General features: G+C 34.9%; 1 protein-coding gene across 2 annotated transcripts; it reads left to right on the plus strand.

Moving 5' to 3' along the window:
• The first annotated feature begins 11,153 nt into the window (after positions 1-11,153).
• Positions 11,154-43,442, plus strand: LOC145694759 (alpha-tocopherol transfer protein-like). Of its 2 annotated transcripts, none has more exons than XM_081771372.1 (7): positions 11,154-11,278; positions 15,882-16,054; positions 23,226-23,385; positions 25,494-25,743; positions 31,947-32,057; positions 38,450-38,555; positions 42,925-43,442. In XM_081771372.1, the coding sequence occupies exons 2-7, from the start codon at positions 15,916-15,918 to the stop codon at positions 43,077-43,079; spliced, it is 921 nt and encodes a 306-aa protein (XP_081627498.1). In that variant the 5' UTR covers positions 11,154-11,278; positions 15,882-15,915; the 3' UTR covers positions 43,080-43,442. The 2 variants fall into 2 exon arrangements, with proteins under 2 accessions (XP_081627498.1, XP_081627497.1); XM_081771371.1 differs by having other exon boundaries at positions 11,162-11,282.
• Positions 43,443-72,089: the final 28,647 nt, after the last annotated feature.

Raw genomic sequence — 72,089 nt, forward strand, 5'->3', positions numbered from 1 at the left:
GATCGCTTTCATATTTTTCAATCTTTTAGGCGAAGACTGGATCGCCAATTTCACAACTTCGGCTGCAGTACTCTTGCCAGATTTCACCAAACTTGATTCTACATACAAGCACAGCTTTTCGGAAATGGTATTCTTTACAATTTCCTTCACAAATCTTTTCTTACTTCGTTGCAAACTCTCTTCGAACACTTTTCTTGATCTTCCTCTTCTCATTTGCTCCTAAAGCCGTGATGTTGTTGAGGGACGCGGTGATGGTTGTATCACCGGAAGTGTTACGTCTTGATCAAGCCACTCCATATGCTTATTTCCCACTCGTACATTTAATTACATGCCCGCCATTTTGCCAAAACCTTTGACACAAATACTTTCATTACAGTTTTCAGTTTATTTCCACGTTGTTCAGCAAGTTCACTGATACCACACTTGTTTAATGTATACTGTAATAATTGTTCATTACATTTTAATGAAGACTATTGTAAAAATGCTCTTTAAATAACACTATAAAGAGTTCACTTCTCTTAGTTTTCATGTTCTTCACAGATCGTTGCCACAGCTGTGTGTAAACAATACGCTCCAATCAGGAAAGGGGGAAAAGGGGGGACGTGTGTATTCCTGTTCTATGTTCGATATAAGATATACTGTCGAATTGTCCAAGAATAGTCGCGGTACTCTTTGGAACTTTTTTTATAACTCTCTGTATAGTAAATATTTCTTCCTTGTTTCGACACCGCACTAGTCCATCATACTACCTGTACTGTATTTACACTAGGCTCACTTGTTAGGTTCACAGTCATTTTAGATGTACACTATATATATCTAACTCTTCAATATTCGTATTGAAATGTTGTTACTGCCACTTTGGGAAAATTTAGCACGAGCTGTTTCTCCGTCAGCAACTCAGGCACAACTAACTGCAGTTGGCCGTTCGAAATAAACTCCGACTTTGCGCACATACGCTGGTTACTGTGTTGCGTTCTCAAAACAAATTCTTACGGTACATCATGGACTGGTATATAGGGACTATTTTGAAGGCATTTCTGATTAGTTTCATCACAATATTTTTTTCTATTTTTGGCGCCGTAATTTCGTTTTTCGGCCTTATGTGCGCTCCCAGAATTTTTTGTTGGGAGGGATATAAGGCTTAAGGGAACTAATTACGCCTATGAAGTTTATCATCGTTTCGAAGAACACCTTGCAACCTCATTATGTCATGTTTGTACGGGCTTACATAACGGCTGAGGATAAATACCGGAAAATAGAGTAAAAGAAATATTTTCCTCTATTTTAATTGATGTTCTGAATTAAGAACCTGATATAATAAAACATAATACAAAATTTACCATTTTTCTTTTGCATGTTTTGCATAAGTGAAAGGAGATAATGAAATGCAACTTACCACAATCATAGATAATGTTATTCTACAACAGAAAATATGAATCTGAAGAGTTTTCAGTGTTTCCGTCCATAGAAATTACAGTGTTGCCAGAATAACATTTTTCCGAAAATCTAAGTTAAGTCAGCGACTAGAGGTACGAACTCAATTGCATTTGATTAAGTATCATGCTGTCTTGGAATCCTATGAACTACATTATAAATAATGGTATACGGACAAAATCTCGCGGCCGAAACATCGCCGCCCAAAATCTCGCCGGCCAAAACCTCGCGGGACAAAATCTCGCCGGGCCAAAACCTCGCGTGGCCAAAACCTCGCCGGGCCAAAACCTCGCGTGGCCAAAACCTCGCCGCCCAAAACCTCGAGGGACAAAATCTCGCCGGGACAAAACCTCGCCGCGAATGAACTTTTCTTTAAAATTTACCCAATGTGTTTCTTAATATGCAATTCCACATTACAAATAATAATAATAATAATAATAATAATAATAAGATACAAAACATCGTGTGCGTGGGCTTTCTCGGATTATTCCCGTTTCCTCCCACTTTCTTTATTCGATCATTTCCTTCATCCTGGTCATCTACGTCTCCTTTAACCTATAGGACATAATGAAGGGACGTTGTAAAAACTCATATATTATTTCATACTCTCATAAATATTATTAGATTTTTGTTAAAATTTTAAGTTTTTGGATGTTCCAAAGTTCACGAAACTAACCTCGTTAGTTGTCATTACTTTCCTTATGCAGACTTTCTTTCTCTATAACCAGTTTAAAAACATCCTGTCGCCCTACCTTCACATTGAAATCCTCTAATACAGAAATAGAATTTTCATATGGTATCGCGGGACTTGGTCAAATACCCTTGATATTTCTTCTGAAACAGCGTCTTTTATACCGTCATCCTTATCATCTGTTCGAACATTTACATTTTGGTCAGGCGAGATTTTGGGTATGGCGATATTTTGGGGCGCGAGGTTTTGGCCCGGCGAGATTTTGGCCCACGAGGTTTTGGCCCCGCGAGATTTTGGCCCGCGAGGTTTGGGCGGCGAGGTTTTGGCCAGGCGGGGTTTTGGCTGGCGAGATTTTGTCCCGCGAGGTTTTGGGCGGCGAGGTTTTGGCCAGGCGAGGTTTCGGCCTGGCGAGATTTTGGGCCGCGAGGTTTTGGGAGGCGAGGTTTTGGCCAGGCGAGGTTTTGGTCCGCGAGGTTGTCGCCGCGAGGTTTTGTACCCAAACAATAGTTGTATTTAGTTTGTAATAAACAAAATAGTTTTAACATACAGTTATTAAAATCAAATAATAATGTCATTTAAAAAGTAGTTCACAAGATACCAAAACAACATGATACGTAACCAAATGCAGTTTAGTTTGTTCCTCTAGTTTCTGCTTTAACTTAAAAATTTTGAGGAAATATTATTCTGGCAAAACTGTGATTTCTATGAATGGCAACACTGAATATTCTTCAGGTTCATATTTTCTATTGTAAAATAACATTATCTATGATTGTGGTAAGTTGCATTTCATTATCTCCTTTCACTTATGAAAAACAAGCAAAAGAAAAATGGTATTTTTTTATAATTTTTAGAATGTCAGGCTCTTGAGTCGGCAGCGAGGGGTCCTGACAGCTAGTGAAGAAATAAAAGGACATTGACTAAGTGCGTCCTCTATTTCACTTCCTTTTTGTTTGCAAAAAAAAAAAAAAAAAAAATAAGATAAAAAGAGAAAGAAGCTTTAAAAGTTCATCAGCTTTGAGAAACAACTTGTGCATGACATTGACGTTAAAGTTGGTAGTAGAAATTACTGGTGAGTTGTGGTATAGTTTTTGCACGTGCAATTCTTATGACCTTCAAACACTCATACATTTCATTGGTCACCTTGATATTTATGGTAGCCTCTAGGTTATGTTGACACTGCAATTTTGATGGAAACCTGAAACTCGTTTCATGGAAAGTAATAATTCTTGTAAAACTGGTATAGAACTTGTAAAGAATAAACCGTTTACAATTATGGGGACTCTAAACTTGCGATTGTTCAGCACAAACTTACTTGAACTTATAAGACTAACTTGTAAAACGTAATATAACTTGCAGGCTGCGATAACTCTATGATAGAGCGCTCATATCTGGTGCGTGGGTAATTGGTTCCATTCCAGTATGTGCCATATGAATTTTGTAGTAGACAAACACCATGTGCGTGGATTTTCTCCAAATTATCCCGTTTCCTCTCACTTTCTTTATCACACTATTCCCTTCATTATCTTCGGCTCCCCTTCCTCAGCCTTAGTGGATAATAGTGGAACACTAAACCAAAAATTAAATTTCATTCCAGAATGTAACTTGTTTTTAAAATGTATTTTTGCTATTGTATTAACGTTATTCTTTCATAATATTTGATGACTTATCAATATCTTGAAACGTTTATGCTTGCTTGATTGATGATACGTTAAACTCCAATCAACGATTGATTGGTTATTTAGAGCTGAACGCTTAATGAATCAATCAATCATAAACTTTTCAAGATTTTGACACGTTATCAAATATTGCAAAAATTTAACAAAACTGAATAACTGGCGGTGTTGAACTTACACTTTTTCTCCTCAGAGGACGAGTTGCAAACTTCAGAAGAAGACACTGGCGGATCTAGAAGGTAGAAACTGGGAGGCAGACAGTACCCAGATTATGGTAGCTATATATAAACTATCGAAAATATATAAATAATAACTTAAATTATTTTGTCACTGAAAAAATTAAGGGGGGACTAGGGTCCCCTGGCCCTGGACTACATCCGCCACTGCAAGAAGAGTTCCAAAAATTGATTGATGGGAACACTATTGTTTGTGGCCATATACTGTAGGTTCGTACATACAAAAATACATTTCATGGTGGGAGTGGTGTAATCACAAGGGAATGCAAAGCACCTCACCTTTAAGATATGTGTTACTGAATAAGCCAGGTTCATCGAAATCAAAATGGGGAGCTGAGTAGAGGGGGAAGTAAGACAAGTTCTTCTATGGTAAGAATTAGGCAATCAGGAATGTTTGTAGTGGATGCGAAAGGTATCAAGAGAATATGGTGGGTAGTATTGTACTGGAACTCACGGCAAAACTGCACCGTCTTTACAGTAACATGTGGCTGTGTACTGTCGTGCAGAATGAAGACATCATATCTGTTGATCATTGCTGGATAATTGAGATGAAGTTTACATGCATTAAATAGTGTTGAGATCTGTACGGAGAAACATAGGATGCATGAATCCCATCATACTCCACATTACCAGAATTAACACCTTCCTTAGGTGAAAGAGTGGTTTTGGAAACTGTCCTTGACGTTGATCACCGCCCTGCTCGCTTGCGATTGCTGTAGTACATTCATTTTCCATCAAAACTAACACTCAGAAGCGGTAAACCTTCCCACTTAGTCAGTCAGTACACTTAGAGAACTGCGCACCTTGCACAGTGAAACTTGTTGTTCGATGTCAACTCGTGTGGTACACACGAGTCCAACTTTTATACCTTGGGGGTCACACAGGGCCTTCGAACGACAGCGGTCTAGTAAACGCCTAACTCGTTTGTAACTCCACAAACATTATTCCAAAGATAGGTTTCTATGATATTGGTGTAGAGCTTATCATAACATGCTGCTCGGTGTTGTGTCAAGGAGTGTACGAAATTTCAGAAACTAACGGTGTATTAGACCAAGTACACTCTTTTATATTTTTCCCGCTAAATGTACGTACAAAATATCCCCGTTTGAACTTGTAAACGAAACAACCACGCAATTGTATGTTTTCTTCATGGTGCGCATTTACACGATCCCATTAAACAATACACCTTTCTCCTGAATCACTTAGTACTTCATCTTGTTTTCTGAATATGAACGGTGCTACTGATGCCATACAGATCACCTTATCCATCTATTGATTGAGTTAAAGAAAGAGTGGTTTCTCACGAGAAGTAATATTGAACACTTCAATCGCAGCAAAGACAATTTGTATTTTACGTGGGTCAACTATAACTACAAAGAACTTCTATTTCATTTATAGTTTATTTTCTTTCTAATAGCTTTATATTTTTACATTCATAGTTATGTTAAATATGTGACAAGAAAAAGTAAAAATTCGTCAAAAATAGGATACAACTTTTAATAGTATAAGTTGATGTTATATATTTAAAAACATTTTATTAATATCCGTAGTTCAGCAACTGTAATTAGTATTAAGCTGTAATTTAAAATATGATTCTTCTATCAAAACGTTGTGTTGTTTATGGAGAATGTAAAAATATTATTATTATTATTATTATTATTATTATTATTATTATTATTATTATTATTATTATTATTATTATTATTATTATTATTATTATTATTATTATTGTTACTAATATTATTGTAGCACGGAGGTTATTCTCATAAATGGTCATGGCCTAGAGTTTTTACTTACATTCGCGAAGTGTTCCCTCGGAATTCGTATAAAATTGATTCAAATCCAAAGTTCTCCGCGGACCAGTGTGTATTGTACTAATTTAGCGGCCCATACCAGTAATTCGTATATCTATGGGCCTTCATATATATCCGGAATTCAATCATACACTACTATAAGACTCGCACACAAAATTGCTTTTAGCTTCTTTAATTGTAATTGGATTTGAATGTGGGCGTATGCAAAATAAGTTGGATCGAATACTACTTCTCTGACACATTTACCCACCCCGGCCGTCATCTTGAATCCGCCATATTGGATTCAGCTTTCGTTTTTTTCAAATGGGAATAGGTGCAAGCGATACATCAAACTCATGTACAATTTTCTTATATCCACTGGTGTACTTCATTTTACCGCTTCTTGTACACTCCGCTTAAAAAAAATTGCGACAGCTAACGCCGAGCAGCTAGGCCACCCAATATACACCTTCTTATCCCATAATCGTGTCTGGTAAAGAGACCCCCCTCTCTCTCCTCCTTTCTTCTCTTCCCTACTAAAATTAGCTAACAACATGAACGCAATTCTAATTTCAAACTACACATGTATTAGTATCGATAAAATGAAATAACAAAACCGAGACGAAACAAGATTGATAAGTTGATTTAGGGTGAAACTGAAACACACGCAATGAAAAATTGAAACCAATGGATGTCTATTACACAGAGGTTTAGAAATGAGGCAGAGAGAGAGAGAGAGAGAGAAGGCGAGAGAAAAAGAAAAAGAAAAAGAAAAGCGAGAACAGATAAAAATGTGGAATTTTAAACTTAGTAAGAAAAGAACCTAACATCATAAAGTTCCATTACCAGAAATCCAGCAGTAATATAGAAATAACGTTTGTTTTTATATATTTTTTCAGGACTGTTCGAATATATAGAGGACGCTTGAAACATTCACAAAGTCACTTTCAAAAAGGATAGCATACTCAATTTCCAGTAGAACTGTAGATCTCACTGACACATCTAAGATAATGTCAACAGTTTAACACATGCTTTGTTTTCGCGTGGTTCGGTTGTAAATTCGGTAGTGTTCATTCGACGCACTGATGCAAACTACATTCTAATAAACCCAGTAGGTAGCGTAGGTCATATCTACCATTCCAGATTACTAATGCAAAGTGAACAAAAAAAGAATCAAGAAACGAAAAGAAAAAGAAAGAAAGAAAGAAAGAAAGATAAAATTGAATGAGTGCTATTTTACTGGTAATTTTTTATCAGAAATATCCTATATTAAAAGTCGAAACCGTATCATAATGAAAAGTTACAAATGTTCAAATGGAAAATTGGATGTTCCTTATAGATGTAGCAGACCTTGCATGTTCAAAATTTCAACGTGAATAAATCACATTGAATTATAGGATGGAAACAAATTTGTGTCGAACTAGCATTAATAAAATTTTGTTTCCAAATAACCAAAGAGGTTGCCATTTTCTAGTCTTTTCCGAAGATTTTTCTGTTCCGAACATTCAGCATCACTTTCATCTCTTGCGAATATAACGCAATTTTCACAGATAGAATGAACACGCTAGAGCTCAAACGGATTATAGTGTCAGTCGGATGATGTTGGTTAGCTTATGGAGCACCATTGGGTCGACGAATCAAACCCGTAGTGACCCGGTGTTTCGATTGAGACTCGGTAACCCAGATGATAGAAAATATATTTTGCTTATTCCCTTCCGTTTAAACACAATTTCTTTCAGAGATGACCAGGACTGGAGATGTTATCTCCAGAGCACGAAAAACTCGATGCTGAAGTTGCCAGTTAATTACATTTTCCAGACCAGGTCTATCGGTCTCTTGCTCCGTTTTAACTTTGGAACACGCACACGCTCATGAAGTGCGTGTGTATGTGAGAGAGAGGGGGAGAAGTGAAAGATGCAACGACAGGATAGGGAAACGTCAAGAAAGAGAGAGACGAATATAAATATGAAACATACTTATCATTACAGTGTATGATGAAGAACGCACACACTGTTTATTCGAATTCTCGCCAGTCATGCTTTGTAAGTTCTCCAACAGAAGATAAATCTCTGTTTGCAGTGATTATTTTATGCGAAAAAGTTATATTATCTGACGGGGAATCAAACCGAGATTTTCCGCTTGGAAATCTGGTACTTTACCACTACACTACCGATTGCTTTACCCAACATTTGTCCAACAAATGCTGTAATATTTCTTTCTGAGAACGATAACACGAAAAGTGTTTACTGCAGATCAATGAAGTGTTTCGAATGTCCTGGTAAATCCCCTGTCCTTTCCTATCCAACATTCGTAAATCGTCTCTATCATGATAAAAGGTGTTTGCTTCCACATTTTAAAGCATTGCATGTCTAATATGAGAAATCGATTCTTCACTATCACTTTGTAAAAAATGCAACTGTGCCGTAAACAGGATATGAACTCATGATGGACAGCTGTATTAATCGTAACTCCATTACGTTACCGCTACACTATCCTGTCACCTGAAACTAGAAGCCAAATATTACTTACTTTAGCCTTGATCATTAGAACGATCAAGCTTCTTCCTGTAAGGTTACTTGCACCTAAGTGCACTATGAAATTCTTATTTTACGACCTAGAGAGAAATTAATGCCCACTAATAAAGGAAACCACATTCAATCCAGAAAAAAATAAAGAAATAAAAACATATTATGCAGTTATTTTGCCGTGCAAGTTCAAAACGACGCGAATATACATGAGTGTAAATAAAATATTTAGCCTACATCAATCATTTCTCTGTTAAACAAGTATAGTTCGTTAAGAAAATGTTACTCGAGTTTGGAAATTTTGGGGAGGTTCGGATCCGGTGGACCCCTCCCTCGAGGCTACGCCCTGAGCATTGCTAACTAGTCCCAAATTCAAAGTGGCGTTTCCCATCATAATGTTTTATGTGGAAAGTTATCAAGAGTACAAAATATCTTTGTTTTATATATTAAAAAAATATGTATAAGCTAAAATACTATCCACAAAAGGGGGGGTTCTATATATTGACTTATTAATATCTGGTTCACATATTACTGTACAAGAAGCCTTTATTATCTATATAATCTAAGAATTAACTAGTAAATGCGTGTTTACTTTCATTTGCTTCCTACTCTATTACATATTTTCTATTTTATTTTGTAATTCTCCAATATCTCTCTCTTTTTTTGTCATTATATTGATTTGCTTCAGTATAGTCCCGTAATTTAAAAATATGAATACATAAAAACAAATACCATTTGCAATTGGTAGGGAAATAAGATTCAGAAATCTTATTTAGCGCGAGAAACCTTCTCGTTCACTAGAAACCGTGCTGCGCGGTTGCAGAAGCACTGCAACGACCAGAGCCTTTAACTTCTGAAATAGGGGAAAGGAGACTTAACATTCGCTCCAATTGCCGCGTTGAAAAAATCTGGTCGTTGTATGCTCCCTGCAACGCAACATAAATTAGAAACTCTGTGACGCATTGTTTTTCTCTTTTTAAAACGGATTAATGGAATTTACAGTTATAGAAGTAAAAAAATACGTTATTTAAAGTGTTTGGGAGCATTAGAAAGCATTTTTCCTGTTATTTACTACTACTGCTAATTATATATATATTAAATACTTTGGTCGTTGCGCATCGCTGCAACACTAATATTAGCCGCCACTGCTTTCGCCATTCCTATCCTTGCTTTTATTTCGCCTTCAGACTTATTGGTGTTTCAGTTGTAGAGCGTTCACCTCTTGTGCTTGGGGGGTCCCGGGTTCGATCCCAGCCCCCGCCAAATGAACTTTGTGGTGGACAAACACCATGTGCGTGTTTTTCCTCGGGGTTCTCCCACTTTCTTCATTCCACCATTTCATTCATTATTCAGCATCACTGTCTCCTTTAGTCTAACTGGCATAAACGCGGGACGTAAAACTCAAATATTGCATTTTTATTTCATCACTAATAACACTATCCAGGTATCGAAAACTAGTCACCTGTTCTATTTTGTCCCTTTCTAAATTTATATTTGACCCTAACACCTTTGTTTCAGTCACCATGGCTTTTGTCTTTCTAACATTATTTTTATCCCATATTCTTCACAGCCCTTCCTCAAGTTTTTTAACATCTTATTGATTTCCTCCTCAAATTTTGCGACAAGCGCCATATCATCTGCAAACCGTACACCTTTAATCATTCTACTTCGTACTGAAATGCCTTCTTCATTTTGTAGGCTCTTTTTCTCTATCTCCTCAAGATAGATATTAAACAATGTAGGCAAGAGTTTTTGCTGCATGAGGTATGAGACTAATAGTTCTACAATCCTCACATTTCTTTGCGTTCTATTTCTTAGCCATCATGATCGTCTTCACAAAGTCTTTTGTCCACTCTCCTATTTTGTAAATTTCATTGCACAGTCGTAACAATTCTTTTTTGCCCTTGTCTCCTATATTCGTAATTAATTCGATTGGTGTATTATCTATCTCTGTTGCCTTTCCATTCCTAATTTCGGATACAACTTTTTCAAACTCTTCCCGAAGAATATTAAACCCATTATCGTTCTCGCCTACTTTACATTCTACTTCAGCATCTAGGCCACACGGTCTATATATACTCTCATATAAATCCTCAATATATTCTTTCCCTCTTCCTAATACTTCACTTCACTCGCTGACTATCTTCCCATCCTTATTTTCTGCTGCCATCGTAGTAATGGAAATGTAGTTTGAAATGATAACGGAATTTAACTAGACTTGAAGAAGAAACCAATAAAATCACATTTTATTGGAATGAAATTTCAATTCATTTTAAGGAAAATAAAGAAAAAGAGGACCACAGAAATCGATCGGCTTTAAAATAAAGAATGGTGCACATACCCAACACCGTTAAGTTTTTGTTGTGATACTTCAATACACATGTCAAACGAATTTGAAGATAGTACCTTGAAATTTGCTAACTGGATAGTAAAAATCATATTTGGACGATTCTAGAATGTAGCGTCCCACAATGAAAGCCGAAATTGACGAAAAAAATTAAAACAAAATCTGTATCTGGTATAATTATAAGTGTAACTAAAACCAAATAGAGCTTTTTCGGAACTCTGAAACGCAAATGAAAAAAAAAAAACAATGGGTTTCACAGAGCGAAACGTTTCTCACGCCCAGCTGGGAATCACCCAGCTAATTTTCTTACAAAATATTGCAAGTTTTGTTAAATGTAAAGAGCAAAGAAACCGCAGTTATTATTTTTTCAAGGTCAAGTTAATAAACTTTCACTTTCCATCGCCGCAGATGACCTACACAAATATTGTTCTTCAAACATATTCTCTATATTCTGCACCAACACGAGGATGATAGAGAACCAAAACAGGTTTTCCTGGCCAGAGGACTTGTTCTTTTGTCCCAGTTTTTAGTTTCTCTGTCGAGTGCTCTACGGTTACATCATTGAATTAAATCAAGTTCGTAAGTAAGTTGTACTAAAAATTTAGCTTGTTTTCGATAGCCAGTAAGATCAATTATATTTTTTCTTAAATTTTATTGTATTAGAAACAATAGTTGTGACCTTTTACTTTATAAATGTCAATCTTATTTACCAGTTATAATGCGATAACACAAATTTACAACTCGTTAATGTCTCTTGCGATAGTATCTCCGCATGTAAATTTCACTCGTACGGAATTACAATTATTTCATTAAAATTCATTGCACGGTGTATGTCGCTTCAGTTGTAAAAAAGTATCATTACAAGGAATTAGTAGCAGTGTATTCACCTCGGTTGATCTCTGTTCGATTTCAAGTTATGTGGGTTTGTGATGGTTAGACATTGGATTTTTATGCACTTGAAATTCATGAAATATACATGCAACTATGCTGTTAAATGTGTTAAATATATGAACTTAAAATATGCACTAATAATGCAATAGCATTTTCAAATACGTAGCAAAGTTCTGACAAAGTTTTGTAGGTGAAATACAACATCGAAACTGTATTTTACTTTTCAGGGTTATTTCTTCAGAATTTATTTTTACGACAGTTACAGTTTATATACTCCTAACTTTTTTAAAAACACAAACACATTATGAGGTTAAAATAAACACAGTGACATGAGAACACGAACTCTAATTTTTCCTCACATTTGTGTTTAAGAGTGCATTTATTTACTTTACAGAAAATAATACGAGCTTTGGTTGTCTACACGTTTCCAGCAAAAGCAAAAAAAGTTTTTAAGTTTTTGGGTAATTAGCCTTATAGTATATGACAAGATGCTTCTCTTCATTTGTTGATGTTAGTTTGTAACATGTGTAGCCAAGAAATGACCAGTTAACATCAATATATATTACTGGATAATATTTATAAAGAAACAAGTTTAGTATCTATATTTTCTGGCAAGTTGAAATTTAACCCTTGCAGATATTTTCCCATGGCGTCATTTGTTTCATAGTCAGACTTTCTGGCAATAACATAGGTCAATTTCTTTTCCACAGAGTGCCAAAGTTTACCAGGAATTTACTAGAGCTCGTGCTGAACTTCATCAACTAGAGCTAAACATTCACTGAGCTGCATTCCTCGCGTCTCTTGTTTCTAGATTGATGTTGACACAATACTACAGTGTCTTTATCATTATCAGATTTCTCTTAACGTTTTTTCAATTGTAAGCGTTTTTGCTCTGCAAATCGGTTGGTAACATTATCGGTCCTCCATAAACTAGACATTCTTCCAATCTCCCATGCAAAAAGCCGTTCTGTTGAATATACATGCATTGAAAACACAAACTAAAACTGAATTTATTACATATTATGAGCATAAATCTCAAATAAAAACTTATAGAAGATGCTGAATGTGCTCTTAAGTACTAATGTATGCTCTAATCTGTGAAATATACATTTATATGCACTATAAAACTTCAAATTCCAACTGTACTATTATTGTTAGAAACTCCTACTAAGTTTAACGGAGATGCATACAAGAAAACAAAATATGCATTTGCAGAATAATCCGATGTCTAAGACAATGAACACAGTCACAGTGTCGTAACTGAAGGAAATCTGGAGGAGTCAGGGTCCCTAAGAAATGTTCGGGTACATTCTTTTACCCAAAAGAACAGTGTTTGGTATCTTCGTACAAAAAAAAATCAAAACTTAATATGCAAATGTCCCAGTGGGCCAGTGGTAGATCATTCACTTCTTCCGTGGACGAGCTCCTGGTTTGATCGTAGTCAACGTGAGCTGGTGGTGGACAGCGTTGTGACAATAAATTTCGTTGGGGTTCTTCCGTTTCATAGCACATCCTCATTACTCCCAATTTATTCATAATGATTTATTTTTATTAATCATCAGTCTCTTTAGACTAAATTCGACTAATATATATCGTCGTCTGAGATTCAATACCGCGTAAGTAACATTTCACCAATATTTCAGGATAGACAAAATACTGTTTGAAAACTAGCTTCAGCCTCATTATACATTACTTTGAGGAAATAACAGAGTCATATGTCGTAAGACAGGTGTACTATTTAACCAGATCGTGCGCCATCCTATACTAATTCTAATGATATCGAAACCTCAAATTCGATAAAATTGGAGATACGCAGTGTTGAATCTCAGACGACGATATATATATATATATACATTTTATAAGAGTTGTTTCTTGAATGTTGTTAACATGTCATCTTTCTTAGATAAAATCAAACCAAAGTGATAACTGTTTAACACTACGTAAAACCTTTTAACACTAGGTAAACACTGTCTGTAAAACGGTGAATTAAAACAAGAAAAAGGCTTGATGATTTTTTTACAATAAAGCAATAGCAGATGCAAACTGAATGATCGAGGTAAAGTCGAGAGGCAAAAAATCCCATTTTACGCGTGAATTGCCGACGTTATACTAATTAAAAGTATGCTATAATATTAGAAATTAAATTTCTTTGTATTAGTCAGTTTTTACAATATCTAATTGAATAAGCCGTAAATTTCGATCTTCTCGTAAAATCCCATATATGCTGCTTATTATCCCTTTCCGAGAAAATAAGGTCAAAAACTCCCACGATATGGGATTTTTCCCACAGGTTGGCATCACTGGTTGTGGTGTTATAACAATTGTATAGATGTCTTCTGAATAATTGTTTTCTTTGGATTAAATTTACCCTTCACAGAGTTGTGCAGACACAGAGAGTGTGAGCGTGTGAAACGCGCGTACTGAGTTGTCACTTTAAAATATATTTCGTCAATAGCAGACGTTGGGAATTAAACTTCTCAAAATTACTTTCATTTTATTGTAGTACAAGAAGATAATAGAGAAAAGAAAGAAAAATACAGTTTATGACTATTTCAACAGGAAGAAATATATATATATAGTTGGACCTCGATAACTTGAATTTGTATGTATTCCCTTCAGTTTTGAGTTATCGAAGTCCCACTGTATATATGTAAGTAATTTTTTTTGTTTCTTGCAGTTTATCATGGTGTCTTTAAACATTGTAAGGCTGAATATGGACAAGGACTTATTTATTGGAACTCTTTAGTTAGGAATAGAAACACCGATTCGTGGACTAATTTTCGTCCTTCACACAACCATTTTTCATATTATTTCTAACATTAAAATATGACATAAAGGATGTTGTAATGGAGAGGTACCGGTTTTCAATCTAGAGAACTTCTCTAAATATACTCCAAGGCTGACTAATTGTAATTTATTTTTTAGTGTTTAAGCATATATGGCATAAGTTGGCATTAGAATAGACGAAAATTGTAAAAGAAATCGGTCAAGACCTATTTTGACTGCACCATTCTCATATTCAATTGATATGACTGGAAAATAAATTTAAAAGAAAAAACATTATTAACCGACTTCATCAAAAGCGCTAGAAAGCAGATAATAATAATAATAATAATAATAATAATAATAATAATAATAATAATAATAATAATAAAGCTCTTAAAAGCAGAAAATAATGCATTATTATCTACAAACTATTTAGAAGTCAATGCCAAGCCAAACAAATCAATATTTAATATTAAATTAGATGAGGTATTTTTTTCTCGGCACATACTTCAAAAATGTTTTAGATATCTGCTTTTAGTGCGTTTATTATTTTCTACTTTACAGCGCTTTTGTTGAAGTTAGTTATTGTGTGTTTTTGAAGTCGGTTAATATTCTTTTCTTTAATTTTTAAGCATTTCCTTTACCCCAGTTATATATTAATCGATCTACATGTTACAGATTTATACGTGAACATAAACACGGTGTTAACACGTATCATCTGTTGACGAGTTTCATGGTCCAACTCCAAAGTCTGTAATCAAATCCAGATAGAATTTGTTGGAATAGCGAGAAAGTATTCTCTTTGAAATTTAACACTTAGTTATATACAGTGGTACATAATGTTACAATGTTAAACGTTATACTTCAAACTCTTGTTCACAATTTTGTCATCTTTTCCTTCACATTTCAACATGTTCCATAATATCATCTTGCTTTTTAATAAATTATTCTTGTTTCTCGTAGTTAATATTGCCGGTATGTTGATTTATTTTAAAATTTATTATGTTTTATATTATATAATTTTTAAAATTTATTTTTTCTGTTGATGTAAGGTAAAAATACGGTTGTGATATGATAGTTATCAAAAGCTTCTCAATCCGAAGCCATTTTCTCATTCAATATTCATCGAATAGCCAATAACAACAAGTAACTATTGAAAGCAAACCATGTAAAGTTACATAACATGATGAAAATCGAAAATAAGAACGAAAACATCCATTTTGGGTGATAAGAAGAAAATTAGAAAAGAATGTTTACTTTGGGATTTATACAGTACAAAAATGCACTTGTCAATAACATATCATACCACCATGAAAAAGCAGAAGGTTTGTCTACTGTCATAGCATACTGGAGAAAAGCGAACCAATAAATCATATTTTGCTCTCTTCTTCTTTAGCCCTTTCTTGATGTTTGGGAACATACTGGAGAGCGGTACACATGTGTCAAAATTCTTAGTACTAGTAAGCTACCTCGAATTACGTTCTTAAAGTATTAACACTTCAGTAATATTTCATTGTGTTTACAGTGACTTAGCAGGAGGTAATTCCCTTCCAAAAGAGATGGTATTCGATCCTCCGACTCCCGAAGAAAGGGAGATTGTTCTGAAAGCGTTAAGCGAAGATCCTTCACAAATGGAGAAAGATGTAGATCATATTCTGGAATGGCTCCAACATCAACCACATCTACCAAATGAAATGGGTAAGTAGACTAAAATAATTTAAAGGTTTCTCAATATTTTCATAAGCAGCTGGGATTTACTTCTTTTCAAGTGTTCTGAAACAGTTTCATAAAACGTTTGATGTTGCTTCCATTCGTACTTTGCTCAAGGTGGTTCAAAGTTACTTTCTATGGTCTACTGCAGGATATGAATCAACAACGCCTTGCAACGATGTTACAACTTTACTCCTAACAATACAGTGTTTCCATGGGATTTCCCACTTTTTAATTAACTTCATAGCCGTAGTAAAAATGTGTCATTATATTCAAATTATGTATCAAATGTAAGTTTTTTTTTTCGTTTATAACGACAGATGGTGTGTGTTTAACTTACTGCACCAGACAAGCTGAAGTGTTTCACTTCTGACTGGGCAATATATGATTAGGAGTTCGCTTTTACGATCAGAGAAGAGACAGTGATAACAGATCGAACAAGTGGCGAGGAAATAACTTGGGTCGCCAACTGTCCGGTATTTTACGGGACAGTTCGGTTTCTGACCCCTTGTCCGGAGTTCGGCACAACCTCAAAACCGGAAGATGAATATCCGGTAATTTTTCCTCTAACTAGTTCTGTTCTCTGTGTTCTACTCAGATTATTTTTTTTAATTCCGTGGAAAGTAGATTTAGTTTACTCTGAATTTTAAAATGAACCGCATTTGACAACCGGCTGATCATGGAAATAGCGCAATTTCATTCCGCAACGAATTTGTTGTTCCGTCGCAGTGATGTTATCGTTTGCAAGGTGGCAGTGATGCCAATTTCTCCTATTTTTGGCTAAAGCTAGCATATTTGGAGAGCCGTTTAACCATACAAAGATACGAAATGCTTATAGCCTTAAATATAGCAATATACGAGGTTATTTTATGAAACTCTTGCCGTTTTTGGCCTTTTTTAATTAGCGTTAACAGATTTCTAAGAAATATTTTCTTCTTTAAAAACAAAACTTGAAAAATAAGCCTACTTGTCATTATATACAATCGTATTAATTGATTTCTCAAGACGGAGAATGCTTTATACGTACTCCAGCAGGGTGCCCGGGTATTTCCAGTTTCAAAAGTTGGTAATCCTAAAAACAAAATCGGGGAATAAAATCAAACAAGTGTCAAGTGTTAATAATGTACGAAGAGTAATTGATCCATGAGAAGCATATCTGCAAGAACTTCGACTGCACCAGAGATGTTCTTATTGGCCTGTCACCAATGTCTTTTTTCAACGCCAGTTTTGTCGTCCACTTCCTGTTCTCTTTGTGTCTTTCACTGACAATGAGAGTAGTAAACGAGACGTTACACAATGTTCAATTGAAAACGAATGGTGTACAGTATTGACATTTTAATTTCTCTCAGGATAAGTAAGTCCTGAAACAAAAATTTGAGACCTCAAAAAGTCTTATCAGCAAAAAATCGCCACGTGGTGTGGATTTTAAGACTCACAAATAAAAGGAGGACGGTTTTTATTTCAACCTCTGTTAAGCCGCTAGAGAAGAACTACTTGACCTTTCTAGACTTAATGGCCCTAACAATGTTAGGTAAACACATGGATGTAATGGGGTGTGTAGTCGAGTACGAGCTGTATATGCTGTATACCCATATAATGTTTTTACATTCAATTTAAACTTATGAAGTAAAGAGTGTATACAAGGGTGGGTATACTTTTTTATTATTATTTTTTGCAAATGGTCCAAAAAATAATACCAAAATTTTTACCATTAAATCACTGCATAAACTGTATAAATTATTCAATTTCTTGATACGAAATATCTACCATTTTCTATTCCTGTTCATCTTGGGTCCTAATATTTGCCTCAAAATTCATTTTAAATGCTATGAATCTTCATTATTCCTTTAAACAAAAAGACTAGGTTTCGCAACCATACAACGCAACAGTCATAATTATCATTTTATGTAACAAGCTTCAAATTCTCCCTCAGAATTCACGAAGACAAAAGAGTTTGGAGTGAATAATTACACGAAATCCTTCCTTTTAATCGACACTTAGTTCCTTCGTAGTCATAGTTTTGATCTGTTGATGCTAATCTTACATACACAAAAGTGTCCACTTTGACGAAGGTTCTCACTTAATATTTTAACGTATACATAATTTGTCATATTACGGTCATAGAAAATTTATTTTCTCTGCATTTACTTCCAAGCTCACGTTCTAGCAGACGTTTTCGTACTTGGACTTTACTCTGTATTTCATTTAAAACACATTTGTATTAATCTAACTCGGTTTTCTAGTATAGCAAATTTGGTGCGAATGTTTTACTAACAAGGAAAGCACATGAATCTTCATCCGGACATCCGAATCAAACCTAGTCCATTCGATAAACATAACAAAGATATGTTCATGCACAAAAAATTAGGTGCCACGGACAACGGAGAAAGACCTAGGGCCCATTAACCCTGTTAGTATAAAGAAAATCGTAGACTTATAGTGAAATAGCTACTGCATCAATACAGTTCATTGGAGAGTCATGGTTTATAGTTCATTCTCTTGAGCATGAAACAAGCTTTCCAAAGGTGCTATGTATTGGCGCCCATTACGTACTTGAACAGGGATAATTTGGAGAATGTCAGGAAAATTCCCTTCAGAAATCCCTCCCATCAACTTTGGACCCCTGTGGAGTGGCCCCGGGTAAAAGCACACAATCCAAATATATCTCGAAAAAATACTATGCGGTATAAGAAATGTGTGTACCAACTTTTGTGTTGCTAGACAGAATAGGTATGAGGGAAAAGCCTGTATTGGTATACAATCTTTTCCCTCATACCATGCATCAGGATTTACAGTCACCCATACCATTTTATTCAGTTCAATGGGACCTATTGATTTGTATGTCTAATCTTGGGATATTTTGCTGGATATGGACTAATGGCATCGCAAAATTATTATTATTAATATTATTATTATTATTAGTAGTAGTAGTAGTAGTAGTAGTAGTAGTAGTAGTAGAAGTAATTTTAGAAATTAGTAGTTGTAGTAGAAAGAGTAGTAGTAGTAGTAGAAATTAAATATTTCAGTGTAACGTCCCCGATTATGCCATTTGCGCTGACAGAAACGATGATTAAGGCAAATGAACTATGGTGGAAGAATTGTTGGAATAAGAAAGTGAAAGGAAACGGAAGTACCCCGAGAAAACCCACAGACACGATGTTTTCCACCACAAACTTACTTGGCAGGGGATCGAACCAAGGAGTCCACGCACCAGAGGTAAGTGCTCTACCACTGAGTCACCGTGCCCCCTTAGTATAGTGGTAGTAGTTGTAGTAATAGTAGTAGCAGTAATAGTAGTAGTAGTAATATTAGTAGTAATAATAGTAGTAATAGTAGTAATATTAGTAGTAATAATAGTAGTAATAGTAGTATAAGTAGTAATAATAGTAGTAGTATAATAGTAATATTAGTAATAGTAGTAGTACTAGTAGTAGTAATAGTAGTAGTAGTAATAGTAATAGTAGTAGTAGTAGTAATAGTAGTAATAGTAATAGCAGTACTTGTAATAGTTGTAATAGTAGTAGTAGTAGTAATAGTAGTAGTAATAGTAATAGTAGTAGTGATAGTAGTAGTAATAGTAGTATTAGTAGTAGTAATAATAGTAGTAGTAATAGTAGTAGTAGTAGCAACAGTAGTTGTAGTAATAATGAAATGAAATTTTTAAGTTTTACGTCCCACACTTATGCCGGACAGGCTAAAGGAGACGGTGATGATGGGTAATGAATGAAATGGTGGAATGAAGAAAGTGGGAGGAAACGGGAGAACCCCGAGGAAACCCACGCACACGGTGTTTGTCCACCACAAAGTTCACTTGGCGGGAGCAGGGTTTGAATCCGGGACCCCTTGCACCATAGGTGAACGCTCTACCACTGAGCCACCGCGGCCCCTAGTAGTAGTAATAGTAGTAGTAGTAGTAGCAACAGTAGTAGTAATAATAGTAGTAGTAATAGTAATGGTAGTAGTAGTAGTAGTAGTAGTGGAAGTAGTAGTAGTAGTATGAGTGGTGGAAGTACTTCTAGTAATGAAATTTGATCAAGTATTGCTTTTGGATTAATTTTAATCTTCTTGCGTATCATTTCAAGTGGTAGCTAATTTCAATCTGCTACGTAATTGAGTTGAACACATGTCAGTGTATTATTTGATTTTATCCACACCAAATGTAACTGAAGTCAACACTGAATTATCAAATTTGCCATATAATTTGCACAGTTACGTGTATACCATGTGACGCGTATAGACGCTCGAAATCTTTTTAGTATATAGGTCTATTATTATGAGTGATTTGAAATTTTGCCGGTGGTCGGAGAAGACAAAATAGTACACCGACATAAAACTTTTACGTTGTTTATTAGTATATTAGTATAAAGTCTATTAAAAAGCATGTATGCCTGCCTTGCCCCCACTATTGATGCACCTGATCGTTCTTTATTAGTTGTGAGAGTGAATAGGAGATTATAACGATTGCATAAGAATCACCAATGTAAATAATCGTTTTTAACACTTTCGATCCTGGGCTAATCTGTCCTTGTTTATTCCAAGTCCTGGGGATTTTAAGCCTTTTTTTAAAAATTTATAACACATTGCTAAATAATAATAGATGCACTAAAAACATTGCAAACAAGTTTTTGGACTTTAGATTTTATTATGAATATTGAATTTGGTGATGTAAGAAAACGTAGTTCCCTACACTGCAGTTTGAAATATATACTGTACTTTTTGAACAAACGATAAAAATTTTTTAATAGAAAATAATACTCTCGCTGAGTGTGAAGTGCGAGCAGTGGTAATGATGTTTAATAAGGAGAGGGAAATCTGCGGGAATTGACCGCTGAGTTCCGTTATTGTGAAGCGACGATTCTGCATGATGCTTTCCCGAAGAAGGTCCACAAGATCGTATGTGATGACGGTTGATCTACCACTGCGCTCCTCATCATTCACATTTTAGCGTCCTGCTGCAAATTGTCTTCAGCAGCAACGCACCATCTGCTTATTGATGACGTTATGTCCATAGACCTGGCACAACTGAGCATAGATTTCAATCGACGCTATCCCCTGTGCATTCAAAAACTTTATAACTGCTCGCACTTCACACACGGCGCGAGCTGGAATAGGAAACCATTTCCATCTTCAACCACCGCCACGACGCTTCTGAGAGCACTAGGAAAGTTCCGCTCTACCGTACGCCAAGCTAGGACCTTACTCTTTCACGTCAACGCAATTGCTGGTGCCACACACGGTTTCCTAGCTATGGGATGCGTGGGAAAGTTACTTCCTGAATAGGCCTCATACAAATATTTTTATATGGGTGTCCTCATGTACAGTACCATGCCATGGGATGAGAGCAGGGCGAGCGGGGCGACAGCCTCGGGCACCGAAGTAAAGGGGACGAAAAATTCAGGACGCCGTTGTATACTCTCACTCGGGCGCAGATTTTCTACGGCACTGCACTGTTCATGTACTCATCGCTTTTTAACTTTTCGAAATCAGGATCTAAATCTGTATCATCAATTTCACCTTCCGAATGGGTTCTAAACTGTACTCTTATAAAATCTTTGATATTTCTTCTATATTCATTTTATTTGCTTCAAACGAAACAACTGCAAAATTAGTTTTCGAAACAAAATATTAAACTATATTATCGAATATGCTGCAGTCAAACGCAGAAAGTTGATCACAAAAATCAGCCTGCATAAATTCGTTTACTCTTCGCTGGATGTCAGATGAATAGTATTTCTTCAAGAACTGAGTCTCAATAAGTATTTAATACGGTTGACAAGCGACCCATAATAATTTACATAGGAGCTATTACGTAAAAAACGAGTTCGACTCGGGCTCCGGCATTTGGAATAAACATACAAAACGAGTCTGACTCGCACTTAGGATCGAAAGTGTTAAAAAAGATCTCTTTGTTGTTTTCATTTATTGTTATGAGTTCGAAATAATCTTTGGAAAAACAAACTTAGGTTTCTATAGTTTACTTTTCTTATACATTGAGTTTTACATCGGTTTAGACTAGAAATTTACATGATGGAAGTGGTAAGAAATTTGGATGTAAAAAGTGTTTTGTTGCTTTCTCACTTATCAATTTAGATCACATTTTTATTTTTCTCTCTCAATGTCTCTTCAACGTTTCGTACACTTATTCTTTGGCCCAGGCCTACAAGAAGGAATCTCAGGGGCTGAGGCCACGTCTTAGAACAGTACACTCTGTTGGAACACGACGGTCTATCCATCTTCCTGGAAAGTAAGTGTTGAGACATTGCTGAACATCGAGAGCAAAGTCCTGGGTAGATTTGATCTCTGTACCATTATTCGATTTAGAATTGATAGAGTATACGAAGTTTATAAGTATATCCAACTATTAATTGTGCCCTTTGCCAGATAAAGACGCAAGACATTGGTCAATGTCGTTCCTCACCACACTGTTATCTTTGGACATGACTGTATTCTTTTAGCAGATTTTAGCGCTTTATTGGATTAAGCATTCCATCTTTACCCTTCTTGGTTTTCCCTCAACGACTTCAACAACTGGATTCCATACTCCGTACCTTTCTGCGATTTTGGCTCAACCTTCTTTGTTAAGAACTGGAGAGTTCATCAGTCACCTGAAACGTAAATTGTAAGGACTGCAAATTTGTCATCGGGATATCACAATTGAATATACAGTATAATATGAATGTAGAGTTTTCTGATTATTACTTTGTTTTATGTATAACATGTGGGTGTGGAGAAGGATGGAAAGAATTAGTTGGGTCGAGCGGAAAACGAATGAGAGTGTGTTAGAAATGGTGGGTGAGAAAAGAACACTTTTAGATATATCATTAGGAAGAGGAGGAGAAATGATTGGGACATTGCCTAAGAAGAGATTGTATCATGAGGGATGTCCTAGAGGGTATGTTGGCGGGAAAGAGAGGGAGGGGACGAGGGGACTACAATTAATGGATGATATTAAAACAGAAAGATCATACGCGAAGACGAAGAGGTTAGCGGAGGACCGTGGAGCATGGAAGCTTCTCAGCTGCGGCAAGTGGCCTGCCAATAAAGGCAGAATACCTATGATGATGATGATGATGGTAATGATTATGTATAACATAAATATTCATATACAAATATATACAAGTCTGAATCTTATTGGTTGCCGTCTTTCTTTCATTTACAGATCGTGACTTTGTGGCAACTTATATTCGTTCTTGCAAGTATCGACTTGAAAGAGTAAAACAGAAGTTAGAGCTTTACTTCACAATGAGAGCAGCACTTCCTGAATTCTTTACCAACACAGATCCAACATCATCACACTTCTCATCTAGTTTCGAATACGGGTAAGATAATCTTTTAATAATACGCACATTGATACTTCATCTTAATTTGTTTGTGAACTACGCAATAGATATAAGTCCAAAAATATAATGTTGGTGTATTACAAAATAAATTTACAATAGCTTCCTTGAATACATTATAGTCCATATTGCAAATGTCAATTTCTTGGTGTTCTACATATATTTTGTTATAAGACGAGCATATTCTCCAGATTGGTGACTTCAATAATACATTGGGCCTTGCTTTTTTGGAATAGAACAGCCTAGAATTGTTTTAAGTGTGGGGACATGAAAATTTAGTGTCGATATCAGATCCATACAGTTAAACTCGTTTTGCATTATTTTACGGAGGAAAATCAGATTTATCACATTTCGCCTTTGTTCAAGTGTAGATATACATAAATTGTCTATTAATGTAAGATGTGGTGAAAGATAGACCATAAAAACTTTGTTTTTCTTACTAGTGATAACACATTTAATCAAAGAGTTCCATCTAACTCGAATATTAAATCTTGACAAGGGAATACATAAATGTGAAACGACATTACGTATGAAGGAATACCTCATTATACTATTCAATGCACCTTCGAACAATCTTACCATATTCAATATTTAGTATAAGAATTTTTCACTATTGCTAGCAGATGAAAGACATCCTACAAAGTTTTAAGATTTGTCTCCAAAACAAGCATTTATGTTGGAACTCAGATAACTACGTTTCGTACATTACTACCTTTAATTCATTCTAAGACCTATCCCGTCAAAGCAGTTCCAGCAAGCTTGGTTGAAGAAACAACTGACCATTGTAGACACTTATGTTAAAATAATTATTTCTTTATAAATCAATTTTATGAATATAGCCTAACATTGTTTTTCAGAAAAAGTTGTATTGAGATTTATTGTTCATATTGCTTTGAAAATATTCAGCATGCATTAATAAAGCAAACCTGACCGAAACACTAAATTAAATTAATAATACTATATTATTAATATATATGTATCGCTTGTTTTATTAGTGCAAGAAGAAAAACTTAATTGGAATTTTGTAATATTCCAATTGACACAATTTTATTACCATCGAGTCTGTTAGTTTAAGGAACTCTCTCTTGATAGCAGGCTCGTAAAAGCTTTAAAATTACCTCTTGTCTTACCTTAATCACAAATAGTGATTCAATTATGTATGATGGAACAATCCACTGCCCATCACGATTACCTGATTTAACACTATATATTTCTATGTGAAGAACTTCATGAGATTTTCTTCGTCTTTGGAAAATTAAACTTGAAGATGTGTTTCATTCAGTGATATTATCACTAATCTCAGATTTTAAATCTAATTATCTTATCTAATCATCTAATTAAACGCTGTTTTGTATAAGCAATTTATAATGTCCCTCTTTTAGTGTAATGTATTAAATCCACTAGATGTCTCTCAGAGAAGCTTAAGGTCACGAGGAAGAATTTAAGCCTTTCAAAACTTTACTTTAATAAGTCTTTTTACTCCAAACCAAGTGGGAACAAGATGAATTACATGCTTTTGGGAAAGTTTGTCTTTTTAATACTTTACAATGAACATCTTCCAGATGAAAGAAGAAGCCTTGAACAAGAGCCAAAACAGGAATGATACGTGATACATATTTAATCAAAAAGTTTTATCTGACTAGAATACTAAATTTTAACAAGCGAACACATACATATTAAATGGCTTTAAGTATCAAGGACTAACTTATTTTGCTATTCAATGACAATCCTCAAATGCTATTATTTTCTAAATAACTGTATATTTCACACACTCATGGACAAATTATGTATTGTTTCACACATGGTTTTATGTAATATAGTTATCTTAATATAATGCGCCCATAAATATTATTGGCAACATTAATGCCACATAACATGCCTTGTAATTGTAACTTAGGGACGTAATGTGGTTTATATGAGACTCGTATGATTCACCAACTCAAAAAGAATTGTTTTCAAGTCATGTTGACGCTCTCACCTATGGTTTCATATGGAGAAATATTGTTTTAAGAAAATAAGAACATGACTAGATAGTCCAGACTCTTTAATCTTAAATATCTTTAAAAATCTTCCAATTTTCTGTGTAACAGGTATTATATTCCATTATCAAGACTGACTTCAGAAGGCTACAGAGTTTTGGCATTAGGATTTCGTCTTGAAGATTCGTCGAAACTCGACGTAGATTTATTTGCCAAGTATATCTTCATGATAGACGACATACTAACACTCAAAGGGGGCATTATGTCTGGAGTGGTTTTAATCATAGAACCAAATGGATTCTCTGTTGAACATTTTTTAAGAGGTCCAATGCAGTGGAAAAAGTTCCTAACGTGTCTTCAGGTTAGTATACAATATTGTTCTATGATTATACATAGCATAAAGATTGTTCAATTATAAAATATTTTATTTTTCTTGCAGATAAGTTGTACCTAAGTATAAAGATTGATATGTAGGTAGGTTATCATTACGTAAGGTAGGTTTATAGAAATAAATTTTCTCCCTGTTGGATTGTAATGTAAATTCATAGTGATTTCGTCTTCTTCTTTTAGCTAACAATACTATACGTATGAGCCTTATTTAGGCTTGTTATAAACCTAGGGACATATAACATAACTTTCATCATACTAAATTTTAAAAGGTAGTTTTACAATGGTGACAAAAATTGTAGTGGTATGAACAGGCACTAAATTTATGTTGTATCTGAGGGGCTAAGTAGTATGATAAATCTTAAGATAGTGTGTACATTTATAACATATCTTCGTAATTGATTCTCTTTATGAAGCCTAAGGTTCATTCGGTAGACGCTCATTAACAACACCAATATATATTTTCCCTCATTATATTTTTAATATTCATTATTTTCACGTATCTCTCATTTTATAATATCATAATATTGTTTCAGTCTCCTTTCTTGTTACACATCTTTATTAGTCAGTACATAACGTTAGTTATGTTCTTTTCTTATCCTTACTTATTATTTTAGTACCCTTAAAAGGATATTTTGTCTTATTTAATTTTATATTTCCATATTATTCTTTTTTCTTTACTTCTAAACGTTTATAATGTACATTATTAATATTAAGGCAGCAACTTAGGCCAAATCCTCTCAATTGTATTAAATACAAATAACAATTACAGAATTGACTACAACTAAGGTGGCACAGGTATAAATCTGAATACGTGCGTTGAAAAGTAGTGGATGCAATTATCGTAATTGTTCATAATAAAGGTCAATAACTACACAAAATATATACTGGTTGATCTACACATAATAAAAAAAACATTTAATATGAATTTGTACAAATTATAAAAGTAATTAGTTTTAAAAGTAGAATTAATCGTGGTGTTAAAATCTCTGATCTTGTATGGACTCCATTTTGAAGTTGCTTCCCAAACTAAGAGTCATAATCTTAACATTATCTTATTATTATCATTCAGCCACAAGTGTGATTAATATTAAAGTCGTAGCACGTAATTATTGCACTAGTTTAAATAAAGATGTATTTATATTAAATTATTTTATACTAAATAACACTCATTGGTCACAGCACAAACTGCAACCAAACTGATACAGGGCATATGCCCGAATCTGCCTGCACTAAGTAATAAACTCTTAACAAGTAAATTAATCAATAGTAGTAGATATGTTGATGCCAGATATGTCTGCACATTATAAGAAAGGAGTATATAATAAAAAGATCTAAAATAGGATTTGTATTAAATAATATGATCGCACTAAATTGGAGTTCGAAATACTTCATTCAACTCTGGTACCATCTTGTCTCTAACCCTCTAAACATAATCTCAGGGTAACTACAAAGTGCCATATTCATTATCTATCATATATATTTTTATTCAATTGTTTAGCCTGTCCAGTTCTAAATTATTCTGGTACATTTTAGCCAGTCATGGTATTTAATTCCTACATAATCTTTATTTTTTAAAATAAAAAGAGTTCAAATAGAAGGAATTATTCCAGTTTGCAAGGTTTGAATTTAGCCAATGGAGCTAAAACATTCGAAATACCTATGAACAATGACTTATATAATCCATAGCTCAGAAATGGTTCGAGTTTATTAATAATATAGTAAACTAAATAAATAATAAAGTAAAATAACAGCATTTTTGACGTCTCTAATTTACCCGGCTTGTAAAGCCATCAAACTTTCATGACGAATGTTTAATGCAAACGCTCTAAAACATGCGATTCATAGGCCAAGGAGATGAGCTCAAAAGCCCGACATTTGCATGCAGTGATAAAGTGCAAAATTTTCTGCACGAATGCTACAAACTTCGTGTGCATACAGTGAGAGTAGTATTTAGGACAGCTGGCCGAACTTTTGTGCTCCTCGGTCAATGGCTCAAGGGTCATAGTCCCTAGGCCAGGAGTGAATAGGATAACCCCAATGGCAAAGTTTAAGTTGATCCACCAGAAAATGTGTATAAGAACGGGATATGTACCTCTAGATGTTTGGAGGTTCATTTCGTTCCCTTTTATGAATATAAAATTACAACAATTCAAAATTTGGAGGTTTCTAACCTCAGGATACTCTTTAATTAAGTTTTATTACGTTATGATGAGTATAGGAGTCCAGGACAGAGATACAATAACGTAAACCCTGACAGGATGTATACACCCCCTTAAATTTTGGTAATTGCCAAATTTTAAAATTTGGTATGGTGGCATAGGACCGGGTATGTATCTCTATAAGCTTGGGTGATCCATCTCATTCCCTTTTATAAGTATAAAGTCGCCAAAAATATAAATTTGGAAGGTTTTTGATCTCAAGAATACTCTTTAATGAAGGTTTATTACGTGATGAATAAGTGTAGTGGCCTATTGTCTTTCAAAGAATATCCTAGGATAGATTAATGCACCCCTCTAAAATTTTGCAAGGAGTATATCGATTCACCATTAAATTTTGGAAATTCACATTTTTTTAAAAATTTGTTATGGCAGTATTGGATTATTGTATGTCTCTATAAATTTAGGTGATTCATCTTGTTCTTTTCATGATAAATAAATTATCAAAACTATACATTTGGAAGGTTATTGATCCATTTATCATCTCTTTAATGATGGTTTACTATTTATAGACGAGTGTAGGACATGGTTACATTAACGATCCTCATTAAAATTTCGAGAGGAGTGTGTAGTTATACCTCTTAAAATTCGGAAATTTCCATGGTAAGTTAGCATAGGAACATATAAAATTTGGTCTGTTAAACTCGTTCTCTTTCATGGACAAAATACTGCCAAAAAGTAACATCTAAATGTGGTTCAACGCCGTATTGATCAGTAAGTCTCATGTTGTTAAGATGCTTCATTTACTTTAATAATTATGTCTTTATATCAATGAACGTATTGCATGTATTTTGTAATAATTTAAACATTTTTTCACGTTTTCTAAACTAGGAGTCAATTTCTAAAATTCAGAAAATTTAATAATCAGTTTGTACTTTTAAAATGACTGAAATCAGAGCATAATCAACAAATTAGAATTTTAAAAAACATTTTGGAACGGTTAACTGTCTTCAGAGACCGAAAAAATTGACACCCATCTAAGTATATGAGTGGGTACTGAATGACATATTTCTTAAATTAAAACCATAAATGAGGCTCATAAACTACAATTGTCCTCTCCGTCCAAATGGTGTGTTATATACTATACCTGGAATCAATAGAACGATCGGATGTATGTTTGTGTACCACGTCTGTCTCGAAAGAGCTGATTATATTGATAATGGTCTTTAAATTTGGCCTTTTCAAAATCAACAATAAAACAAAACTAGTTTTTTTTTTTTTACTATTCAACCGATTCCCGTTACAACAATTGTCAAATTATCAAATAGAATTTGGTATATTTTGATTGTCTACAGAGGAAACAAGTTCTTCTTGATTGGATTTGAATCCATGAGAGTAACCTGTTTACCAAATTAATCCAAATCATTTTACATTTCAACTGACACAACGATAAAAATTTATTACATAAAAATATGTATTTAACTTTAAAAGTCCGTATTTATAACAGAGTCATCAAGGGAGATACGCACATTTAGAGACACTAAATATAACTATATCTCTAGCTCTCCAATGCTTACATGTCTATAACGATGTTAAGAAACATTTCTTAATATAATATGCTTCATTGCTCTATTTACCAACTCAAAAATAGAAATGAGTACCTCCGTAAATTCATGCCTTAAGCAGGAGTGGCCATAACTCAATGGACATTACTGAAACTACTTAATGATATTTTAGTTTATATATTTTTTCAAAAATATACTTCCTGACAGTTTCTTTCTACAGTTTAAAATATTTATGTACAAGCCTGATTACTAATAATTTATATCAGGAGCCTATTTCTCAAAACTATTAGTCTTGTAATAGTAGTGTCAAACCTTTCAAGATCAAACATTCTACAATTGCATATATCATAAAATCATGATAAGTTGGAAGTATTAACATGAATATTTAGAAATGAATTTTGCTATTATTCTAATGCGTTTGCTTTACGGCTTGTAAAAAACAAAAGCATATTAAGGACTAGTAGTTTTGATAAATTAGTTCTCAGAGCGGAATTTTAATTGTTTTTCCAATCTTATTTTTTGATTGCCTTATATTTTTATATTAATACATATACAAATTAGATTTAACATACAATTTAATGTGTAAAATACAAGTTTATCATCTACATTTTTAATAACCGATTTTGAGCCTAAGCTTTTTTATTTAGTGGAATTAACCTTCTTTTAGTTACGGTATTGTATTATTTTTAATATTTAAACCATTATTTAAGGTTTTTAGTTATTTCACTTCAGCATATTTAACTTATATTGTATTTTTATTTATATTACTGTTTACATTATATCTGCTATGTTCTGATTTCTTTCCTTTAGTTTCTAAATTATTGTAATTTTTAACAGATTGCATGTTTTATTATTATTTTTATATTTCTTATCGTTTGATGGAATTGCAACGATTCTTGTATTTATAAATACATTTTACAATGATATTCGACATATTATAACTTATTTTTGTATGTAAAAATATTAAAGTCTGACACAGGATAAGTCTGACATAGGATTTACATAAAAAAAATATAGCCTAGCGCATAGAATTTCAAAATAATATATCGCCCAGTTGTGTTGTTTTGTCTACTTCTTTTCCAAGATGGAGGAAGTTGAATTAATTCAATAGCACATGCAGAATTTCATCAAGGCCTTAAATTGATATCATTCAGAACTTTTGAACATATCTTAATATGGTAGTTCTTCATTCACATCTAATATTATGGTCAAGAGAGGTAAAAATCCAAACACCACCTTTGCATATAACATTAACAGATTGTATGTTTTATTGTTATTTTTATATTTCTTGTTAGTTTAGATACTTTAGATTGTAGGAAGGGGAAGTTAGACATTTCGTCCACTTAGAAATTAAAATTTGTATAAATAATGCTTAATTTATTTTGCAACATCCAAAAACCTTATAGTGAAGAGTACAAAATTCCCACATTGCGATACACTTGGACCTCACCAGACGGAAAAAACACATAATCAAGTTGATCAAGGTTTTAGTAGATAGAAGAAGGCAATCTAGCATAATTGATGTTCGATCGTTTAAAGGAGCTGATTGTAACACTGATCAGTACCTGGTAGCAGCGATAATAAGAAAGACAGATTATCATTGAATAAAGAAAATATTCAATGTCTGAAAGCGGAGAGATTCAATTTAAAGAATTTAGAAGAGAGCTAGGTAAGAGAGGAATAGATTGAAGTTTCAAATAGATTCTCGGTTTTAGAAAATTCGGAATGCAATAGTGTTGACGATACTTGGATTGAAATTAGAGCTAGCATTAAATTTTCAGCAAAAGAAAAATTTGGACACGCGAAAATACGTGGGAATAAACCATGGTTTGACCAGGAATGCATTAAACTAGCAGAGAAGAGAAAATAGGCAAAATTACGTTGACTACAAAATCCGAATGAAATAACTACATAAAATCTCGTAGATGACAGACGGGAAACTTCCAAAGCCTTTAGAACAAAGAAAGGCAATTTTTTTTGTAGCTTAACTTAAGGAACTTGAAGATAATAGTAAAAACAAAAACATTCGGGATGTATAAGGGGATCAACGAATTTAAGAAAAAAGACAAGACATCAGTTCTAGGGGATACTCTACAAGACATGAGCTGCAAGACCCTACATATACGTAGTGGATTGCATATACTCTAACATTGTAGCTACAATTGTTCTCACGTAATACCAGAGCTAGTTTTTGATAAGAAAGTAAATTTTACAAAATTATCATATGGTTTATGTATCAAGTGAGAGACATCAAAATCGCCAAAACCAAGGTAAGCGTCTTTAAATTTATGTTTACGAGTAAACATCATTTGTGAATTAATTACATTTTTTGACTAGTTTTACTTTTAGTTCACTACAGGCTATTTGTATATCTCATTATTCACTGTACTCTGTATATGAGTCTAAATTTTTATACGGTAAATTGTACTCTCTAAATTACATATTTCTTTCAGGACGCATATCCAAACATGGTGAAACAAGTGCACGTTATTAAAGCACATCCACTTATTGGAAAGTTATTGAGTTTGTTAAGGCCGTTTTTGAAGCAAAAAATTTTGGATCGGGTATGTATTTAGAAGTTTAGTTTAAACAAAATACTTAGATGAAATTATTATGTAAATAATAATAGTATTTCCAGAAGCTAACAGAAAAATTAGATGTCTCAAAATAGACCATAACATGAGTACACTATATACTAGACCATAACATGAGTAGATCATATGTATTATACATATTTCGCTAATAACTTTCCATGTTTTGGCTTAGTGGCATAATCGTTGCGGGAACGAGGAGCCTTCTCGCCAACGTCCTCAATGAAAAGTCATTATCTCTTCTGGCGCCAGTTTTTAAGCTCTTTAAACGAATTGCAGAAACAAGAGAATAATAGTAAAATTTATTTGCGTAATGGCCTATTTCTTCTAAAAATACTACTCAGCAAACTAGTCAATGATTATAAGATGATTTTCATTCTTGTACAACTTGACATCTGAACTTATTACATCATTATTCATTTAGCAATCAGGGAATGTAAGTCTATTTATTTACTTATTTTGGCACTGCTTTTAAGAAAGTGTTCAAAAGCTTGTCTAATTAATCGATTAACTAATCAACGAAAGTAAGAATAAGAGAGTAAGAATTACATTTACAATGTTCCTCAGGATATGCAACATTTTTCGGCACAGACCAACACTGTTCCTACTAATAGTAGAACTAATAATAATAATAATAATAATAATAATAATAATAATAATAATAATAATAATAATAATAATAATAATAATAATAATAATAATAATAATAATAATAATAGAAGATTTATTTGCACATTCCCTTAAGAAAAATGTGACAAATACCTTGCATGTTAACAAATTACCAATCATAATATAAGAGTCAAATCTATTTCATACCTCATAGAGATAAAATGTAGCTTGTGTGTTCGGTAAGGTAAGAGCAAAATTTTGAAAACAATCATTTTAAAAAAAATATTAGTGAAAGTTAGGTTTGGAAGCTTAAAACTGGATTTTAGTATCCTAATTATTATCTAGGTTCAAAAGTCCTCGAGGCGGCCGTAAATCATTCGCAAGTCTAAGTTCGGCAGCTCTTATGATGGATCATTTCTTGTCATAATTATATCTTCATCTCGAAACTAACTTCTTCATGGTCATTATTCTCTTCTAATTTTGCTAATCGTGAAATAGTAAAATAATATTTAGAAAATGGCCACTTTATGAAGTTTATGATATGAAATTAAAATTAAAGAGTTTGAGATAAATCATAAAATAGTTCAGCTAATATAAAGCATTCAATATTTTAGTTAGAATTGTAGCAGAGAATGCAATATTTCACTTATAGGAGTAGAAAAGTTATATCTGTATTATTGTTGAATTCAATAAAAAAGAGAACATTTTCTACTAAATTTTATGTTAAATGTATATGTCTATCAGATAACATAATAACAGAATCGTCTTATTCAAATTTTACAAGAAAACTCACCGAATGACCTTCTTCGCACGGAAAGAATTATATATATATATATATATATATATATATATATATATATATATATATAGATAGATAGATAGATAGATAGATAGATAGATAGATAGATAGATAGATAGATAAGGAGGAGAAAATATTTGAAAGATATATGGATTTTTTTCTAGTTTCCAAGATTGAACTAGTTTATAGAAAGATGATTTATGTAGAGTTGTCTAGGCCTTAAATGTTTCTAAAAGTCTTGCGTCTATAAATAACTTTTTTACAACGCCAAAACTATTCAAATTATTTCCTGAAAACGAAAATAATAGATTCACCGAAACTTCATGCAAATCGTTAGAAAAAAAATTCAAAAATTAGAATACAGGACGGTCCAAAAGTAGGTATATACTCCTACATTGATCAATATAAAATTCTAGTTTATGGGCTTGTTTGTTTCGGCTTTTCCGAGCTTCAGATATAAGTAAAAACACCTTAAGAACAAATAATAAATAAACTAAGTCAATCTGATGGATAACAATAAGAAATTATATAAAATGTAATGAGCTGATCACCTGATCAGTATGGTACTGTATATCTACTTTTGGGTGACCCTGTATTATAGACATTGTCTCTTTAGAAGCGGAATTTTCGAAAACGGAAGAAAACTTGTTGTCTTCTTTTCAACGGAGAAGCTTATACGTCTAATTTCATCTACCTAAACTTGAGGGGCTCGTGATATCCTCTATTTTAGACAAATGTTTTGAACCCTCTTCTTTCCACTTAGGATACGCACTTTAAAAAAGGAGAAAACCTGGCTTAAGCTATGAGCTAAATATATTTGAAAATTCATTTCATTCCAAAGAGTTCAGCCTTTTTGTCATGATAAGGCGACACACAAGAGAGTCGAAAGTCCCATTAGTCCGTTATGTATGTTTCAAATATGGTTGTTCATGAATCTGGAGTGAAAAGAGTATAATAACAGAAGGTATATATTATCCGAGGAGGCTATATAGAGAACACTTTATTCAATAATGTTTATGTTTTTACCATTATCTTCATAACAGAAAATTATTTGCTTCGAAGTACGGTAAACTATCGCTGCGAAGTATTGCTGCAGTGATCGTATTAAATCCATTTTGGACGGGCTACTTTATAAGTTCGTCAGTTCAGTGGTAACAATTGTTGGTAACTTTCTGTTTCATCTAATCTCACGATGATAGACTAGGAACTCTGGGAAGTCAGATCATAGATGTGATAACTGTGATGAACTACGGCCAATCCACCTCTTGGAAAATACTTCCTTGAGACATTCTATAACAGCAATCGAATGATATGCCGGTTCTTCATATTGCTAAAACCATATCAGTAGATAAGTACTTTCGTTGAATGGTTGGAGCAGATGTAGTAAAGGTTTATTCCCTCATTGTTGGCTGTCTTGAACAGAGTCTGTATTTGATGTAACCTGTCTCAATAATCTTCTTTTCCTATCGCAATATTGTCTGGCTTGGGTCGAAGAAGCCTTAATACCTTTAAATGTCCGACTTTGATTTGTTTGTGTGATTTCGTTCATGAGCCCAAGTGCTCATTGCAGTCCGTTCGTCCATTGTATTGATGGTTTGTGCCCATGGTTCCAATTATCTGTAATGAAACAACAAAACACACTGGACACAAACAATACAACAGTGAGAGATCCTACATGCACAATAATTACATCACTATCAGAAATTAAACACATACAAATTAGCACTTATATTTCATATACGTAGGGGCAATAGGACATTTGGCTCACTCTGTATAGCGTAGATTTATTTCGTATAGAGAGATTTCTTAGAATACAAGAATTTATTGTAAAAGATTTTGAAAATTCGAAGGATATGCTTCTGTAGATTAGTTATGTCATCTGTATATAGCTAATCGATATGTTTAACACAAGTGTGTACGTCTTTATCGTAACTTTCTTTTCAAAAACTTTTTCCTAATTTCATTTTAACCAAGAAACAAAAGTTGAGCTCCATACTTAAAACTAAACTTTTACCACTGCAATTTTTTAGACAGTATTTCACAGCGTTTACTATTATTTCACTATCTTTCTATATATTTGTATTTCTTTTATTGCTGTGTGCAAATAGCATATCTCCAAGTTTTTTTGTTTTGTTTTTTATTACATCGGTTAGAACTTCCGAATATGAAATCTTGACACAAAAAACAATATATATTTTCGGTTTTATTTAAGAAATAGTTTAATGTGTGTCTGAAATGTTTATTATAAACGTAGAACGAGCGAGATTGGGACTACATGCAAGATGCTAGAACACTTCGAAACAGCGTGACTGAAGAGTTTGAGCGGTGTGGCCGGCGGTTTCGCTTGTGCTCTTCATCGCATATTTTCAGAACCTATCTCACACAGACGTTGTGAAGGTTGAGCCTGTTATACATGATGTCATATGCAGAACATTAACCCCGCCATGTCCGGTCTCAAGCCCTTGATGAGAAACGGGGAGAGGACCCTCGCTGGCTGAGACCCTGTGGCATGCATTGTGACCACCGTGTTCCAGAGAGGGAGATTAATTCGAGTGGGGCTTGGAAACAAGCTACTATCTCTGATGTCCAACTCGTGCCATTGGATATGGGAGAGTACGTGTGACATCGTCACGTTCTCAGCGGGGTAGATAGTCTTGACTGCCGCCCCTAACAGCGGATGTGAGCCTTCGGGTATTCTATGAAATGGAGAACTAGGCCGTGCCCTTGGGTTCGGGAGATAAGCCTACGTCGTACCCCAAGACGTATGAAAAGGTGGGTAGCTGCTGTGTCCAAAGTGTGGGCGGATCCAGCGCCCTACCGGGAGGATGATGTAGGTACTGCCCTCAAAGAGCGTGTAGTGCGTGCTCTTGGGTCCGAGATGGGATACCTAGTATCATAACGCACACTCGTACTTCAGGAGCGCTGAGGAAGTGAGGGACTCTTCGTCCCAGATTTTGTTGGCCTTCCTGGGTACAGAGTCTCCACGATCCTACCAGGGGAGCCACCACTCCCAAATAGCCTTTGTCTTTAAAGGTAGACAGTTTACATCGGTCTACAGTCTACAGTCTGGTAATGTACTGTGTACCTTTACCGTAAATAGAGGTAATTCCGTATTGCTTGAACGGCCCTACAGAAGAAAGGGTGTGGGTGTCTCTTCTAATGGTGGTCTACACGTACCATTGGGTTTCGGACACGTAGCTTCGCTACAACGTGTACATGGTACCTAAACACGTAACAGATAGGGAGCCCCGTATTGTTTGGGCGGGTCTACCAGGGGAGACACGGCTCCCAAATAACAATGTTTGCCTTGAGCAAATGGTCTACATCAGTCATTGGCTCTGGTAATGTACGGTGCACCTCTACCGTAATTTGAGGAAGTCTCGTATTGCTTGGACGACCCTACCGGGGGGTCGGATTCCTACCTTCTGTTGGACTGAACGGAGGTGGGGGAGGGGCCAATCCCACGAATCTGGGCAACGGTTCTGATCTTGCCGAAGAGAGGAAGAAGCTCAGTAGGATATGGGCCAGCACCAAACTCAAATGGTGACTTAATAAGTACCATTGGGAATGAGATACGGGAATATCTTGACGTGTTCGTGGTACCTCTACATGACAAGGCGGTTCCCAGTTGAACAATAGAGGTAGGCAGGGCCGGGATATAACAAGCCCCCCGGGCATGTCTGATGCTCCCGGAATTGGGTTGGACTCTGCCGGGCTGTGGTCATACCGTGGGATTCGGTACCATGCGGGAGCTAATCCCAGGAATATGTGTAACGGCGAGCGTGTGAGGGAGGTAAGCTTGCCTTGGAACGCTCGGGCGCCATACCTGCAGAGTATGGTAGGACTGCTAACTAGCAGTCTGACTTCATCGGTAGGTAACTGATAGGCACTCAGGACTTCGGTCTGGCCGCGCAGTAGGCGTATCCCACTCTCTCATTGAATCGGAGTTACACGCTAAGGCGTTAAGGTTAGGGGACAAATCTTGACGGTGCACTTTCTGCACAAGGACTAAGGTACAAGATAGAGTTCGGATACTTTATTTGGTGGAACCGATCCATTAAGCAGTCCAAGCGGCCTCAGCACGTCCGCCCAACGTACGCAAACGTGGCAGTAGTAGACTACTAGCTCTAATGTCATATGCAGAACCATGGCTACTCTGCATATGGGTTGCCACTTCATCAACAGTGACTTGTCTGTTATTCAGAATCAAGGCACAGGCTCGTTCAATAATGTCATCTGTCGTTGCTGTAGCCGAACGCCCTGCTCTTTTCTCATCCTTCATGCACTTTCTACCAATTTTGAACTGCTAAATCCACTGGTAAACACTTCGCTGTTGTAACACATTGTCCTCGTATTGTTCCGATTCTTTTATGAGTTTCCGCTCCGGATACACCTTCATACCACAAAAAATGGATGACAGAACGCTGTTCTTTGATGCATACAGAGAGGAGCGCAGGCATCTGTACTTTGCAAAGAGGACTGATGTGATAACGCTACAACCAACCACAGGTGAAGTTAACAGTCACATCTAGCGTCTAGTGAGCACAAAATGCCGTAGAGCCAACCTGAAAAGAAAAAGAAAAGTATTACAGTTACTTATTGACTCACCCTCGTAGCTTAGCAAGAAGTTTTGTCATTGTTTTATCAACATTAAATAGTTTGCCTCGATGGACATATATGTGTTTTTAAAATAAGAAATAAATACATAAAGGATAAAATTGCTTGTATGTGTGTTTTCCATTCCTAATATAATTTAAAAGAGCGCAGATATTGTTGAAAGTTCTTGAAGAACGTTACCAATGTGATTCTATTTGAGACATATTACTTTATACCTAGCTTTCCTGCCAACAAGTAGTTGTATAATAGAGAAATATTGAAATATGTTCCGTATCATGAAGTGAAATAAAGAAATAATATGTATTCCCTAATTTAAATTTAAAAATTCTCTTTCCTTCAGATTCATTTGTACGGTGAAGATCTCACAGAACTTTACAAATACGTTGAGAGGGAGAGTTTACCGACAGAGTTAGGTGGAAGTGCAGGAACCATAGATCAACTAAGTGGTAATATTTAATAGTAGCTTCTAATCTTAACTGTACTGTTAGTTATATATAAAATTTGATAGAGATACCTTAATACACATTATTATCAAGTGTTATATTTCTCTTTAATCACAGTCTATAGAGTACAATCTTGCTAATAATGGATGATTTTTAATCGACATCTAATGGTAACCATTGGTAATAAGGTGTTGTTATTTTGTAATATTTCTTTATGATAGTAGGCAAGATATAAATCTCTCTATCTTGTTAACTTTTCTTTAGCGTATTAGTATCTGGGATCAAAACATATATTTAATGTTATCACGACACAGGATTATTCAATTTAGTTAGAATTGTATGTATTAAAATTATTATAAACCGTTTGCATAGTTTTCGTTTGTATAATTTGTGTGATTTAATGTCTTATAACGAGCCAAAGAACAAAAATATTTATGTGAATGAATAGTAAAAAACTAGTTTCTGAAACTCAATATCTGGAAAAGTATTACAGCTTCTTCAGTTTTCCAAACCATATGAACTAATAGTATTCATTTCGTGGGATTCGAAACATTTCCCCCCACACTTTCAGTGTAGCAGCTCTGTGAAGGTATATGTGTTTAATTCGAGTATTATCAATAATTTATCTTAATAATTTAATCCAAACTTACAAATAGTGAATCCTCTCAAAATTAATGTAGGATTTTCAACCGTAAACCCAAATTACCATAATTTTCCCCGAATCTGAATGGCTTCAATATAAACGAAAACAAGTATCATCAACATAATTATACCAATGAAAAACAGAGTTATTTATTCCAGCAATTCTGGAGCTGATAAAGTCTTCGAGGAATAGTGGTTTGGTTATTGAAAACAATTTCCTGCAAGCAGCTGTTCAGTTCCCAGAGAAAGTCCACGTTATTGAGTGAGACCTTTGCCGGGCAGTTTTATATCTTAATGAGCTTAACTCCTTCTCCTCCTCCTCCTCATCATCATCATAGGTATTCTGCCATTATTGGCAGGTCTCTTGCCGCGACTGAGGAACTTTCATGCTCAACGGTCTTCCTCTAACCTCTTCGTCTTCACGTATGATTTTTCTGTTTTGATGTCGTCTATTAATTGTAATCTCCGTCCCCTCTCTCTCTCTCTTTCCTGCACATCTCTTAGCACGTCTCTTAAGATAAAATTTCTTCTTAGCCAATATCCCAATCAACTTCTCTTCCTCTTCTTAGTAATATATAAAACTGTTCTTTTATCTCTCAAAATTTCTAACACCCTCTCATTCATTTTACGCTCGATTCAGCTAACTCTCTGCTACTGGAAAGCTATTTGATGCACTATTGTCGTGTAACACAGTAGTTCCCAAACGCAGGAGAACCTAACGGGGAGCAAGTTATTGACATAAATAAACTACATTAGTAGTTAAAGATATGAAAGTTGTAACAAAGAGGCGTTGAATGAAATAATATAGAAACACAAAGTAATTATTTATGCTAGTAAGAGGTGTGGTTTCGGTAAGGCTTTTTGGTAACAAGTATCTTTGAAACTCTATTATATGAACTAATAGTTGTTTTCAAGACTCTTTGTACAATGTAAGAATTTGGGCACGCAACAATGATACTATAAGCTGCGCACCAAAAGTTCTGGTCTGTAAGAAATGGTTTAGAAACGGTTATTAGTTTATTTGTGATTCTATCTACCCTACTTTCTATATTTTTATCTTCTTCGTTCTACTTTGTTCACTAAATTCTAGAAGTATGTGTAGCGGGGAGGAGTAAGCTTAGCAAAGAGCTTTAAGAACAAAGCTGGTAAAAGAGAATAATACTGCACTAAAAGTCTTGCTAGAAATAAATTAACAGATAGCCATTAAAAACAGAACACTAAGGAGACATTGTAGGAAGTTCTAACTTGTAAAATACATAGAGCATGGAAGGATAAACAATTGGTTAGAGCAACAGCTGCTAGTACAACAGTAGAGGCGGTGAGTATGTCAACCAGTGGCATTAAGCGAAGCCCCATCGGAAAGCCATACTTCGATAGTAGATTAAAGTTAGTGTGATCGTGGGTGTGTGCATATGGTCGAATGATGCCTCATCATCGAACACAGCAGTCCTTTCAGCAGAGTTTGGCCTTTCACCACCTGCAAATAGTGGCGTATCGCGTTATCCTTCCGCGATATTGGTGTTCATATTGGACGCAATTCAGCCACAGTGCGGTGCATATCGACTCTAGTGCTCCACAAAAACACTGCGGAATACGAACGACCACGCCATACCATGGGCCACGAGGACAGAGTTTGTGCGTATTGCTCTGATGAATTGTACAGAAACATACAGCACATTGACGCAAGCACTGAAGGCTGTTGTACAGCGCCCAGTGCCTCCATGAATACATCTACGTAGTGTTGCAGAGCGGGGAATGAAGCTTACTGCTGATGCTTCGACTTACTACACAGAAACGGTATGGGGGATTACAATGTTGTCGCGAAAATTGCGCATCGAGAGACGGATTGCAGAACATTCTCTTTTCCGGTGAATCTTCCTTTGGCCTGCAGCATTATGATAGCCTTATTCGTATCTGTACGACGCCTGCGTTTTCTATTACTACATCAATCCAGAACCAGATGTTGCGGTGTACAGTGGCATTGAATGCCATCACTGTTTGTGCTTCATGCGCATTGATGGTCATCCATTGATACATTGACGAGGTGCTGAACCTTATTGAAATCTCTTCACTGGAGCTCTGCCAAATACTACATTTCAGCAGGGTAACGCTCACCCTCATGTTAAACACACACATACATTGTGCTACATTTCCTGACTCTGACTTTACTTTCTTGGCAGCTGCGTTCCTCCGATCTCTGGCCGGTTGAATGTGTCTGGTTGATGATAACACAATGCGTCTTACACCTATGAAAAATTCGCCGGCAACAGTTCATGAGCTGTTGCATCGTGTCCAAACTAGTGGCTTCCTATATCCTAGAATTTCGTACATTCAAGAGCTCATCCTCTTGATGTTTCGCCATTTTATAGCATTTTTGACGGCACGTGTTATGCTCTGTTATTGCCACGTTACGGTGCGTCACATAGAGAGGTAAGATTAATCATTTGCTAATTGTATCATCAGATCTCACTCAGCCTGCCAACTTCGTTGCTACTATATTTTCTCTCAATTGGTGTTCCATTTTCAGTGTATAAATTGGTTATAATAATAATAATAATAATAATAATAATAATAATAATAATAATTATTATTATTATTATTATTATTATTATTATTATTATTATTATTATTGTTATTATTATTATTATTATTATTATTATTATTATTATTATTGAAGATTTGTCGAAGCTGCATCTCAAATCGTAGAAGGGGCAATACGAATATACGTATCACTAATGAGAGAGAAGAACAGGGGCGTGAAGTATGCAGCATTTATGAAGAGGGTGACATGTATTAGCTGCCTAGAAGTACTCAAATATGATTGCTTATGTTTTCAGTAGAAAATCTGACTTGAACAGTGTAATTGATGTGATAAATAAAATAGATGTTAATAATAAATAAGTGCCCGTAATTTAATTAGTAATAATCTTCACATTAAAACTGAAGGTTCATAAGAAGTCAGTGCATTTATAAAAATAAATTTTGACACTATAAATCACTAATTAAATACACGTTTTTAAATCTTAAAAACAAAAATAATAATATTGTAGTGCTGGAGATCTGGATTCAATCTTTGCTGGAAACTTACGTTTTCTTCCTGTATGGAAGAAGTAAAAAATGTTTGGAAAAATCTTGTTATTCAAATATGTTACTACGCATATATATTTGTTAAATATACGTATCTGTTAACTATTTGATGAAGGGGAGATGATGTTGGATGGTATAAGCTTATTGGATATAACATACTTAGCGATGTATGGGCTTTGTATGTAGATAGAAATCTTACTGTAACATTTCAAACAGATGTTACGAGAAGTAACATATTGAGTACTTGGTATCCATATGCAACATATTGTGTAAGGATTCAAGGAACCGTTGCAGTTCAATAAAAGAAGGAATTAATGGATAATTCCACTTGGTGTATGTTATTGCATATCGACTAGATTGTTTTCTTCGGCCTATATATTCACGTCATAGTAATTGCTATATTCCATTTTACTACTGCTTTTACTAGCTTATTTCTACTCTGAACATAGTATAAAATAATTAATTCCTATCTGATTTTAAATGGTTGTGTCACGCCTTACATTGCTTCGGTTCTAATAAAGGGTTAAATATCAAACAAACAAATAAACATTTGCAAATACTGAGCTAATGCACGCACTTTTTATCATTAGCTGTTTAGAAACTATGAAGCACAGGCTCTGTTGAATTTATTGTTTAATTCCAGGAGAGTGGAAGAAATATTTAACAGTTGACATGAAAGACTGGTTGATCAGTTTGGAAGACAAAAAGGCCAACGAATCTCTAAGACCAGGAAAACCTGTGACACAGGGTGAACTCTTCGGCATGGAAGGGACTTTTCGACAATTAGCCATTGATTGAAAAATACCCAACAGTATTACACTCTAAAAGGAATATGTTTTATTACATAATCATCGATATTTATATGAAGAAATGTATAATAATAACTTCTATAAATAAACTAAGAGAAGAAAGAGGATATGATTAAGTTCCTTTTTTATTTAATTTCTAATGTATAATCTGAAATGAATTAATTGGTTTGTTTGTACAATATTTTGAATGTAGTTTGAACTTTCTCTAATAATTGTTCTCGATTCTCGTAATATTGCTTTATAGTATATGATTAAAGATTCAGTGAGGTAGCTAAAACCATTAAGCTTTTAATTAAAGATGGCCATCAAAAGGTGTAACTGTTATAGCTTTTGATTAAAGATTGAAGTGAACTACCTGCATTATAGCTTTTGATTAAAGATTGAAATAACTTATTCGTCACTCTTGATTAAAGATTGATTAAAGATTGAAGTGAGTTGTGAGTTAACTGTCATCCTCATAGCTTTTGATTAAAATTGAAATGTGTTCGCCCTTCCTGTTATAGATTTCGGTTAAGGATTGGAATGAGTTTCTCATTATCGTTATAGCTTTCTATTAAGGATTGAAGTAAATTACCTATAAATATTATAGCTTTTAATTAAAGATTGAAATGAGTTACATATAAATGTTATAACTTTTGATTAAATATTGAAGTGAGTTAGCCATAACCGTTATAGCTGTTGATTAAAGATTGAAGTGAGTTATCTAGCTTTTGATTAAAGTTGGAAGTCAGTTATCTATAACTGTTATAGCTTTCGATTAAAGATTGAAGTGAGTTAGCCATGGCCGTTATAACTTTCGATTAAAGATTGGAGTGAATTAGCCATAACTGTTATTGCTTTTGATTAAAGATTGAAGTGACTTAGGCATTACCGTTAATGCTTTCGATTCAGGATTGAAGTGAAGTACCTACAAATATTATAGCTTTTGGTTAAAGATTGAAGTGGATTAGCTATACTTATTATATAGTACGTTAATCAATTAGAGGGGAAACACTAATTCAGAGAATTATTACTAAATAAGGTTAATAGGGAAAGACTGAATATTTCTTTATTTTCAAAACCAAAAACACCATTTTCAAAAAAAGATAGATATTCCACTTTTTCTATTTTGAAAACTACCCTTTCTATTTTTTTTAAAAAAAAATATTATTATTAAAGTGGTTGCCTTTGGAGCACAGGATTTTGCTTGAATTTCCTGTGGTAGATTCTTGAAATTTAAACACATTACACTGGTTCAGATTTCATCTTAAACTGTAAGTGTATGTGCCACGTTGTAGAAAATGAACGCTAAGCCCCAACCAAGGAACCACAAAATATTGCTCTGGGATCAAAGAAGATTGGTTTGGTTTGATTTGACTTTAGCGTCCCTTTCAGTAATTAGGCTATACGAGATTGATCTACACCTTAACATGAGATCCGAACCACATATTCTCCTACCGGGAATAAAACCTGGGTTTCCCATCTCGAGGCGCGTACGCAAGTTCTTGTTGATTCCCGCACTGGTAACTCAGCTCTCTCGTAGTGAAAGAGAGCGTAATGCCTTTCAGCGCATTTGAAACACGTATTAGAAGAGCACGTATCCCTTCTACATGATATCCGCAGATAATTAAAATACAGTTTTTCTTCTTTCACCAGGATGACACGATCAGACGCTTTGAGCTTTCTGAACCCGGCATATTTGCAGAAGGTGTAGTTTGCATTGCATAGTTCACATATTTGACCACGTTTACTAGTGGTGACATAGTTTGTCTTTTGTCACAATTCTTCACTTGTTCACTTCCGGCGACACGTGCTTTTCTTTCCGACAGACACTGCAAGTGCATGGCCTCTGTTGTCGAAGATCTCTACAAGCTGATCAAATAATGGCTGTTCATTTATTTTTAATGAAAGTACTCACTGTATACGAGTTTCACTGTCCAGTTTATCTGGGATATGATAAACCAAGGTAACATCCCAGTGTTCAACTAGTTGTTGGAGCACCTTGAGGGAAGGAAGCATCGTGGTGAAGGTCTCACTCACTCCATCGTGGTATCAATTACTCGTAACTTACGTAGGGTGATTCGCGACTCTTGCTGTATTACGGTTTTCGTAAGTAAGCACTTGATTGTCACATTACATTCACGATTTCTCTCTTGTGATTTCGTGTATTTAATATATCCCACACCTCATTGTAGTTGCTGTACGTGGTTTACACCACTTGAAGGAGTTGTGTTGGCTCCCCTATCAAGGATGTTTAGAGATAATCCATTTTTGAGCACCTGACAATTTTTTGTTGCGCACTGAGGCCTCAAATAAATCGTAAAAAAATTACTCATACAGACATCCCAAGGACACTGTCAACTAAAAGTGAGATACATTTACGCCATTAGCAAGCTGACTTCAAACTCAGACGCGGAATGAGCTTTTTTACTTCCGTCTAAGTGAAGGTCCATCAATTGGACACACATCTGGATTATTCTTTTGTCCAATTCTGCTATTTCTTCTTCTTCTCTTTCGAACTCCTCGTCTCCTACCACCGCCGAAATACCATTTAGCAGCTTTGAACGCTCCTGCTGAAATTTACTGACTTTAGCTTATTACATTATGACGGCTGCCACTGTGGTAGAAAGCTGCTCGGACTCGGGCCTACAAAACATAGATCATTTCGGGCTCGGGCCGAGCCAGGGTCATAAATTTTTAAATATACAACCATATTTCTCGGATGCTGTCAGGCCTAACTTTGGAAATGCACTGTGCAATGATATTTATGGAACCACTCTTTCTGGAGAACTTTTAAAGCACATTTAATTTCTTTCCTTGAAACACTTAAACTAAAATCTGATTATCAGTATGCAATTGACAGTAAAGCTAACTGTGTAGTGAAGAGAAAAACTGAAAGTAACAGAAATAAATATGTATTAGCTTATTTGTGAGTGAATTTTGAGCAGCCAGAGTGTGGATTCCATTCTGTTTCTTTACAGCAATCAACAATGACTGTTTTGCGGACTATCTGAATGAGTTCTGTACATATCTGTTTGCATAAGAATTTGCACACATTGGAATTTCCTTTTTGAATATTTGGAGTATTCATATTTTCATTTCATGAAAATTTATATAAATGAAATGAAATGGAATATTAGGTTAACGTCCCACGATTATACACCGAGGCCAAATGAGATAGAATTTAACCTCCTCGGTCCCAGCAATTTTTTGGGGGTAGAAATGTTATGTTCTAATATTATAGTTACCTTCGGTTGTATACCCTGTTAGCCAAATTTCAGTTATTCTTTCTTATATCTTTGCCATTTGTCCGCTGAGTGCATGTCGCCTATAGGCAACATGAGGACTCAGTGTATACATCATGTATAATTCACATGTCGCCTATTGGCGACACGGGGTCCGAGGAGGTATAAATGACCATTTCCTTTATAGAATTCACATAGTTAATAAATGTAAATAATAACCTTTATTTCGTTATTCTCTCTGAATCATGTAAACTCTTAAACTCCAAAATTATTCCTCTAATTGTTGTAAATAAGAATACAATTTTGCATTAATTATTAAGTTTCTGTAATTCGGGCTTATTTCGGGCTCATTTGATTATCACACAAGCTCGGGCTGGGCTCGGACCTAAAGGATAAAGCATATTTCGGACTCGAGTCGAGACTCACATTATAAATTCACGGGCTGGGCCGGGCCCAGCGTAAAAATTCCGGTCCGTGCAGATCTCTACGCTGCGGTAACATCAAATTCTGTCATGGCTTTTTTCTTCAAGTGTGATTTTTTTTTACTTTAATGTTCTTCTTTTTAATTTTTAGCGGATCCACATATAAATCACTGCACAATGTTTGTCAAAAAAAGCACTCAATCACTGTATTATTGTGCACAGCAGAGTTCATATAGGCCAATAGTAATCAGGCCCGGAGGACCAAAAATGTACGGACAGAGGAAAGTTTATTGTTATGCACATTAAATGGATATTAGTAAGTTACTCAAAAACAATTTACCTGGGTATTTTGCATCACTACTTAAAGAGTACAATAGACTGGATACTCCTCTGGAATTTATAACGTATTAGAATAAAGAAATACAACACAATACAGAAAGATCCTACACACGAGGTTTTTCCACAAGAGCACAACTCAACACTGACAAAAATGATGGGAGGCGGCCCAACGCTACTTTGAGAATCAAGAAAGAAGAGATCGTCAGAGTAAGAGGCTATAGCCTACGCGTTGGAAGAAAATTGGCCTAAATGGCTATCTGTACAATAAAACTGTCACTACATATATTTTGTTCAAAGTTTTGGAAGTACTGATAATAGGCTCAAACACTGCAAAACATAAACCTTCTTTTTATTCTTATTTTTATTAAATAGGCAGAGGGCAGAATGGCAGAAACAGCCACGAATAGTATTTATGTATGTGTTTTATTTAGTTATTGAAAACAATTAGGAATATACCTATTATTCTCTAGATTTAACAAGAATCAAATGTTTAAAAACGATTGCCAATATTTTCAAGAATTATTCACCGATATTTTTCAGTTGGTTAGGCTACTCTTATTAATAGTTAAAAGTAATATAATATACAACTAACTCAATCATTCTTTCTTGTGGACAAAAATGAAAATTCAAAGAGTAGTAATCGATTAAGTATAAGCTGAAATAAGCTAAAAATATTAATTACTCATCAACAGTTTGAAGTTAACCGCTAAATTAATTATACTTAGCATGGTCTCGGAACTGGAATATATCATTTGCTATGTAGCCTACGCACTATTTTTGATCAATTATTTTTGGACACAATTATCATAATTCTAATGTAGAAATCTTCAAGAAAAGTTTCTAATGTAGAAATTTCTCATATTTATTTATTTATTTATTTATTTTTCCAACAGAGAGATCCCTCCAATTATAGGAGGTGTACACAATTGATTACATTATTATATAATAATAATTATAAGTAAAACAGAAACTTATAAATGAAAATAATAAAAATGAAAATATTAAGAATATTAAACTAGCAATAAGCAAATATAGTATATAACTTAGTATACGGACATTCCACAGATCAATGCATACATTTTATGAAGCACGAACTCATGCTCTCATTCTAGAAATAGGCATACATACATAATACATATATACACTTACATATACATATATAAACATATACATACACCAATATTTATACATACAAATATATATGGACGAACACACATACATATCTCGCGCATTTCACATGCACACATCCATGTGCTCGCCATTGATATTGTACATTACAATAACATGAAAAAAAAGAAAATAATCAAATGTCATTATCGTAGTTAATATACACTCTGTAAAGAAAAAATAGCGACACCTCAATTCTCAAGCTAACTTACACAGAAAACCATAGTTGCAGCCCGTTAGAAGAGGAATAGAAGGAAATGAAGAGTAGGATAGTTCATTTGCGTTATTTGTGACACCTGTGGTGTTCGACATCGGTTGCCAATTGTTTGTGTATCAGTAATATTTTCGCTAGATGCCACTGAGTGCGTCTCGTAAATTATTGAGTGAGAATTTTGTATTTCATTTGTGATCTATAGGCTGAGATAAATAGCGTTTTATGATTGTTCTTTACTTTGTCATTGTTTGAACAGTGTCAAGTGACAAAATTGTTGTTGTGCAGCGTTGTTTGTAGTGATATTGTTGCTACATGTGGACTGTAAACAAATAAGATGGGTAAGAAATGTGACTTGTTGCCATGTGAACAAGACATAATTATTGCTTTGCGCAACTAAGGCAAATCTCAAAGGGAATAGATGGAATACTGAAAATCCATGATTCTACGGCAGGAAGAGTAATCCACAAGTGGAAACAGAATAACAATTGTCCCTTCGTCAATAGTGTGCAAGAAAAATGAAAGCATCACCCAGAGCAGATTGCTAAATGAAATCAATAGCACTGCCGATTTCAGGAGTGATTTCCCCAAAAATCGCTTCTGTAGTTTGACATGATCTTGGAACTGCAGTTACTCGTACAACTGTATTGTCTTGACTGTATGAAGAGGATATTACAAAGAAGAAACAGCGTAGAAAGTCCAAACTGACAAAACACAGAGGATTTCAACATGTAGTTTTGTGAGTTGATATGCAACTTGGACATATGACAACTGGAAGCACGTCGTTTTCTTCGTTGAAAAGAAGTTTAGAATAGAGGGAAACGATGGTGGTGTGAAGTTCTGGATACGAACAAGCAAGGAACTTGACAAGGATTTTCTTTAAGAGATGCAAATATTCAGTTACTGAGTGATGGTATGGGCTTGGTTCATCGTTAAAGACGTCAGAACAACGGATATATGTGAAGGATCGTTTGATGCACGAAAATATCTTCAAATTCTGATACGTAAAGTTCTTACAACAGCTAAAGACTACTTTACTGAAGAAAATTTGGACTACTTCCTTTTCCAGGACGATAATTCTTCATGTCACCGAGCGAAAATCGTTAATACGTGGTTGAAGAATATGACTATTTAGAAACTCATATCGCCTACAAACTCACCTGACATGAATCCAGTTGAAAATTTGTGAATCAATATGAGTAGAAGGTTAAATAGACAACTATCTCAAACAGAATGGAATTCAAGGAACAGATAATCCGGGTGTTATTCCGTGAAATCGAGGTTGCAATTTGCAACAGCCTTGTTACCAAAGGGCTCCGATGATTCGCTGCACTCCGGAAAGCCCATGGTGCACATACAAAAAAATAGTTTGGTGTATGGTACTCCCCGATGTTTGCACATAATATGTCTTACCCTCAAGAAATTCCATTTCTTGTTTTCTGCTATTGTTGTTGATCTTTTTCAGTTTTATGTATAACTCTTCCTATAAACGATTTTGCTCAAAACACACACAGCTATTTATATATGCATATAAAATCATTAAATTCATGTCAAAAGCCTGAAACTCTGGAGCAAGTATTAAGAATGAACTGCTGATTAAGAATATGCATTGTAATATTATCAGGAATTCGCGTAAAAAATCATATTGATTAAAGTATGTTGTGAAAACCATATCCGAGCAAGTGTCGCTATTTTTTCTTTACAGAGTGTAGTAATATCCGATATTAATTACGTTTTCCATTTAACTTAATTTCACACAAATATCTGTTCAATAATTTTTTAAATATTTTTTCTTTCAAACTTAAGTCAATGTCATCGATACTCTTAGCTATATTATTATATAATGAACATAATCTTATTAAAGGTGAGTTGTTGTATGTGTTTGTTTTCGCAGTTACATACCATAATAATTTCCTCGTTCTTAAAGTTCTTGATTTTATATTGAATTTGATATACTGCAAAAACTCACTGTTATTGAATTTACCATTTACTATTTTAAATAAACACATTTCTTGTAGAATAACACATCTATCCGAAAAAGTTGAGTAATTAAATTCACCTAGTAGTCTGGAATACGAAATTTTATTAGTAATTGCAGATTGTCCAGTTTTCTTGTAGTATAGATACCTTAAAAACCTTTTCTGAATTGCTTCTAATTGATTGTTTTGAGTTACGTATTTCGTAGTCCAGATCACCAAGGCGTACTCCATCTTTGATCTTACAATACTTTTAAAAATAGTTCCTATAACATCAATGTTTGTAAACATTTTCGTGTTTCTTATTATAAATCCTAATTGCTTAAAAGCGTTGTGTGTTAGCAACAATGTATGTTTATTAAAAGACATATCACAACTGAAAGTAATACCTAAATCTTTATATGTATATACACGTTCTAATACTTTGTTATCTATCTTATAGGGATTACTTTTAGTTAACCTTCTTTGCTTTGAAAATATCATGAATTTACACTTGGTAGTATTAAAATATAATTTATTTTCTATACTCCACTGATATATGTTATTTAGATCCTCATTCAGTTTTAATACATCCTGATTTTCTTGTATATCTTTGTATAATTTTAAATCGTCAGCATATAATAAATATTTGGAATATTTAACGTATTTTGGGAGGTCATTTATAAAAAGTAGAAACAATAAGGGTCCTAAGTTTGAGCCCTGCGGGACAAGGGAATTAATATTATAACTGAATGATCTTGTGTGATTGAAGTATACATACTGTTTTCTCTTATACAGGTAACATTTAAACAATTTTAGTAAATTTGATGAGAATCCAAACCTTGAGAGTTTTCTAAGTAGTATGTCATGATTAATTGTGTCAAATGCCTTTGCAAAATCAATATATATTGTGTCTACTCGTTTGCGATCATGAATAGCTTCATGAACGAATTGAGTGAAATTAAGCAAATTTGTTACCGTCGATCGTCCAGGGTAAAATCCATGCTGGTTTTCATAAATATAGTTCTTTACATGGTTAAAAACACGATCATATAATATTTGTTCGAAAACTTTTACTGGTGCACAAATTATAGCTATCGGTCTATAATTTTCTATTTTACTCTTATCCCCATTTTTAAAGATTGGTGATACTTTAGTAATTTTCCAGATTTCAGGAAACGTTTGGGTTTTAAGTATTAAATTGAAAAGTATAGACAGTGGTTCTAGTAGTATTTCTGAGCATGCTTTTATCACATATGGAGGAATACCATCTGGTCCACATGCTTTTTTAGGTTTTAACTTCTTAATAGCTTTCCTATACTCTTCATTCGACACTCTATCAATTTCTAAACAGTTGCTTACCTCCATATGTTCTTCCTCAGGAGGGTTGTATGATGATATATTTTTATCATATACTGATTTAAAATAATTTGCAAAACCATCAACAATTAGTTTGTTTGTGTTCAATGTGTTACCGTTTAATGTCATACTACCGCTTTCGCTATTATTATTCTTCTGTTTACATTTTATATATGACCAGAAAGATTTTACATCCTTTTTAACCTCAATTTCGCTTTCCCTAATATAATGTTCATACGCCTTACGAATAATTTTCTTTGTATCCTTTTTTATCTCCTTATACATATGTTTATTATATTCTGAGTCTTTCATGTGCTTCCTATAATGTTCTTTTAATTTTAACTTGTTTATTATATCTTTTGTAAACCAGCACGGATATTTTCTCATACTACGTTTTCGCGTTTTAGGTACTGTATCAATGATTATCTTATTTATTATATCATAAAATGCGTTAGTTGCATCATCAACATTACTAAATTGTTTTAAAACCGACCAGTCAACTTCTCGAATTAATTGATATAGTTTTAAAAAAATAGCTTTCTGGAAGTTGAATACAATTTTTGTTTCATTTTTTAGTGGATAATTTTGCCCTTTAAACGGAATAGTGATTTCTAGTGCAGGATGTTGGTTATCTTCATTTATAATCGGCAATTCACTTCTTTGTACAACAATACCATTCGAAATATTACTAAACACTAAGTCTAAAGTTCTACAAAAATAGTTTTTTACATTATTTAAAGAATGAAGATTTTGTAGGCTCAAAAAATTAGCTAATGAGCGATAGCATTCACCACCGTTCAAGAAATTATAGTCTGTACCTGTAACTTGTGGTAGATTAAAGTCTCCAGCCACTAACACATTATTTTCCTGAAACAAGTCATTTTCTTCAAATATTTGAAAGAAATTTAGATAATGATTTAAACATGAAACAGGGGGGAAGTATACAGTTACAAAATAAAATGTTTTACAATATGCAACTACCTTAACACACAAATTCTCAAGCTCATTGCGTATCTCAATATTAGTGGCTGCAAACTTGTTTTTAATTGCTATGAGTACTCCACCACCTTTTTTATATAGTCTATCCTTCCTATACACTTTATAATTATAATCAAACATTTCTGAGTCGACAATATCAGGTTTAAGCCAAGTTTCTGTTAATATAATTATATCATAATCACATTGTGCAGTATTTAGATATAGATCGTTTGTTTTTGTCCTTAATCCTCTAACATTTTGATAGTAGATATTTAAGGTACTTCTGTCAGGACTAACTATCAGTTTCTATGTACTTCACAAAAATATTTTACGACAATGCGATTACATCTTCTAATGTTTTTAACTGTATCACAGAATCACCTTGACTTTTTCTCAAAAATATTCGTCCGACATTATCTACCCATAAGAAAGCATAACTTTTCTCGCGTTTCAATTTTCTCGCGTTTCCAAAGATTTTTCTCCGGTATGCAGTTAAACTCTGGTTGATATAGACAATACCTTCATTCATATAGCCCAGTTGATTTATACTTAGATTTCTTTTTACTTTCCTTCTAGCTAAAAATTTATCTTTATCTTCTCTTCTTACAAATTTGACAATAATGCCACTATCTGTTTGATGCGGAAGTTTCTTTAGTCTGTGACAAACATCAATAGATTCCCGTGTAATATCAATATCTAACACCCTACCTACATTTTTTACAATTTCGTATGTATCTTCGTTCTGTTTTTCCGGAATACCATATATCTCGATAGTATTTCTTCTTCCGTACTGTTCAATTTCATCCCTTTCTAGCTGAGCATCCTTTAGTTGTTTTTTAAGTGAAATATTTTCTTCCTTTAACTGTTCTATTGTTTTCATACATTCACCTATGGTTTCGGATTGATTTTTAATTATGTTCATAGTTTCGTCAAGTTTTTCATGCGCAAGGTCTAACGATTTACCTAGTTCCTGTTCTCTTTCAGTATTACTCTTTTTCAAATCACCTATTTCTTTCTTTAAATTTTGTAATAACACGTATATTTCCGCGAGAGTTGGATACTCTGCCGATTCCGTATCACCATGCATACTGGAACGTCTTGACTTTTGGCATACATTACAAAACCACAATTGTTTTTCATTTTTTAAATAGTCAACATCAGATTCTTTTAATCGAACACATTTAGCATGCCAATAATTTAAACAAGCTCCGCACTGTACTTTGCTTAAAGCTTCCTGCCGTGGGACAGGTTTCTGACACTCACCACAACTCATTTCGATTCCAGTTCTTCGATATATCGAAAGTGCTTATAAGAATATAGTGGGTTGGCAACGCTTACAAGGTCTTGCTTAGTTGTTTACATTCAGTCACACTCAAATATTTTAATATAAAAGTAAATATTCTTCATATATATTAATAGTTATTTGTTGAATATGTTCACTGTTACTTACGGCACTGTTCCAGTATGAAGATATTACAGCCAACACCACAGAAATTACACAATTACATATTTTTAAGCACTCGATCTGAAGAAGACTTCTATCTACAATCCAGAGTTGCCAGGCGCGATGTGCAAGTATACAGGGTAATTCAAAACGAATTGTTCCAAAAGAAACTCTATACTTATAAAAGAAGGAATGGAATAATTCAGTTCAATCAACGAGTTTGAATAAGGTGCCAGTTTGAATAACGTAAACATGTTTAGCTGAACAAAGCTTATCGTGTAAACTATATAGACAGTGGGCCAAGGGGGTTATAACTTCCCCCTTGGGTAACTTTCGCCACTATATTAGTAATGTTCCTTAAAGTCCATACAATAAAAAAAAATGTTGTTGGTCAACATATAAGTGAAACACATGGGTCCTGGGGCCCTTACCCTTTAGCACCTATGTATTTTTACAGACATATATGAGATCTCTTTAAATGTCCGTACATCAGACCGTCAGTGTAACACTGAAACAAGTTATACCTCGATCGACTTATGAGAGTGTAGGCTTTCAGTTTACGTAATAAACATGACATTTCTATGTACGAGGGAAAAATAATTGAAGGATATTTAAGAAATTTTCCATAAAAAAATCTCCCTTCTCGCAACGTAGCAACACTGCAAGCTAGGTGAATAATCAAATTTTATTTATGTGTTCTGTTTTATGTTCAACTTAAAAAGGAAATTTCATATTGATCCATCAAATAGCGGCAGAGGAAAATGTATTTTTTACTTTTTACAAGGTTCATAAACATCGATTTTCATGGAAGTACAAGTATGACTTTGTATCATTCCTCCGTTTTATTTTTCTACCGAAAAGAAGTAATATAAATTATCCTAGCTGCTTTTTCTCATTCGTTATATTATGAGAGATTCCCAGTACCGAGAAATCCTCCAGGAAGGTTTGATGGTTTGTTGGTCCATGGTCTAACAGAAAATATTTCCAAGCAATAATTTTACTGTTGTGCGGTTACATTATGTTTTTTGAAAGTATTTGGTGTTCTAATATTCTATAATGAATACAACTTCCAAACATGTCTGCTGATAAGTGAAGTTATCAAAACTCTCGACGTTATGCATAGTGCATAATTGCCGTAATACTAAATAAGCTGTTATATTCTTCGAGTTCTTGTTTAGGTTAATAGTAGTAGCACATTACCCCTGAAGTGCACGTGATCTCAGTATTCTGAAGAAGAATGATAAACAAAAAGAAGCCAGTCGTACAGACGACAATTACAAGTTAAAACGATAACGTTTTATGTATCATTGGCAATCTGTGCCTATTTACAGAAAGGGATCAGAGGCGAATTATGTGAGCAATATGATGTATAATGAAAACGAAAGACATATAGAGATTTCGAGATTATTATTTTGTAATCGGTAGCTAAAATATAAGTTGTTGTTACTAAAGCAACGATATAAATAATTGTACATATACGGAGACATCTTAACGAGTAAAGTGTGTATAAAGGTCTATATATATTTTATTATATGTGCAGAAAAGTTAATTATATATACTTATCTTGGTCAAATATTAAAAACCAATTAAGAAAGTGATAAAACGCGTTGAGTTATTTAGAAGATTAACTTATAATACGAACCAGGCCCTTATAAAAATTGGTGCCTCACCACGGGAGTTATATAAAGTGTCGTTTCGAAGGTCTAGTGAAAACGGCATTTCAACGTGATCTTAATATCACAATTTTGCGAAGTGGAAAAGTAATTAAACGAAATATCTCCACGGAAAGTAATAATTTGATGATGGACAAAATGTAAATCTTGAATTGACTCCGAGGGACAATTTGGCAGATATTCTAAAAGAGTTGGCTCAACAGATAAAAAATCAGTCCGAGCAGATGAAAAACCAATTGGACCAGCAAATGCAACATGTGGATGAAAAATTGGACCAGCAAATGCAATATGTGAATGAAAGATTGGACCAGAAATTAACGCAACTAGCCAATGACTTTGATGAAAAAATAGTAAAATTGAATCAACGTAATGAAGATAGATGGGAGCATGTGCAACATCAGTTAGATCAAATGAATTTACATGTGGTGCAAAAATTCGAGAAATACGAAGAGAAAATAGAAAAAGTTGTACAGCAAAGCACAGAAATTCAAGAATCTATGGATGTTTTAAAATCGACAATTAACGCACATGAAAACCACATTAGAGTACTGCAAGATGAAGTTAATTTCATCAAAGAAAGATGCATTCCCGGAACTTCATTTCAGGATACAGAAGGCACGAGTCGTCCTATAGCCACAGGTTGGGTACCTGATCAACCTCCAAGAGCAACATTGGAATTTGCTGGATCATCGAGTGGTACAGAGAGTAGTGGCGGAGAAGAACGAGAGAGGCAAACATCCAAACGCAGACGCGTCTCCAGTAGAGGTATGAAGACATATACAAATCATCAGTTGCGGTTTAGCGAAGTAAAATCGCTCACAAAGTTTAGTGGTGTGCCAGGAGATATACCCGCTAGGGCATTTCTCGAAAAATTCCAGGATGAATGTGAGCTCATTGGTATAAATGAGTCTCAGTTCTTAAAAATATTACCGCATATCTTGTTGCCACCTTGCTTAATATGGTTTAAGGCTATTAGAGGTAGTCTTCATTCGTATTCAGATTTTAAGAATGCTCTTTTGTCGAATTATGAAAACGATTTTATGGTAGCAAATAGAGATGCTGTTTTGCGAACGAACCACTACAATCCAAAGTTACACCGTAGTATTACTGAATTTGTAGTATCAACATATCATGAGCTAAGATCATTAAATCCGAACCATCCGGAATCCCGAATTATAGCTTCAATTAGGATCTTATTGCCATTTAGATTACAACAGTTGTTAATGTCGGCTCAGTGCATTAATTTCAATCATTTAATTATGTTCATTCAAAGTTATGAGAATCAATCTGCAATTCAAAATAACAATTAGATGCAGGATAGAGGTCAGGGTAATTATGCACATAATCAGACACAATATGCATCTGTTCGTAATGTAGATATACAACCTGAAAACGATTCTAACGTTCGTAGTTTCAATAATAGAATGAATAGTTATAATGGTACCGGAAATCAAACGCAACCTAATTATAGAAATGGAGCTAGAAATTTCAGAAATAACAGGAATTTTAGTAGAAGTAATAATTATCGCCCATCTTCACAAAATCAATTTGCAGATGGCAGGAATTCCGTAAACAGGAATCAAAATATGGTATCATCCTATGAAAGACAAGCACGTACACAAGATTGTGCTATACAATGTTCCTTAAATGAACCCTTCGAACCTATAACTTGAACTGACAAAAAGGCGTCCGATGGATTTGTATTAAATTGACCTTTGCTTACGTCTATGGTTGATATGTTCTTCAGTCGATTTATTATTAAAATGTATGTTAAAAGCATATGTAATTATGAAATATTTTGATTATGGGTAAAACTCATTATTTACGGAATATTGACGAAGTTAATTTATGGCAGTTAACTGAAAATATTATTGATTTGTTCCTTATAGTTTTGTTGCAATTTCCTTTTATAGTACTAATTTGAGGAAGCGTTGATTTGTGTTTCATGATAAGAAATTATTTAAAACCTTTATTATAAGACCTTACTCGTGTTGTCGTGTTTATTCTTTTCGAATTTCATGCGATTATTATGAATATTTAAAAATAAAAGATCGTAATTTTAATGTAAACTTATGAAAGTAATATGAAATAGTTGCAATTTAATATATGGAAGGAATAAGAGTAATGAATATCGAATCTCTTGATTTTTCAAAACTTATTAATGTATGAAATGATGACCATCAATGCGTTTATATGTTCCAATTTTGTGGACTTCTGATCCTATCAATATCTAATCTTATGAAGATCTTTATTTGTAAAGAGTGTTATTTGCATATGAAGGAATAGTTGATTTTGTATCCTATAAGGAAACTATTAGTTACGTTTAATTCTTGAATAGCCTTAATTATGATAATTGTAATTCGTCGTTATTAATGTCGAGATATATTGTCAAAAATAAAAATGTGTAATGTTATAATATTATATATAAAAGGAAAAGTGGAATATGTGTATTAAAGATGATATTATATATATATGAGGGCTATTCAAAAGGTAAATGTATGATATCTAACCCAGGGTTCTTTCCTTCATAGTAAAATTATTATGGAAGTCCTGTTCGAGGCGACATCTACAACGATAACGTTGTATGTATCATTGGCAATCTGTGCCTATTTACAGAAAGGATCAGAGGCGAATTATGTGAGCAATATGATGCATAATGAAAACGAAAGACATATAGAGATTTCGAGATTATTATTTTGTAATCGGTAGCTAAAATATAAGTTGTTGTTACTAAAGCAACGATATAAATAATTGTACATATACGGAGACATCTTAACGAGTAAAGAAGTGTGTATAAAGGTCTATATATATTTTATTATATGTGCAGAAAAGTTAATTATATATACTTATCTTGGTCAAATATTAAAAACCAAATAAGAAAGTGATAAAACGCGTTGAGTTATTTAGAAGATTAACTTATAATACGAACCAGGCCCTTATAAAGTAAAGGGATTGCTTTAGTGAAAAATCGAAACATACATTACCCATAAAACAGAACTGACATGAGGTTAAGAAATTTCATCGAAAAAAGCTTTCATAAAATCTTTCAGGTCGAAGAACTGCAAAAAGACACCGGCACTGCAAAACTGCACCGTTTAACACCAGCTTGCATCCAAATTCCTACAGAATAAGACACAAACAAACACGGTCTATCTCTGAGTTCACCAAAGTGTTAAAAAAATTACCCGCAACTGCTAAGTCAGTTTGCTGAATCATGCGGAGCGAAAACTTGTATCCACTCTTGGTGGATAACTCGCCGTATTTGAAGCAAACTGCTACACGACAATGTGGCAGACTTTCTATGTAACGAGAAGGAATGAGTATTTTGTCAGAAACCGCGAGAATAGGGATCACGAATAAAGAGAAAGGGTGGATCATGGGAATCGTTGGTAACATATGTCACTAGAATTGCTGGATATGCCATTAAAGAAGCAGCTGTTTGGAAGGAAGAGTTCTTCTGTAGTCCTCCTGCAGTCCTTCTTCGGTTCTAGCTATAATAGCCGCATCATTTGTATAGCTGATCTTGATAATGAACTGCCTTCCAAACTTGAAATCTCCACTTCCCATTAATGCTTCCTTCATTAAACGTTCACTATAAATGTTGAATAATTGCGGCGACATACTACATCCTTGTCTGTCTCCTCTTCCAATTTCCACACTATTGGTTTCACCTTCATTCAAGTGTAACTTCCCTCGTTGTCCTATGTAGAGGTTGCGAATGAGTTGTCGGTCTCTCCAGTTGACCCCGATTTCTTGAAATATTTTCAGAAGTTTGGTCCAATTGATCCGGTCGAAAGCTTTTTGCCAGTCGATGAAGCACAAACGCAACTTTTTCTATACGTCAAGAACTCGTTTTTGATATAATTCTCATCAACTCAGTAGCATCTCTAGTGCATTTTCTTTTCTGGAATCCAAATTGATCTTCCTCAAAGATCTCTTCTATCTTACTTTCCAGCCGCCCGTTCAGTATGCAAGCAATAATCTTTCCAGTGTGGGAAATATGGTTCTGTGATCGCTGCACTTCTATACTTGATTTTTTTTAGTAATACAATCATTGCAACATCAAGAAAATCATTTGGACATTCTCCACTCAGGTAGAGCTGAAGTCAGTACTTCCATAGCGTTGTCTCTAAGCCCTTGAACAAATCTACTGGTATATCGTCATCTCAGCTGCTTTCCTCTCGTTCGCATGTCTTTAATGACTTGTACTACTTCACTTTTCAATATATTGGGTCCTTTTTCTTCATCATTCACCTCTTTCTCTGTTTCGATCGCGACGTCTTTGGAGTGGTTCTTCTGATTATACAGTTGTTTTTGTATTCTCCCAAATTTTAAGGATTCGTAGATGATCAGTAACTACACGGCCTTATTGATTTTCAATTCAAAACGTTCGCATGCTTTTGTTACCTTTCCCTCCTACTTCTTATGCTTTCCGATACATCATATCATATCTGTCGCACATTATTTCTTCACATATCTGTTGCATGTACTTTTCTTTAGCTTCGTTCGTCTTTCTTCCCAATTCATTATTCAGCCATCTGTATTCTTTGATGTCCGTGGTTTTCGTCTTTCTACGTTCCTACAACTTCTTAAGCATCGCTTAGGTTATCCAAGATTTTCTCAATTCTCTTTCTATCCTGCCCATATTATTGTGGAGTGTGTCAAGTAGCATCTGTTTAACTTTTACTCAACTATTTTCTAAATTGTCGTGTATATATCTCTACAGAATTTTTATTCACTTTTTTTCACTTTACCGTCCATACTTCTTAATCGCTCTAAGTTTAATTTTCGATTTCTTTTCACATTTTTCTTGTTTGATTACAAATAGGTTTTCATTTAGTTACATAAGGAGATTGTTATTCATATCAATGTCCGCTTCCGGTAGTGTCTTTATGTTTCGTACATTATTCCTGAAACATTACCTTACAGGTACGTAATTGATTTGGTAGCGTTTCTCATATCGTGGACTTTTCCACGTGTACATCTTGATTTTTCTTTTCTTAAATCACGTATTTGTTACCACCATATCATAAAAGGTTGATAAGCATTTGGCCTCTTGCGTTCCTCTCCCTATTCCAAATGGTCCCACCATTTTATTCACAACTTCTCCTACTAAGCTGTTGAAGCTTCCCACTAGTATAGCGTTGACTTTACCTCATCCTTCCTGATGCAATATATCTCACTATATGTTACTTTTACTTCATTGTCATCATAGTTAGTTGTTACCATATACACTTATATTATTGCAATATTCACTGGTTTTGCATTTAGTTTTACAAACATCAAACGGTCACTGTAGCATTCCACTAGGGTTACACGTCTTGCCACTTCGTTCTTCATTGTTTTCGGACACCTTTCTTTTGGCCTTATCGAAACCCGAATAGAAAATTGTGTAATTTTCCGATACTATCCTACATTTCCCTGACCATCTCACCTCCTATCTTCCTTTACATTTATTCTTATTCACTTTTAAATTTTCAAGTTTACCCGTACATCGTAAAAGGTTCCTATGCTGAATGAATTATTATTATTTTCTCCTCTGATAATTCTTTCTGGAGTAGTTTTCGCCCGGAAATCCAAACGCGTGACTATTTTATCCCCGGAATGTTTTACCTTAGGAAGAGCCATTATTATATTTATTCTCCTCCTTTGGCCCTACCGGGGAAGAGATAATGTGGTAGTATAGCCATTTTCTTTCCACATGTCCATGCCCATGCCGTTGACCACATTGTAGTTCATCCGACATTTAGGACAATTTCCCATCTTAAGGGTAAGAAGACACCCTGACCTAAACCCACTCATCTTCACGCTCAGGAGGCCATTGACATCTGGTAAAGGTTTACTCCTTATCAAGGGAGTCAGTCGATCCCCACCTATTTTAGCCATCCAAAACGGCTGTTATAATGTAAATACACTTTCAAATTAGTAGATAAACTATTAAGTAATTTTTATTTAAAACATTTTGGTAGTTCATCACAGAATTATTAATTGGAGAACGTATATAGCTGGAATATATTTAAATTCGCAAGAACATATCGATTGGTACATTTTAAGATTTATTTTATCTTCAAATTTACAGGATGTGATGGATATATTTATTGGACAAACGATCTATAAAGTTATTCCAATGAAGTCTACCAATATTTCTGGAAGTTTGAAGAAAATGTGAAGAATAGGCAATGTTAATCATTTAAACTATAACTTAAAATATAGAGCGAAATAGGCACAAAAATGTTGAAACTGGATTAGAGAACCATCCCCTTATCTCAAGCGCGCTTCAGCAGATTCATTTTCATTATCCGTCTAACGTTAAGAAATTAGCATTTTGTCTAACATCCGGTCTTCATTATTGAGTCTTTGATCCTCCAATTAGAGATAAAAGGGCGTAAATGGAATCTATTTTAAGGACGCTAAATTAATAAATAAATACGAGGGTGATTCATAAAGTAATGCCTAAAAGCCCAGTACTTGGCCAATAGTAGATACTGCAAGCATTCTGAACTATTTATCATTAATGCACTGATGTTTGAGCTATAGAATGTCACTTGTTTCACCTTCCCATCTCTTCTCGTTCCAGAGTAATGGAGCAATCCATGGCATCCAGTGATGATGCCCGGTTGAAACAGCGGGCTGTCACTGAATTTCTGACTGCGGAAGGTTGTGCGCCCAGGAACATTCATCGACAGCAAAGAGTACGTCCGGGCAATTACGACCGGGAAACGACACGTCGGTCGATTGAATACCGCCACACGTTCTCTCCCCCGCCAAAAGATTGAAAGTTGTCCCATCTCCTGGTGAAGTGTTGTTGATATTCTACCTCATCCTGTCTACAGTCCAGACCTTGCGCCTCTGTGACTTTTGACTCTTCCCCAAACTTCAGAATCACCTTAAGAGTCTTCATCCCGGCGAAATTAAAATACCGCTAATTTTACAGTAATTATGTGATATCTTCAAATAGATAAAAGATAATCGAAATGTGTAACAAGAGCGCCCTAGACAATATTATATTACATGAGAAACCGTTGTCACGACTCACTTATCTGCTTTCAATTTCGAGCCATTTTGAAAATCGGCATTTATTTTCGCGTTTCTAAACAGCTGAAAACGGAAAGCCACTAGGTGACTTGTGATAACGGTACCTCACGCAAAATAATATTGTCTAGGGCGCTCTTGTTCCATATTTCAATGATCTTTTATCTATTTGAAGATATCACATAATTACTGTAAAATTAGCGGTATTTTAATTTCGCCGGGATGAAGATTCTTAAGGGCCAAAGCTACAGTTGTGATGCGGAGGTGGAAGCAGCACTTCGGCAATCGTGTCGCCAGCAGCTACCACAATTCTTCGCCGACGGCATGAAAAACCTTGTTTCGCGTTGGCGCAAATGTGTTGCTCGTAATGGGGACTATGTTGATAAATGATGCCACCATTTGTAGCTGGCATTGCAAGCTTTCCACTGATATCGTCAAACACGAGTATTGACTCTATCTGCCAAACACAAATAAAGGTGACAATAAAGACATTAATTACTTTCTGAATCACTCTCGTAAAAGAAGTAGCGCGCGTCTCACTATCAATTACCATTTTTGTTCTATGATAAACAATGTTGAAATCACAGATGGTAGATTTTAACCACTTTGGTTAGAATAGAGAGTTACGGGAGGATGACATGGGCCTCAGGTTTTCCTCAGATATTGAATCCATATCACAAAAAAATATTTCTCGCTACCTTTTACCGTTTTCGTTCTTATACGTGTCAGTGGTGGACTGTCATAGCTATTCTGCAACACCTCCTGCACTTATGTCTGGTATATATTGGCCAAAAGATGAAACACTGAGTATTAACACGTAAACATGCAATTGATCTTTTTATTTCCTTTTAGACTTCGTTCCTAAGTTACCGAAAAGCCGAAATGTTTGTTATTGAATTCTCTATGTGACTGTGATGTGTGCCTGTAATTTGTGATTTTTTATTCGATAGAGCAGCGTTTCCCAACCGGTGTGCCGCGGCACACTAGTGTGTCGTGAATGGGTTGCTGGTGTGCCGCGAGGAATCAAAAGAAAATTATTAATTTTATAGCAATAAAATTGCAAAACGTAGGGAAAAAAATATATTTGTATTTCACATTACTATGAACCTCTACTGTGAACTACAATTTTAAGTTTCATACCGGGTTACTGTTCTGTACATTTCTAATGTTGAAAAAAGTATTTGTTATAATTGTTATTACCATTATTGCTTCTTTATTGTTGCAGACTATTTCGTAACTTGGAAATTTAATATATCATTCAATCCTTTCGACAAATTACCTACATTTATGTTTTAAAAGTAAAAGAGATTTGTTTGTTTGTTCGTTATTTAGTGATCTTCCTTCTTAGTAAAAGGTTGGATACAGTTCTTAAAAAAGAAAGCGTATTTTTAGAAACCAGAGTCAAATATTTCATTGCAATTGTTTTCTATTTTTAAATTAGAATGAAAAATAAGCATAATGATCTACCAAGGGGGGGAAAACAGTGAAAGAGCTTTCTTCTTTGTGAGGAGATCAATAATCACACACACACAAAAAATACGACTGTGTTTTATATTTACAAATAATATCTATAAGTGTGCCGCGAGAATCCAAGTAACACCCGTAGTGTGCCGCAAGTTAAAAAAGGTTGGGAAACGCTGCAATAGAGCATCAAAAACTATTAGACAAATGATGGATATTTTCACGTTTTCAAGATATTGGCCGATTTCGGGAGATATAAGGAGCCATATCTCAGCAACTGTAAGTCATAGAAAGATTATATTAGTAGTGATCGATACCTAAGAGGACGCTAAACATTTGGGTACAAAATAGCAACTGGTGCCCACTGGTTATATCGGCAGTTATATGGTGATAAAAAGTGACAGCTCAATATATCTAATTCTCATTGGTAGAGCGTTCACCTATGGTGCATGGGGTCCTTGGTTCGATCCCAGCTCGCGCCAAGTGAACTTTATGCTGGACAAACCTCGTGCGCGTGGGTTTTTACGGGGTTCTCCCGTTTCCTCCCACTTTCTTCATTCCACCATTTCTTTCATTTCTCATCATCACCGTCTCCTTTAGCCTAACCGACATAAAAATATCTTATATATATTTGTAATATTCTTTTACAGGTTTGTCCGTTTTTGTAAAAAAAAAAAAAAAAGAAAATAATAATAATAAAAATGAAAATAATAAAAAAATAAAAAAGGTACATTAAAGGGCATGGGTTAAAGTATTAGATGCCATGCTGGAAAAATATGCCTCACCTCAACCTGTTGAGGAATAATAGCCGAAAAACGAGAAAGATACACGAAAATAAAAGTAAAGTGAGAAAATAAAGGCAGAGGCAAAGTTCCGACTGCCTTATAATAAGTCCAAAAGTAATTGGCAACGGCAAGGGAATGTGGAGGCTTTAAAACAAAAAAAAAATAAAATAAAATAAAATAAAATAAAATAAAATAAAATAAACGGCATAACGTGGGACGTAAAACTTATAGATTTCATTTCGTTTCAATTCAATATAGCTAATTCAATAGATCCCCTAATACGCAGGTTCCAAATATGTAAGTGTAATGTCTATTGAATTTAATCAAATAAATTTAATACACAATTTCATATAAATATTTGAAAAGAAAACTAATTCTTTTTAATTCTGACAATGTTCTCGAGCATGCTCAACTGGCTAATTTTGAAATATCTCGAAACCTAACTATATACCTGGACGTTTTGATACAATTTAAGTTTTTTTTTTTTTTCATTTATTGAAAAATAAACATAGTTGCATATCCCGTATCCCCACCACAAAACTTTATTTTCCACATCACCAACTTTTATTACTAAAACAATCACGTGGAAAATTTTCAATCTTACCGTGTTATTTTATTTATTTTGAAGCAAGGTTACTCGCTTCTACAAAAAGTATGGCACAAGGTGGTCCAGGCGGCCACGTCGCATCTCACTCAAGTTATCGCGTATTTTTTTCTAGCCTTTGGGCCAGTTATCCTGTAGAGGGCTACACCCTCTTTAAGGAAAGGGATGGAACGGAAATTAAGGGATTGAAGGTTATAATCGTTGGGCTAAGAGATATTACTTTATTTATCACGTTATATTCTGGGTCATTATACTCTTTGCTACTATAATCATTTTATAGGTGAGGTAATGAACAAAATTATATATAGTTACAAATACAATAATTATGATTAGAATGATACAAAACAATTTTGTGGGAGTAATTCAAATCTGTATAAATGAATATGAGGTATGAAATGAGGTGCGATACACGCCACAACACATAGGTACTGTTAATAAATACAAATGCAGGTTATCTTCTGCCTAGTGGCGACGCTAGGTCAATGTAGACAGAGGAGGCCCTGTTAGATGACAGAGGAGATACTGTGCGTGATATGACGGGTAGATATGCGGTAGATGGACATGAAGGCGATGATCTTGCCTAAGTGCGAAGTCTGAATGATTAGGCGGTAATGTATAGCAATAGAGTGTGAAGAGTAAATTAAGAGGGAGATGGTAATATCGTGACCGAACAGATGAAAGGGAGAGGTAATGGATGGTTTCAAAAAGCAATGATTGCCCTTGCTGCAAGCGAATAGTGATGAAGTTTCGGCGGAGATATTTAATGTGATAAAGCAATGTAGGAAATGTTATGAGAGAATACAAGTAGCTAGTCGGACTAGGAAGAGAAATACGATGAGCGATACGAAAGGCATGTTGCCAGTTTGTAGTAGTAGGAAGGTGGAGCTAAGATCTAAGCAGTGAACCCATAGGTAAGTACGGGAGGAAGAAAAATCTTATATGTGTTGAGAACGATGTGTGATGTAAGTTCCCATGTCGTGCCAGTCAAACGTTTTAGAAGATTGAGACGGTTATAGACTTTAGTTTTAACGTAATTCAGATGAAGAGTCCAAGTAAGGTGTTGATCAAATATAATGCCGAGATAAGTTACTGTTTTGCTGAGATGAATTGGCGAATTCTGAATGGAGAGAGAGAGAAGTGATGGATTTCTGTGAATTTTGGAGCGTTTGCGTGGTGGTAGAAATACGATGGCCTGTGTTTTTGAAGCATTGATAGTAAGCTTCCATTTTCGACATCACTGAGAGAAACGATGAATTGATTCTTGAAATATTAGGTTGATGTGTCTGATGGTACGGCCGAGAGCAAGGAAAGCGGTATCATTGGCTTACTGGAATGTATGGACGTCTGCGGGCAGAATCGGGAAGTCTGAAACAAACAACAAGTAAAGTAAGGGGGAAAAGCTGATCCTTGAGGGACGTCAAAAAGTAAAAATATTGGATGAGACAAATGATTGTCAATATGAATATAGGTAATGCGGCAGGCCAAAAAGTGATAGATGAAACGGATGTATGGTGTTGGTAATTTAAGTTTGATGAGTTTGAAGATGAGAGCGAGATGCCATAATTTGTCATATGCTTTTTCTATGTCAAAAAGCACAAGACAGGATGGGCGCACAGAGTTATCATGATTTGTAATGAGGGTGCTTAGCCGTTGGAGCTGATCGTTTATAGAGTATGACGGGCGGAAACCGGCTTGGTAAGATGGGATGAAATTGCGTGCACTGAGATAAGGATGAAGTCTATTGACGAGAATGCGTTCAAGTATTTTGCTAAAAGTTGAAGTTAGTTGGATAGGGCGATAGAAAGATACGGCGCTAGGTGGTTTATTCGGTTCCGGGAACATGAGCGTTTTAGACATCTTCCATTCAGCGGGGAAAAAACCTGTACGAAGGATGAAAGTGAATATCGAGGCTAATAGAAGGAGGAGTGATGGCGGACTTTCCTTGATATGGCGATATGTAATTGAATCAAAACCTGGAGCAGAGTTTCGTTTAGTCTGAACATCAGAAGTGATGTCGACAACAGTGATAGAAGTGAGTTCATTTGGCGGCAATATATGATTGGCACTAGGTTGGAAGAGACGAACTGCTGTGTTGACTTTATCTATTGGGTGAGAAAAAATATGATCGGAGGGTTGAGGAGTAAATATGTCTTGGAGGTAGTCGGCAAAAGCGTTGGACTTATCCTAATCAGTAGCAGCTTGACTGTTGTTGATGATGAGTGGGTAAGAGGTTTTACTGAATTTACCACAAAGCGCACTGAAACGTTTCCAGAAACGTGAAGGATGTGTCGTGTCGTCAAGAGTGTTACAAGTTTCAATCCACTGACGCTTTTTGTGCGCTTCAATATAGTTTTTTACAGAACGTTGAAGCTGATTGTGAAGACGTAGGGCTTCGGGATTTCGTGTCCGGACGTAGTCACGATATCCTTGACGAGAGCGTTTGATCTGAGCTAGATAGTGCGGAGGTAATTTAGGTTGGTATGGAGTGGAACTAGAAGTTGGGATGAACAATTCAGATGCACGGGTGATCTCAGAAGTGATAGTAGGAACGTGGGCATATAGCCCGTTAGATGATGTAGGAGGTTGGAGATCTGCGACAGCATGGGTAAGATATGTGCGATATTGATTCCAGTTGACTTTATCAAAGCAAGGCGTTAAAAGTGGTGGAGGTGCAGTATGTGAACGAGCGGTGCCAAAATGATATGAAAGTTTGACCGGGGCGTGGTCACTACCAAGAAGATCAAGAACTGTGATTGTATTGTTAGCGGCGAGTGTATTTGAGGTGATGGCGATGTGAGGAGTGGTATTGGACACGGGTCTAATAGCAGATGGGAGAGTATGTATTGTGCCGGTAGTGTGAGTGGTGATATGATCTGTAAAGCGTATGCGTTCATTGGGAGTGCGAGTATGAAAGTTGATATCGGCGAGAATGATGAAATGTTTATAGGTATTAGAAATATGACTGAAAAATTCAAGTGTTATGGGGTGACAGGGTGGAGCATATAGTAGCAAAAGTGATGATGAATAATTTGAAGTACAATGTAATGATGATATGTTCAGGGAGGTGTGGAACATAACAAATGTGATGGCGAGTGTAAAGACCTAGTGCGTACGTTATTTGAATTTTGATATGCAAATGTCAGATCAAAATCTTTGCATATCAAAATGGAAATTATATGTAAATATGTAACCACATATATTTTATATCAATTCATTTAAATATTTAATCATGCATAATTAAATATAAAAGCCCAACAAGATGTATATAATTTGTATTAAATTCATATCATTTTCATGGGAAGAGATGGAAGAACTTCGAGTACTAAGTTTTTTTTTTTCTGGAAGAGCATTTCAAAATTTTCAACCTGAAGTTCAGCAAACTCATAGCCTCCAGCGGAACACACACGAACAGCAACTAAGATGGTACAACTGTTTCCAGCTTACTATGAGTTTCCAGACTAGATTTTGGCCTATTCAGAAATAGTTGTACGCAGGACTACAACTATATGTCAAGGACTAGTGGATGAGAGATGGGTTGGCTACTCTCCAATACAGCGCCGTTCAGTCGTGTACATGGCTATTGTATACTAGTCACACAGTAGTGTTGTTTTTTGGGAACAATAAGGTGCTAGAAACTCTCTTGATGACGTATTTTGTCACCTTACCCGCCTCCTCCGCCACGGCTCTAGGCCGGTAAAAACGAAGCTATCGCCAGCCTCAACGCGGAGTGATATGTTTTTGAAATTGTGATTTGGTTTTGGAAAATTTGATTTTATTCAAATTTAAAAGGTTCTTGGATGCAACCGTTTATAAATTATGATTATTTAACACGGTATGTCACATGTCCGACAGTATCACGTACTCTTTCAGTACGTTTTGACAGTACTATTTACAGGCAGTTGTTTGAACTCGTTGAACGATGTTCGTCTGCAAAGATGGAAGGGGCTTTCTGCCCACCAATGTATCCGGAAGACATATATATTAATTAACCACCCCTAAGGTAATGACAGTCATGTATTATAATGTATGTATATAGTAAATTGTATAATGTTATTAATCTAAGGTTTGATTTTGCAGCATATTTGTTCAATAAGCAGGGATGAGTGAAATTCAGCAAAAGTTTGTATTGAGATTACACCCCGCTGCAGACATTGTTTGGGTATAGATGTCACTACCTGTCACGTGAGTTCTTGATGGAAGGGGGAACATGTATTTTTTCTAATATGTTTTGTTTTCTTAATTGTTTAAATAGTCTTCCGGTACATGACATATGTTGTGTTATACATCAAAATCTTCACAGAAGATCAAAGAATCATGTAAAGTATGTGAAACTCACCATAGTGTATTTATATACATAATATTAGGGCATAACTGTGTTGACCTATTTAGAAATTTCGGTTGTCACCAAAAGAGAGAGAGAACGTTGACCATAAGAAAACCGGTAGACTGAAGGTGAGTCTAGGTTTTTTCAAGTTCCAGCGGACCTAATAACTATGGTCGCAGGAGAGGTCACGACACACTTCGTTCTTAGTTTGAACACAGGACACATCGTTCAGTGACACTTCGTTCCATGTCAAGAGACACTACACGTCGCTCAGTGATACTTCGCTTAAGTTCTTAGTTCATAGAACACTTCATTTAGTGACATAATATTATCAAGCCTTTGCTAGTGTAATAGCAACTACTATGACATGTATCACATCGTGCTTAGATAGCAAAAAGGGGAAATATCTTCTATATATGACCCCATCGGGAGTGTATTTTTTTTTTTAAGTAACTTGCTGTAGTTACATTTGCGTCCATATAGTTAGGGGTGTTTGTTTGTACACCAAGACCAACTATTATCTGAGAACATGTACGTATTATGAAGAGATTAGTAATGTGTGTTGGTGGACTCACCATGTGGCTCACATTTACAATGAGCACATCTCCAACCAGTTTGGTTTGTGTTTAATACACAACTATGATAGCAAATCTGTCATCAGCAGAAACATTTATTTTTTTTTAACCTGTGAAAGTTAAACAGTGGGACTTTTTGCACCACAGCACATAAAATCCAGTAAAGCGTGTCGAGCCTATGTCACCTTTACTGTGATAGTGATGACAGTAACTCCCAACTATTAACAGAGAGATACCAATGCAGAGATCGACGAAGACAACGTGATCTTCAAGACTGATCATCAAAAACCGTGCTATGTGGGATAAAAGTACGTCACGCATATACGGAAGAATGCGTGCAGATTGGAGGATCCAGACAACAGTGAATACTGGACTCATGCAGGACATTTCTGTGAAAACTACAAACTAAATCACGCGTGGACTAGAACTATTGGTATAAGTAAAACACATTGGCCACTAAAACGAGTATCATTTTTTTTTCTTTCGTGTACAAGTGTTGTTTGTGAAATCGAGTGTAAATAGTTCAAATTCAATTCCGCCGAGGATATATTAAATAATTATGAAAATCTACTTATACGTCTGTTGTATACTACAATTCCCGTATGAATCCTGAAGGTTAACTTGCTGCGTGGTGAGTACAAAAATATATCTAAAATGTTTTGTAACTTCTGTTCTTTTCAGGTGGACTTCGTTCGGCGACTTCATGTAACTTACTGCTAATAGTACTCCTTGTAAATGTATTCTGTTGGTATCATTAGACTCAGTCTCATGTTACATGAGCTGCTACTAATGGTGTAGCCCATGAGTCGCTTCAAGAGATCGTACAATCAGGGTAGGGAAACATGAACTATGAGACCTATGTAGATCTCAAAATCGGGATTTTCTTTTTAATTTTAAAAGTAGCATAGATCTACATAGGGGCATTTTTGATTAGTCTATCAAAATTAAATTTTGTTTTGTTTTAAGAGTCTCAACAATTTTTTTTTAACTCAGTCTCTACCGCAACCAAACAGTTCATAGTTCATGGAACCCACGAGGACAGACAGTCTTCTCAGGTGTGACGTAAGACTGCTGTCAAATGTAGAGAGAGAGATACACCTCACCATCACTGGTACGCCTTCCTCTTCTCTCTACAGGGCCTCACCCAAATTTACTTGCTTGACACTTCATGTCGTATGCAAATTGCAGCACACCTGTGCTTGAAAGGTAAATTCTTCATGTGTCACCGAGCCTGAGGCTCACTCCTCCTTTTACAAAGTGACTCCCAAGCGTGGGGCTTGATGGACGTCTCCGTCCATTTACAAAGTGGCGCCCGAGCTTTAGGGGCTAAGCATACGCTAGCAGCGTAAGCCGAAAAGGGTACCTACCTTGATACACCAACAGAAGTACAAGGGTAGAGCAGTAACTTTTTATTTTTTTCTATTATCTCTTATGCCGCGTGATAGT

The sequence above is a fragment of the Thermobia domestica genome, chromosome 9 (genome assembly GCF_964235325.1).
Source record: "Thermobia domestica chromosome 9, izTheDome1.hap1.1, whole genome shotgun sequence".
Lineage (NCBI taxonomy): Eukaryota > Metazoa > Arthropoda > Insecta > Zygentoma > Lepismatidae > Thermobia > Thermobia domestica.

Excerpts from the sequence above, each read along its gene's own strand:
- LOC145694759 (XM_081771372.1), top strand. The coding sequence starts at position 15,916 with ATGGTATTCGATCCTCCGACTCCCGAAGAAAGGGAGATTGTTCTGAAA. Across the intron at positions 16,055-23,225 it reads ACATCTACCAAATGAAATGG|ATCGTGACTTTGTGGCAACT; the intron begins GTAAGTAGACTA and ends TTTCATTTACAG. Across the intron at positions 32,058-38,449 it reads AGCAAAAAATTTTGGATCGG|ATTCATTTGTACGGTGAAGA; the intron begins GTATGTATTTAG and ends TCTTTCCTTCAG.